Below are 61,339 nucleotides of genomic sequence, written 5' to 3'. Positions count from 1 at the left end.
TGAAGACTTTTCAGTATGAATTTACGGCTAAAGTAATTATGTTGACATAAATAAATTATTTTTTTAATAGAAAAATAATTTATTTAAAATTGAAACGAATTACATAGTGTTCTAACCATTCAAGCCAATTTGAATGTCATTATGATTTCTAGCAAATTTGGAAATAGAATCAACAACATTTTTTGTGTCTGTACGGGGTATGCACATCGCCAAGAGTCAAAATCAGTCTAAATAACTATAGCATCATTTAAATGAAATAGTGATTTTTCCACTTCATTGCATAGGCTTGTCTATTCACTACGCTAATGACATTTTTGCAGTCTTATTCAAATATTACACTGCGCGAACCTTTATCTCTTGCTCGTTGTACAACTGCTAAGAATTTCTTGATTCGGTGGTGTAAGAACCTGCATCATTCCTATAAATTAGACCAATGCCAACAATATCTTTAGAATCGCTCAATGAATGAAGCATCAAAGTTTATTTTTTCTAGCCCAAGGGAGGGCTTTTCCAAGTTTGGTTTATGTTTATTGTATTCAAAGCTTGGATTCTTGTAGGTGTAGATCACACTCTGTTTATAATCATTCATGTGATTTGTAACATAACCTATAATAACATTCGCACTAACCTGAATATTATTAAGTCTTTTTGAGCACCTAGATTTCCATAAATACCAGGCCATGAAGCTGATAGTCTCAAAGATAACAAAGTCATTGTTGGGAAAATTGGCACCCCGAGCGAAGCGGAATCACAGGATCACAAAAGGCAATTGGTGATTTGAATCCAATGTGGGAGAAATAATAAGAAATAGACAGAAGATAAAAAAGAACACACAATCACAACACAAGATATACGTGGTTCACCTTTACAGGCTACATCCAGGGCCATCACCAGAAAAACTTCCATTAATCAAAGACCATTACATGTCTTTACGAAACGCAAGATAAGACCCAAAGAGTTAACAAGACATACCCGAGAACACCATCGAAGAAACCATAGAAACCAATTCTCTAACCATTCCTAAAACCAGCCTCGTGTCTTCTATTTTACACCGTCTTCATAGCTGCTGCTAACAGAGGAGACACATGGAAATACTAGAAACCTGGTTTAGGCCAAAGCCCTAAACCCGAAACACTAGAACACCAAAATCCTCTCTCTATAATTTTTTCTCTCACACCGATATTGACCTCCACGGTAGCACACGATCCTTCCAACAAAGAGACCAAAATCCTAAGCGTAAGGATTTACCAATCTCCTAGGTTGGATGTCAACAAACCTACAATTCTAATCCTATATATAGAGAACAAAATTTGTCCACCAAGTATTAGTCTCCTATTAGGAAACTAAACTCTTTCCTAATAATATTCCCACTCCAATTAGGGAATCCACCTCAATGTGGAAATAAACCTCAAGTAGGAAACCCACGGTTTTCCTAACAATCTCCACCTCGGGTCATGCTTTCTAGCATGAGACGATCACAAGAAATCACCTCCATTTTCTACCCGAGTTGTTCACAATCTCTATATATATGTAGAATTAATTTTGAATCTCAAACCCGAACTTCCATCTTCATGGAACCATCTCTATATACTATGGAGAAGGCAGTATCCATGATGTTGGAACTTAAAGAGTTCTTTGGAAAGATGGATTTGGATGTGAAAGGTTCTAATAGCGATCTCTTTCATGATAATCCAAAAGTCACTTGTGGTGAGCAAGACATTGTTCACCTCAACACAACTTGAGTGTGTTGTAAGTGCATCCTCACCAAGGAATGCCATGTTATATATACAGTGAGGGAACCACGAAAATTGGAGAGCACAGATTATGTTCGGTAAGGCTGTAGAGTTCAACTGGATTCTTCTAAAAAGGTATCTCTATAAATTTGAGAAAGATTTGTGTTTTTATTTTCTTAGAGAACTTATAATGATCCACGTATCTTGCTTATCGTTCATTTCTACCTAACTTCATCCGTGTTTAAGGTTCTTAAATGTTTAGATTTTAAAATAATAGTTCGGGATGTTTGGACTACATGGTACACATATCAGGTATGCATAACATCATTTAAAATCAAAATACAGGGGTTTAAGTACGTATACCCGTTTGCATATTGCTTCAGGATACGAAAATTCGTTTGCAAACCCGTATGCATACTTGACATCGATATTTGGTAAATTTGTTTTGGCCGTAACTTCCTCGTCCGAATTCGAAATGACCTAATTCTTTTTGCATTATATTTCTATTTGAATTTTGTTCAAAATGGTGATGAGAAATCCTAAATTTGAATGAGTTGAGGTTGGTCTTTATCCCGTATCTTGTTTTTGAGTAATTTGCTCCGTTTCGTCGCACTTGTTCTACTTATGTTGGACTTGGGCACTTGGATTCTTGGAGTAATTCTCTTATAAGATCATTTGTAGCTTTTACAAGATTGATGTTGGTGAATCAAAAAGAAGAAAGTTCAAGAATAGGCAGTAGTACGCTTTGCTATGGGATTCTTGAATGTTCACAATCATCTTATGTGAACTATGATGCATGGTCTTTAATGACTTTGTATGTTCTTCTTTGTTAAGAAAATCTTTTTATACGCCTTTGGTGACCACTCTTGGTGTAAATCTGTGCGAAAAAATTGATTCTACCTTCAAAGGGCAAAGATTGTTTTTGCAGTATTAATCTTTATTGGTTTTATATATTGCAATTTGTTATGTGATATGTATGTTTGCATCCGTGAACTATGATTGTCCCATACATAGTCAAAAATTATCTCTTTCATATGTTGATATGCAAGTATTGATAAAAGATTGAATAAACTTTTGACAAACAAAAATTGAACCTATTGTGTCATTCTGCATATAATTGATGAAAGATAGGATGAATTTTTGTTTACAAAGATTATGTCTATCATATGTTGTTATGCAAATAGTGATAAAAATATAATAAATCTTTGTCTATTCCGCGGTACTGATGTTCCCTGAACCATATTTTATGTAAATACTGTGTTGCTCCGTAAGTTCTCTTATGTCAAGCATGACCAATTGAATTAATCATGGGATTTCTTGTGATTAATTTGGTTGTATTTTTTGATTGAATTAACCATGGGTTCTCTTGTGGTTATTTCAATTGAATATTTTTGGATTCAAATTTCATGTTTTTCATGTGATTTTTTTGTCCAAAAGAAATCCTTCTTTTCTTGTGAAAGTAAGGCCGCCTTTGTTATTCCTTCGGGGATGACATTTTATGAGGGAGAGTTCATTTTGAACTTGTGCTTAATTGAAAAATATTTGCGGGGAGTGCGGCTGTGGAATATTTAGGGGTTATCTTGTATCTTTATTAACTCATTGATGAATGCATTTAGCTTCGGCTTTATGATTGCATCTAAATTTGTTGGTATGTTAATACACCTTTTGGTCATGAAGTATCTTCGTGGAAATTTCATTAGGATCCCACTAATTTTCGTACCTTTGCCAATTTTTTTGACAAAAAGGGGGAGAATTAATGTGTAGTTCACACTACAAATACATATGGTTTACGGATCATTATGTAAGGGGGAGTGGTTTTCATGTTGAGATATGTATTGACTAAGGGGGAGTGATACATATCACCACAGTATTGTTGTCAAAGTTGTGATACAATTTAACTTTGATGATGTGTAATAATACTATGACACTGTATAACAATGATTGAGAGCATTTGTTTTCTCCTTGTTATCGCTGCGGATCTTCAACAACTATGATGCTGAACTTACAACCTTTAGGATCATGGAGTACTTGGAAGTGACGAAGATTTCGAGTCGCGTTGAAGATGCCAAGGAGATCAAGCATTTGGATGAGAAGATACAATTTTTATTTATTTTGTAATCCATATGTATTGATAGTTTTGTCACTAAAATTGACAAAGGGGGAGATTGTTAGAGCACTGCTCGGTCGAACTCGCATGCGTTTCTATCTCAAGCATGTTTGTCAATGTTAGTGATCAAAACTATAAGTCTTGATTTCTAGCCTATTTATAGATGTCTCATACTAGGACATAGATAGTGTAGTGAGCTTAGATCTCTCGACGTTCATCTCTTGAAGACGAAAAACTACTAAGGGGAGCTTGTGGAACTTCTTCGACAAAAGGTATATGGAGACTTGAACTTATCTATCACTCATTTGCGGTTTTCTCGTTAAGAAAATTTTGTTGTCTGTGTTATTTATTTTCCGCGTTATGTTTTATTATATAATTGAAATATCACAGGTTGTGCGTTAAGATCAATCAATTAGAATATCCAACCTTGAGTTGTTGATTTACATTGATTGAAACTTGAACATTGGTCTTTGGTACCGTTCAAGTAATTCCTCTTATATTCAATCGGGCTCGCAGATTTCTGTTTGTTGATTGCGGATTGAATTAAGAGGTAGAGATATTAAACTCTTTGATATACTTTATTCTAGATTGAGTCTGACGGTCTAGTTGATTCTCTAGAAAGTGTATTGGAGTAAGTCCTCTTAGATTACCAAACGAACTGTTGGGTGTGGTTGTTACACCCCCGCATTTTCACTTATTAAATTAAAAAAAATCTTCCGATTGTGTCATCTTTCCTCCTACGTCAACTAGGAATCTCAAGGACAAGCCCATATTATATTCTTCATTGAATATGGTCCATTAATGTAGCAATAAGTGGCATGCAAGGGCCCATGGGTTAAACATTTCCTTTCAACTGATTTCATTAGTCAAATAAGATCCTTGAGTCTAGCATAGCAATTTTAGCCTAATGAAATATCAAATTGAATTCAACCCTTTCTCTCTCTTCTCAAAATCTTGAAGAAAACTTATCATCTTCTTCCTCCTTTGCTCAGATCTAGTCCTTTAGGGGCTTGATCTGAGCAGAGATTTCTTGTTTTTGGATTTAGTTTATGTTTTGATAATTTTCTTCGCCATTAGGGCGATTATTTTCTTCGCTAGTAGAGCGATTTTATCTACACTTTTATAGTGTTTTGTTCTGTAGATTTGTTCGTGATTCGGGTTTATAGATACAAGTACATCGGGCGATTTGACGAAGACAAGATCAAGTTCTTCTTCAACAGAATAATAGATCTAGAGTTTCCGGGCTTCTCGCTAAACATGAGTTTTTGGGAAAATCACTCCTCTTTAATAGGAGTATCTCTTTTCCAAGAAGAAAATCAATCAAAATGGTCGAACCGTGATTTCGAGTACCATTCCTTCTCCAATCTTTCCGTACAAGATTTGGGTGCTACTGTGGTGGATAGCTCTTTCTCTTCGCGATTTATTTACGTTTTGCATCTTATTGTATTTGTTTCATGTTTATGATTTACTCATTTTTCTTGAAAACCATCATGTAAACGTTTCTTAATGGAATAAAATACTAATGGTTAATTATCAAAAAAAGAGTCTAGCATAGCATTATGGGACCATGTGCTTAAATATCAGTCCATCATTATTCTTTCTCAAGTAAATTCCCAATGTTGCGTACGTGAAGAATTTACGTTGTAAATTGGTTGAAGTGTAATTTTGTGCACATCGTATTTAAAATTTAGGTAAAAGCAATGTGTCACTTGTTATAAAAATTATTTCTTCTTCAATAATAATTAAAAGAAGAAAGATAAAATATTAAAAATAGATTTATTTTCAATATAATAAATGAAGCTGAATTTCTATATTAACGATTAGAATAAATAATTGTTATAATCACTTTTTTTGTTTTTTGTTTGGATTATAGAAAAACACCATTGCAAATTAATGTTAAATAATTTACAATTTTAAATTTTGACATTAATTACAAGAAAATGGGATACACCCTAAAAAAAAAAACAAAAAAAAAAACTAACAATTTCGCATATTTTAGTTTATTTTCCGTTTTGAAAAAAAGAAGGGATTTGCCTCCCACTTATTGCATTGATGATACTGCCACCCCTTCTATGCGCTCCTTGGCAGTCACTTATTTTGATGCAGTTAAGAAACAAATCTCTGTCCAATTTACATTATCTGCAAGAGACTCCATTTTGAGGCAATGTAACCAGATCAAACATGCACAAGATTACCTTTTGGTTGTTCCTATTAGTGGCTTAGATTAATGCCTTGGGCCCATACAGTTCAGAGCGGTAGTTTGCTATCGTCTTGGTATCCCTTTGTTTGTTAAAGACAGGTTGTGCTCTTGCTGTAATAGGCCTATGGATATTTTTGGTGATCATGCGCTCCATTTTGCTAAAGACGTTGGGCTTAAGCTTCTCCATGACTTAGTTTGTGATGTAATTGAGGATATTTGTTACAAATCTGGGTTAGCTGCGCGCAAAGAAGTTGTTTCAGATTTTTTTCTCAGATAATAACACAGATTTACGTCAAGCGGACATCCTTGGTCTCAGCTGGGAAAACGGCCAAGACGTGTGTATGAATGTCATAGGTGTCCCACCCTTCACTGATGATGGAGTTCGTGCTTTCACCCCAGGCCAAACTATTTCAACATCTTTTCGCGTATGCATACTAAATACTTGAATGAATGTGTTTCGCATGGTTATGGTTTGGGTATATTAACTTTCACTACTTTAGGGAAGCTTGGTGAAGATATTGTATGTTTTTTCAAGCGTGTGAAGAATTGTTTAGTTAGCAATGATGTTGGTAGTGGATTAGGTAGTTTTATTTTTGATAGAGTGGGTGTTGATATTAAAAAAGGGGTTGGTGCCCAGCTTGTCGCTCGGCTGCCAACTAAAAATTCTATTGTGTAATATTTCACACAAATTTATTTTTCTCATTTAGAAAATATTATAGTTATAAGTATCTTTTTTAAGTTGCTAAATGCAATTGGATATTAGTAATATTTTTGAAAACAATTATAATGTAGCTGACGATAAGATTTTACTTCTTCTTTTCCGTTAAATTAAATATTTTTTTCTTTCTAAATCATGAATTTTATTACTGAAAATGAGCTAAAGTTTACATTTACTAAAAGTGCACTTCAATTCTAAAATAATATATTTAGCAGAATCTAAAATACACACCATCTGCATGTTCCAAACCTCCAAGAAAGTTTGGTTTTGCATCATAGTACTGAGTAGTACCTTTGTCCATCAGTACTCCTTTTTTTGCTAGTGCATCTGCAGAGAAGTTGATTTCTCTATAAGAATGTCTAAAATTGATTGAAGTGTATTATGTTTAATATTCTTCCATCTATTCTCCACACCCAAGGAATTCTGCCACTATGAAATGCTTTGAATACTCCTTTAGAATCTAGGCTGAAACATACATCAAGTAATTGTTGTCTCACAGCCCATTCACCTGCAACAATCTATGTCATCACTTTAGCTAGATAATTAGTTGATATTCCTAGACCACCTGAAGCAGCTCCAACACAACCACCATTATCACATCTTGCCACAAAGCCAAAACCTGCTTTTCCTGGATTGCCTTTAGAAGCTCCATCACAACAAATAAGTACTTGATTTCTAGCTGGTAGCTAGTTTAAAGAAGCATTGTTTAACTTCAGTACTTTGAAATTTAATCCCTGTAACACCAAAGAATAGGAAAACCTGCAGATCATACACATTCCCCCACATCTTCCCTTTAATTCTTGCACTATACTCCTTAGTGAAGCTACCAATTCTTTGTTGAAATCTTGCAGTATCAGGTTTTTCACCTTCATAGATATTTCTGTTTCTAGTCAGCTAGAGTTCCACCATTACATTAAATGCACTAATGGACCATATCTCCTTAATAGCTACACTCTTCATTTTTGCAAACTGAGAACCTCCTCAAATGTTGTAGGATTTAGGAATTTAAAAACACCACCCTACCAATGCCATGTATTCTCACTGAAATCACGGTGCCATAGTATATGGTCCATTGTGTCCTGATTGTTTCCACATAAATAGCATTTAGATACAGTTTGAAATCCTTTTTTTCTTACTGATTCTTCAGTTGCACAGGCTCCTCTCAGGATTTTTCATAATAAATTAAATAAATTAAATGTAATAAAAACTTACTTAATTATACAAGATAACTATTTTCCATAATAAATTAAATGTAATAAAAACTTACTTAATTATACAAGATAACAGTTTGTTGGAGAATAATTCTGATTACTTTGTTATGTGCACCCTTTTATAGGAGTGAGTGAAAAATTGAAACTCAAATTAGTTGTATCAATATGAAATGCATAATGATGAAACACGAGGATACTACCTCTACCATGTAAAAGAAGTAACCTAATAAATAAATTAAGGATTTTCCAGAGCCCCAGTTTTTTTTTTTTAGAAAATGATGTTTCCCTCAAGATACTATTGATAATAAAGGACCGTACAAACTATAGGGAGAGTTTTTATAGACCATTACATCATTGTTCCAATCTTGAATGTTTAGAGAGTTTAGAATTTCCCATAAGCACTCCCCTCTCCGTGAATGTTTAATGGCATATTTGTTACAAAAAGCAGAAAGTTTTTGCTGCTCAAATTACACTGTCTCTCAATACTAAATTGAAGGCCCTAACTTTAAAATTAATATCAAATTTTGTTGTGTTTTGAAAATCTGCGCTAATTTTGTATTTTTGTTCTCTGGAGATGCATACTTTTCTACTGGTAGCAAGAGAGTAGGTTCTGAATCACTTCAAAATGTTACCATGTGTCCACTCCAATCTGTTGCCCATTGGATAGTTGCATCCGCTCCATCCGCCTCTAGTTGCTCCCTGGTGGTGCAGTCGGCATGCAGGCCTCGAGCTTCTCTGGAAATTCCTGCATGGTCACACAAAGTTAGGCCCTATTTCAGAATTTGCAGTAGAATTCATCATGGTTGAAGCAATATCTATTGTTATGTCCATGTTTCCTTCTTATCCATCTATTTGATTTGTTGTAACCTTTAAAACGTCATCATTCTCAGGGTTATAGTACAACAACTGCATTATATCACAGTCACTCTTTATTACTGTTGTGTAGCCATTTACGTATTTGATTGCACTGTTTACAAGGTTAGTGCTATTCTGACTTTCCTTTTTAAATGTGATGTTGCACCTAGCTTTCCGAATATGTCAGATTATTGTAACCGCAGAGAACATGCCAATCGATTCCATAGCCACCTCTATCCGGATTATCAAAACAATTCATTAACCATTCATGAAAAGAAGTTGTTCCATTCTTTATGCAATTCATATCAAAATTAAAATGCATCCAGACCTGAGTAAATTAAAATGAAAACATTTCCGGAGCCCCATAAAAAAAAGGAAAAAAACACGGAGTAAAACATTTCTAGGGCTGCACATGGGCGGGTATGGGCGGGTATAAGCTAAAACCAACCTCGCACCCACATACTGCGGGTTTTTTTTTTCATAACCAACCCCGCACCCACAAACAGCGGGCGGGTTTTGTTACCCGCCCGCTACGGGTTGGGCGGGTTTAAACCCGCTTTATATTCAAGTATTTAGAGTAACTTCTATTCTCCTTGATTAAGTGAGAAAAAAAAACCAAAACCCCCAAAATATTCATATCTAGGAAGTTCACAGATGAAGATTAAGTGTTGAATCTGTTGATTTTTCGATTGTTGTCGATTTCTGGTGAAGATTCGAAGTTGTTGTTGTCGATTTCTGGTGAAGATTTCTGGTAATTGTCGTTCGTAGGTGAAGAACAAGAACTGAGGAGGAAGAAGAGGAGAGGCCGAACAGAAAGAAGAGTGTAGAAAGTGAATGAGGGTTATCAGTTATCCTATCTACTAGTATTAGGGTTTCATAATGGACGACTAGGATTAGTTTTATCTAACGGTATATAATCTGCGGGTTTTTTGGGCGGGTATGGGCGGGTATGGGCGGGTATTAGCTTAAACCAACCTCGCACCCACAGACAGCGGGTTTTTTTTTCATAACCAACCCCGCACCCACAACGGGCGGTTATGAATTAAAAACCCACGGACTTAACGGGTACGGGTAGATTTGGGTATCGTGGGCGGGTCTTGTGCAGCCCTAAACATTTCCGAGAAAATACAATCATCACATTTTAGGGAACACTTAAAAAAAAACGCTATTTCTAACCCAACCAAGACACCGACCCTTTCTACCGCTCCCAATTAAAATAGCGTGTACCATAAGCAGCCTTCCGTCAGTTTCAAAAATTTCTTTTGGGGTTTTGGTTTCTTTCCCTCTCAGGCCAAGAAACTGAAGCGACTCGACTCTCTTCTTTCGTCTCCACTCCTGTTAATTCTGGTAAGTAATTGTTTAACTACTCTCAATAAATGATCTTCTTGTAATGGTGATTTTTTTTTTGCTGGTTTCAAACGATTCTTTTTTGGGGGTTTCATTGTACCTTAATCGTTCTTGATGTCTTCGGTTCTACATTTCATCTTTTTTGTGTTTTGTTTTAGTATTTTTTGTGTTTTGGTTCGCTAATTTTGTATAAACTAGAAACCCTTTTTTCTTGTGAGTGCTAAGAGTGGTGATGGAGGGCTTATGAAGAGGTGGGGAAGGGTTTTGAGAAGAGAAACAACTTATCTTTGTACTGATAAAATCCCCAATTGTTACTATTGTTGCAGCATTATTGTGTCTCGCGAAGTATAGGAAATTTTGAGGAATCTAGCAAAATTAGTCCATAATTGGTGGGTAAGCTATCCCTTTCTCTAATTTGCAATTGGATTTTTGTATAGATTCTTTTTTCATATTTGAATGAGCATTATTATGATCTGATGCTGGAATTAGATTGCTATTGCATATGTACATTTAACGACGTCCTAATAATTTGAGTCAGATTTATCGGTTTACAAAGTAATTGTCCGTCTTTGTAAATGTTTTGAGTTCTTAATGATAAGGAGTTGGATTTCTCGCATTACTAGAGGAAGAGAGCTAATCATCTTTATGAGTGAAACATAATAGTGGTTCTTTATATCTTAGTATTTATAGACTTTTTCGGATTCTTCAAACACTGTTCACAGAACAAATACTGTAGTTATTTGTTGCAACTGGTTGGTACTAGTAAGGGTGGGTACCGGGTTACCTTCCTTGTCCAATGTGTGACTCTTGATTTGTGATGTTACTAGTTGTTTTGCTGCATGATGATAATGTAGTTGTGCAGCCTGTGCATGATGATACTGTGGTTATGGATGCGCTCTTTGATCACTAGATTCGAGGAGGGCATGTTACCTTCTTTGGCCAGTGTGACATCGTTTCTGATGTCACTACTTGTTTTAGGGCGCAATGGTTTTAGATATGCATGGTTTCTGGATTGGGTATCTTTGTACCCAAACTTTATACATTTGTAAGCTTGTTTGTTGTCATAATTGTTTGTGTTCTTCATTTGTTTGTTTTCATGGCATTGTACAGTTGACAGGTGCATGATGGAAAGCGAACCATTTAGCCTGGTAGATGGGGTTGGTTTGGGATTGGGAGGTAATGGGATCGTTTCCTTTTAACGTCTGGTGCATTTCTTTGGTAGCATTATTGACACCTTCTATAAATTGTTACATTGTACTATTATTAGTCATTATTAATATGTTATTGGAAATCAATACTGCAATACAGGTACTGTATTCTTGGTCCAGGGAACCACAATCATAATGATAAAGTGCATAGATGGCATCCTTGTCGCAACAGATGGGTTAATTTTCAAAGTTTTGGCTGATAAAGAAGAGGATGCCGGACAGAAAAAGAGTGATGCTCTTGATACAAGAGCGTATAAAGTGGAGTACATAGGCGATCCTCCATTTATGCTAACAACTGCAAGTGGAACTACTGTTTGGTTCCGTTCCATGTTGGAATCATTGAAAGAAAGGGTAAAGTTTCTAATAATCTACAGCTCTACTTCGTATTTTAGGATCTTAAAAGAAATTTCTTTGTTCAGAACTTCACGTCTTTGTTCCTCAACCGCTACTCTAAGTCAATAGGTTAGTTGTCTGGCTGAATAAGGTGTAGTTACTCTATTTTGTGGGGGCGTTACTTAAGTGCTCACAGAACAAAAACAAGAATCCTATCTTTACACTTTTCAGCAACGAAAAAACTTCCTCTTCTACTCTTTGGAGTGAGTGAAGATCTTGCAGTGAATGTTTTTGCAAGAATTAGTAGAAAAACGATGAATAACAGAAAATTGTAGAAATAGTGAGAAGAAAGAAGGTCGGCAGTTTGGATTTTGTATGTGACGTTTGGATTTTCTGAGTAATGAATTTAGTGCAATGTCATAGATCAATGTATCTCCTTATGTAAAAGATACCCTCAGTTACTTCTAGATCCATGCAATACCTTTATTACAATTTTAATCTCATACTGTATGGTTACAATGCTATACCAGCTATATGACTGAAGTTGCAAATTGCTCAAGGACATACTGTTACCAAATTAGCAGACTACTACCGCAAAAAATCTATTTGCACCACAAAGTATCTACAACTGCTTTTCAACAGTCTATTTGTTTTAGTAAACAAGAACGGAGTGAAGAGTCTGAAGACCCTTAATATTCTTTCGTTTAGTTCTGATAATATTATTTGCTTTTAATTTCGTTGGACCTTAGAAATTTTGAGAGAGGATCTAAGAATAGCATAAAATCTGTTTTTAAGGACTATTCTCTTTTTGTATCTCATCACATTCGACTTACCTGACACTTGTTGTCAACATTATCTGCACTGACGGCATATTGGAACCTCCCTTTAGATTTGTACACATTATATCTCGCATTTAACGGCTGTTATTATGTTATAATGGTGAATTCTCCAGTTGCCGAAGTGGAGTAATCCTGTTTCCAGTGCCATGCCACAATGTTAATGATATCATTTATTCTTTTAGTTTGAAATTCATTTTGGTCTTTCATTAAAAACAAATTAAACTGGTATCTGTAGTACCAATTTTGCAATTTAATCAAAGTTTTTAATGTAAGGCATTTCAATTGCTTGTGATGTATAGATGAAAGGTAAAGAGTGGAATATTGAGAAGTGTGCTGATCATGCCAAAACTGTCTTAAGCCAGAAAAGTTTTACTCCAAAGAATTGTGAAATTCCAAAGGATGTGAACATCATGGATTATGGATGCACCATACTATTTGCAAGATATGCACCAAACCCCAATCAACCGGCTTCCATGATTCCTTGCATAATGTTGGTAAGAAAGGATGAAATAGAGGATATTAAAGAACCGTATATCTGCGTAGGATCAGGTAGTGGATTTGCCAAAACATTGCTTGAGGGGAAGGACTTCAGTAATTGGAAGAAAGAAGTTGTTGTCCGTTTTCTAGAAGAAACAATGGTTCTTATTTCCAAAAAGGATGTACGCACCGGAGGAGATATAGCAAGTAAGATTTCTTCTTAGTTTTTTCAACTACATAGTTTTTTCAATCACAGTGCATGGGCAAGTCCACACATGTTGGATATATTATCAATTTTAAGCAAAATCTGACCAGTCCAATGATGGACTGGAACACTGTCACAGGTTTATTTCCAGAAAAAGATTTAGGCAGGGTATTCATCTTTCAAATATTCTTCAGAAGGTTTTTGACCTGAATATCTTGAGATCTTATTCAGTTATGTTTATCCAATTTTTGTACAGAGACTTAACCGAGAAGTAGGCATTAGGGTTAAAGATCATTTGAAACAGGGCTTTTCCAAATATATCACTAGGAATGTTCAGCACCTTCGTAACAATGTCATCTATTAGTTTATTTGTATTTCAAGGGTGAGAATCACCGAAATCTTAAATGAATGTGGAAGCTTGAGTGGCTACTGCCCCTCGAGTACAAAATATAGTATTCTTATAATGCCGTGTTTTAAAATAAATTTGGATTGTATTTTAATAATCATTTTCTTTGTTTTGTTTTTGCAGTATACTACATCAGCTCCAACAACTCCATTAGTCCTGTTTATCAACCTTTCAAAAGTGTTGTGCTACTAGAAATGGAGCATAATCATGATAAAGAACGTCAAGAGATGGCTGAAGCTAAGAGGGCTTCAAAGAGGTCAAGAAAAACTGAGAGAGCTCCAAAGAAGAAAAGAAAAACTTGGAAATTTTAAATTTGGGAGTCACCGGCATCTGCTAAGTTAGGGATATTAAAATCTAAAGTTTTGTTGCAGTTTCACCCTTTAGAGTTGAGACCCTGCGTCTACAGGTAGAGGGATTATAGGCTTTTGTGACTAAGGAATACGGGTGACTCTGCACACCTTCGGGATGGTTACAGTCACCAGTTTCTTTTTGTTTTTTTACATCACCTGTTACTACTGCTACTACTTATTCGTAGAGCACCAGAGGCAAATACTAAGTTTCTTTTGTTCTGATTCAATGACCAAAATATTGCAAATTCTCACAAGTAAAAGAACTTAGTATGTTTTTGTGAAGCTTTCGTTGGTTAGTGTAATTACATGAGACTGACTAATGACCTTTCTTTATGTAGTGTAGTTCTCTTATGAAAGATTTTCATATTGTTCAATATGGTCATTGAAACCTTTTCTGTATCCATGAGACTAAGTGAAGCTAAGCTAGTCCCAGCAACCTCGGCTGACAATTTTTGGTGAATATAAACACAAATATGCAAGCAAGGCAGTACACGCCACCAATACAGAGGAACCTTGTGATACCGTGTCCAAAAAATGAATTCGTTTGTCAATTGGATCCGTACTACAATTACATGATTGTAAAAAAAATTTTTAGTCTGTACGACCAATTTGAGATTTGTTACTTGCCATCCAGACAACATGAGAGAAAGAAAGTAAGAGTATCAGCTGGATATGATGTCCGAATACGCTGCCACCCTCAACGTAAAAAAATAGGTAAATTTGCAAGGTCGCACAAGTAATTATCAGAGAAAAAGAATTTTTTTTTCAAAGAAAGATAAATAAACCTGCAAGGAAAGCAAATTGAATAACATCATTATATTATAACCATCTTATTGGAGTTCCACCCTTTAGAACCTGTTTGTTTTTTTTTTTTTTGATAAATCAAATTGCACTACAAGAAAAGTTACAAATTACACGAATAGAAAGCAAGAAAAGAGGCCAAAGAAGCCCCAAAAACTTACAAATTATTTATATCTGAATTCGTAATAAAATCAGGCCTGCCAGTTAGCTTATCCTCTCACCCTGTTGCAAAGGGTAACCAACCAGCCCTAAAATTAACTTCACGATGTGCATGCACAAAACTGACAGCATCATAATTAGCACAAGCAGCAAGCCATTGATGCCTTAACTGCCAAGGCAGAAGCCTGAACAGCACTGCAAGAATACGAGGGAACCTTGATACGACTAAAGCCAAACTGAGTCTCCCACTGCAGGCCATAAGTGATAGCATAGAATTCAGCAATATAATTTGAAGCTTCACCCAGGCTAATACTAATAGCCCGTCACAGGAAGAATTCCTAGCCACAATACCAGCCCCAGCCATTCCCGGATTGTTAGTAGCAGCGTCATTGCAACATAATAATAGATCATCTTCCACAGGTGGGTACCACAAACACTCAAGCAGAGTAACTGTTTTAATCCTCCTGAATTCTACTCTGAAGTAACTGAGAATTCTCAACTCATCAGGAGAACCAAACATGAAACCCTTGCAGCGATTCGAGAAAAAGTGAATCTTAGATAATTTCACAGTTGCCCCATCAAAAGACACCTCGATTCCATAACCCAGCTCTAACTGCCATGATAGCAATGAGCCAAAGGTCCTTAATCATACGACTCTGTCCCTTTGCAGCATTATATAAACTGGCTGCAAATAAAAAATTCCTGCAATCCAAGTCCATGCCTGAGTAGCAATGGGATAATCCCACAAGATACGCTGAAGAGGGTCTTCACCCCTTTTACGAACTGCACAACGGTCAGCAACAGGTAGCTGTAATCTACTCTGCACTTTACCTAAAGTTGCACAGCAATCTTCACGCTACGGCTTCCAGTTCTGAGCCGCAAGAGACCCTTTAGAACCTGCATCCATGGGTACAGGAGGGGACTATGTGTGCCCCCAACCCATCTAGATTGATATACGCACCTGCACACACAGCTGAATCCTGCTACTGGACATGGAAAAGGCTCTCGAAGAAAGTTGTAAAAGCAGAAAGTGAGTAAACTGACGTATCATCTCGAACTGAGGAAGGGATCCCACTAATTTCAATCTCCGTGAAGCTATTGGTCTTCCAGTTGTAAGAATGATGGGATATGTTACACATATCTCCACAGTTAAGTTGATAGGATTTTAGGATTATCAGATCTGTTCCTACAACAGAAACAAAATCCAGAGAGCGATCTCCACCCCAAAAATAAGGTAACTGAATAGTAATTTCTTTCCAATTTTGGTTATCAGTAGTGGTACTTGTAGCACTGGCATTATTCTCCTTCTGAACATAAGCATCATCAAATAACCAAAGCTTTACGGTGTAACCGTTAACTCTACCCAATAAAGCTACATGACCACTCAGTTCTAATATATCAACACATCTACCAGCATACTCATCATTATCCTGAGGCTGATCAAGGATGAAATCAGGGACCCTGATTTCTCTGAATTTCTCACTGCCAAGATCAAATGCCACTATGAAATCAGGGATGTCATTGGCATCTGTGCCTTCCGTTCGCTTGAAAGTGGTATAATATATAGAACCATTCACGCTAACAGAGTTTCCCCAGGTTGAGCGAAGCTTTCTTGTTGGAAACTCATCAATTCTTCTCCATTTATTATCACCTACAGTCAAGACCTCACAAACTACATCCATAGGGTGGTAAGGGTTAGCATGTTGTAGACTCCAGATGCAAATCATTTTGTGCTCCTTGGTGGAAGGATTGAATCCCAATTTACACTGGGCATATTTTCTATAGTAACGGAACTTATTCCCTTCTTCTTCTTCTTCTTTTAGTTTCCGTAGAACTGTTGACTCAATCCATGGTGTTACTTCTCGCGTGCTAACATTGAATATACGGACACCACAGTTGAATTCAGGGTCATGGAAACCCATCAAACCGTTCATAGGTCCCATAATTCTACTATCACCTATTGGTGAATCCATCTCCCTTATGGTGTGAACAGATGCTGCTGATACCGCTCCACCTTTGTCTTCCACTGATAGGTCAGCTGTCAGCAAAAACCTCCCATACTCGGTCCACACATAAGAAACCCCCGGAAGACATCCTGCCGGATACTCAAATGGTTTTTGAACAGTGATTAAGAGACACGGCCGTGTTGTTGATCGAGCTAGGTGTAGATCAATAAAATTTGCATCCTTTTCAATTAAGAATCGCCAGCGTTTGCAAACACACTTGCATTGCATAAGAGACTTGACCGGTAGTCTACTTAGTATCTCGCAGACTAGTATCCCTTCCCCGCCAAAGTCTGGATTAATATTAGCGTTATAAATGTCTGAAATAACATTAAGTTTTTCGACGTCATCATGATTACAACCACTATCACTGCTCCCCCTCTTCATTTTCTTCTTTCTGGTATCTTCCTCCTCCTTTTTCCTACGTTTTGGCATACATAATTTGCTGTAATTGTTGGAGATGGTCTTGTTGAAGATATTATGTTTAGCAGTTTTCCGTCTGTGCCTAAATTGCCTAAATTGCTGAGCAACCTGCATATACATTAGGTTCATAATAAGATCAAACATCTACAAGAAATCTCAATCTCTATTTAAAACATAACGGATCCAAAAGAAAGTTTTTCTTATCAAACAAAGTCCCAGGAAAACAAATCCTACAAAAATTACTTAGTTTTTTTTGCAAAATAAATTCTAATTTTAGGTTACAAAAAAAAAACCCAAATTAACAAATCTCTGATACAGCCAATAAAGAGGAGGATACATACCGAGCCATTAGTCGAGCAGGTAATCACCATTCTTCTTCTTCTTCTTCTTCTTCTTCTTCTTCTTCTTCTTCTTCAATTGAGTATATGCAACGAAGATGCAGAGTCTAGGATTTTGTTGAAGTGAAAATCGAAGAAGAAATTGGAACCACCCACATTAAAGGGAAAAAAGACATAGATATATAATATAGGGGGGTTTGTTATCGGTATCCATGAGAGATGTTAAGGGACAGCTTCAATGCTAACAGGGCCGTAGTGCATCTCCCATATGTATGGATTTATATGGATATAAATTTTACCTAAATATGGTGGATTTATATGGTTTCTTAAAAGAATCCAGGATTATTATGGATATTTATTTTTGGATTATAATAGATTCTAACTTGGATTATTTTAGATTTATAAGGACTGAAATGGAAATTTTAATAACCAAATACCTTTCAACTATAAAAGGTACAATTAAAATTTAAAAAAAAAGTTCAATATGCTAAGAAAAAAATTTATTTTTTCTTGCTACTCTTATAATTAAGATAGTCTTATGATTCACTGCCTTCACCGATTTCATCTTTCCACATTCACTGCCTAGATTGTAACTTGGATTATTTTAGATTTATAAAGACTGAAATGGAAATTTTAATAACCAAATATCTTTCAACTATAAATTTTAATAACCAAATATCTTTTAATTAAGGTTGTTAGTTTTACATGCTTTAATTACCAGCAATTAAATGCATATCTCTAGAGAATAAAAATTGGTAATGTGCATTTCACTAATTTGAGATTTTCTAGTGAGATTTCGGAAATATTGGACAAAGCATTTCCAGGTTTTATGAAAACTGATTTGGGCGTTTATTGCATATCTTGAGAATATTCGGTTTTGGAAATTCATTGGTGTCCAAACATCCTTGGTCTATAAATACCCAAGTTTGCATTTCGAGCAAACTATCCTAAGAGCCAGGCAAACTTCATCTTCTTCTTGTTTCCGGTGGAGCCGTCTATCCAGAGAGGAAAGTACCTTAATTAGGTGAAATCTGTTATAACCGCTTGTTTAAAGACTTCTGTGGGATCAAGAAGCTCTACGAGTACCGTTGGTGGGAAACTAGATAATTGCAATTTATTTTAGTTTTCGATTAATTTGATTGACTAATGGTTGTTGAACTTTGATTTCGCCTAGTTTGTTTATTCTTGAGAATCTTCTCTTCTGATATAAGATTCACTCAAACTAGATCGAAGTGTCGACGGATCTTTAGAACTGTTTGTAGATCTAAAGATATCTTTTCATAATCCATTGTTAACAGACTCCGTTCTGTGCATGATTGATTACAAGAGATTCAAGTGGTGTTGTGCAAGTGTTTATTGAAGATTAATGAAGATTTGAAGACAAAGAAGATTTCTGATTTGGTTTATATATCTTTGGGTGTGCACATACCTTGATCGGATAGGATCCAACTAGAATCGGATTTATTCGATTGGTTAGTTGTGTAAGATCGGCATCACCTTATAGTTTCTTGTTTGATTCTATATTGATTGATTGCAAATCTAAACTCTGCTACTTCGATAGTTGTTGGATAGATTGATCTAACCAGGCAAAGGAGTTTATTGGTTAAACGGAAGAGCCTTTGCATATGACTTGATATATCTTCATCTGAAAGAATCAAGAGAGTTGTTACCAAACAGATCGTTTTCCTTTACTGTTTGGAATACGATCCAAAGGAATTAGATGAACTATAGGTTTAGTTGCTTAGTCTCAACTATACGAAGTTTGCTAGATTTTGTATAGCGGATTAATTCTGAGAGTACTCAATTCTGGACTAGGTACCGGGGTTTTTCTGCATTTGCGGTTTCCTCGTTAACAAAATCTTGCAGTGTTATTTACTTTTATTTTCCGCAATTATAATTATTTTTATTATAATTTAAAGTAAATTACACAAACTTTAATTCCGTATTACTTGATAGTGATCCTATAGAGTTTGGTTAAGTCCGAACCTATTATCAAGTAATCACACTTTGATTGTTGTATTGTCTCGATCCCGTATCCATAGACGATCACACAAAGTGTGAATACTGATTTTTCGTATTGTCTCGACTTTGTCCATAGACAATCACTTTCGGTAAGAGGAATTATAGGTGGATAAATTAAAGATTGTGGTGTATTTGGGTACCCTCGTCTTTTCAAATGTACACATATCCCTATGGCATAGGGATTTTTGAACCATCTCCAACGATTAATACAATTTTCATAGGTTTTGGGTTTGAACACTACATTTTCATTTGCAAGTTGAAGTTTTGCATTAAGTCGTGGAAGTATTTTATTTTCTACTATTTGTTTACATGCCATTATTATTGCACCTATCGCGTTTACATGCATCAACCAAAAGTGCTAGCAATTCATTGCTCTCTTCCATTGTCCATGTATCATTTTTTTCGTTTACTCTTTGCTACCTCTTGTTGATCATCCCCCATATCATACATTTTTGGTTATGTATTTTCAAGTACAAACAGATTGGGTACTATATGATTAGAGGTTCAAGCAAAACTATACGATGTTTTATGATTGTTAAATAACGTTTAAAACGTTAGCACTAATGAATATAAAAATTAATCTAATAAAAAATGCCTTTTCACGCAATAAAAAATTCATCTTTTTTGTTCCTGAAACAAAAAACAAAAAGCTCATAAAAATTATGACGACAAATGAACGACTAATTTAGTAGCATTAGACGAAAGCAAATAGATAAAATACACAATTAAATTAAAATAAGGCTCAATTCCAAGCATGAGTACTCAATCATAGTAGCAGATGGTAAATCATTTTCACCCATATGATATACAACCATTTTATGAAATATATAATAAAACATTTGAAAGATACATGTGACCATTTTGATGACCATAGAAACAAAGAACTAATGGGTTTGTTGCCATCATATAAAAATCACTTGCAAAAGTGATTATCATATTGTACATACATCACATCAGTAACTAAAGAATGAAGATAACATGGGTGATGAGGATCTTCAAAACCTTTGGGCTGAACCATATAAACATATTATTCAAAAAAACCACGTAAAAAAGCATTACTGATGTCTAACTGCTTTATAAACCAATGTCTTGAGAGTGGAATTGTAAGAACAACTCTTACAATTGTTGCCTTCACCACTGGACTAAAATTCTTAAAGTAATCAACTCCATCCATTTGATTGTAACCTTTGGCCACAAGTCTAGGTTTAAACCTTTCTACAGACCCATCAGTATTTGGCTTAATTTTATATATAAACCCATTTATTTCCTAGTACATTATAACTAGGATCATTAGGTACCAAATCCCATGTATTATTTTCAACTAGGGTTGTATTTTCATTCTTCATTGCTACTTGACATTTGGGATTCTTAACTGCACTCTTGAATTATTTTGGTTCAACATTATCTGATGTTGGAACAACAAATGCTGAATGTAGAGGATACTTAACCATGCAATAAGAAACAAAATCAGAAGACCGTTGTTTAAGGTTGGAAACTCAAGTTCTTCACCTAGTTGTGATAGGAGATAATGCATCAGTAGAAGGATGTGAAATACCATAAATATCAGTTTGAACAATAAGATTTTCAGAAGCACATGAAGCTCAGAAGTAGTGGATGCACAAGACTTATCAGCAAAAGGAAAACAATCTTCATCAAAGTTCACATGAAAAAAAATATATGTCTTCTTGCTTGTTAAAGTCAAAACACTTGTATCCATTATGGATTGGACTATCCTAAGAATACATAATTGGTAGACTTAACACTCAATTTATCTGCTCTATAAGGTTCCAGATTAGGATAGAAACAACATCCAAACACTTTAAAGAAAGAAAAATCTGGTAATGTGTTGAATCAATATAACTTTTAATTCATCAAAATAAGCAGGAATACTCTTATTACCTCTCTTGATTGAATGGAGTTGACTACGAAGAAGAGATTTCTTTCAAAAAACTTCTGAATAAATTTCCTCTCTAAGTAGACCCAAATCTCCCTTGCAGATGTAAATCCAAGTATTCTACGAGAAATAGTATCATCCAACGTTGCATTCAAACATGACATAATAAACCGATTCATCTTGCACCAATGAAAGAATAATGGATTTGTTAATGTATCACCATCAAGATCAATCGTTTCATCTGGTTTGATAATGAAACCATCAACATACTCATACAAATCTGTAGTGATAAGGATTGACTCAAATTGATTTTTCAAGATGAGATAATTCGATCCATCTTCTTTTAGTTTCACAGAGACAAAGTTGGTGATAGAAGAAATTCAAGAATTGAAATCGTGAAAAGAAACTAGATCTAGAAAATATCAGAGAAACTGAAAGATGAAGATGATAGAAATTTTAAGAAATCAAAGAAATTGATAGTAGAAATTTTAAGAAATTGTAGATATTGTAGTGGAATTTGTTTTAAGAATTGAGGATCAAAAAGATGAAAGAATCAAAAATCTTCCTTAGAAGACAGATACCATGAAAGATTTCTTAGATGATAACAGAAAAATCTTTATTATGTTTTTGATAGAAAACAGATACAAAGAGAGACTGTCTGTTACAGTTAAAAAACAGGAAAAAAAAACGTATGATTTACACACTTACAAATAGACTCTCTCACTCAGGCCAAGTCACTAAGATGGATTTAGATATTCTGACATTCTGAATCCTTACAAGTAGAATGACAATGGAATAAATAATAAAATGATAATAAAATAGGAATAAAAATGATCTTGAATTCGAGAAATACATACATTTAGTGTACCTTGTCTTGCTTGCTAGAGAGATGAACGAGGATCCATTTTGTTTACGGTGATGAAGAAAAACACCCGTGTATACATATATATATATATATGTCTACCATGAGTATCCATGAAAATCCCATGGTCTTGGTCGAGATTAGTAGATGATAATTTTATGTATATTTTGTCTAAAAATATCCTAGAAAATCCTAATATATCTTAAATCATTTAGAATTCAAAGATGTCCGATCCTAATCGAATACCTAGGATATTTAAAGAATCTAAAATAAACCTAATTGAATACCTAGGATATTTAAGGAATCTAAAATAATCCTAATTGAATACCTAGGAGTTTTGAGGATATTTAGTTATCCAAATAGATCCGGATCCAATACACCCCTGTAAAATAACCAAGTTAATGCTTAGAGCAAGACCAGTAAAGAGAAGAGACTGCCTAAGTGCCCGAAACCTATTTTGAGGCATATCAAATAGATACAAAATAAGGTTACTAGGTTGTAATCTTAAAAGTCCCTTATCCACATATTTCTTAGTGGCAAAACTGCCCTTATTCAAAATTTTAAAAATATTTTAGCTTTTTAAAAATTTTCTTTAATTTAATTTATTTATAACACACTAGGTTCGGCTAATAATTTATCAACCCAACCTCGGGTATTCTTCATAGAACATTGAGAAGTCCGGCTGATAACTTGTTAGCTGAATCTAGTTGTTTTTAGAACATACCTAGGTTCGGTTGACCAGTTATCATCCGACTTAACTCTGTAACCACCAAACTTAGGTTCGCTTGATAACATATCAGCCGAACTTCAATCCATCACCACCAAACTTAAATTAGGCTGGTTCGAGCAAACAAGTTATCAGCCAAACCTATGAGTAGTCTTCATATACGAAGAACACTTTAGGTTCGACCATTAACTTGTCAGCCGAACCTATATATGTTTTAGGAAAAATTAGGTTCGTCTGCTAACTTGTCAGCCGAACCTATGTCTAGGCTTTGTATGATCTTTTATTATTATATATTATTTTAAAAAAATAAGTAAAATTATTTTGAAATTTAATATTTTTTTAAAATTTGTATGTATTAACTAATATTCGCCAATAATAAAGGAAGACTGTAAAAATCTAGTTGGAATTATTTTTAAAAAATAAAAAAACTAAATAAAAAATTTGAAATAAGAAAAATTATTTTAAAAAAAAAATATTTAAAAAAAAATATATTACAATTTTTTATAAATAAATAAATTAAATAAATAAGTAAATTAATGAATTAATCAAGGTACCTAAGTAAGTTACCTATCCTAGGATACCCCTAATTAAGAACCCAAAATTGGGGATATGAAAAGTAATTGGGGGATATGAATTACTTCCCCCAACCAATAGTGTCTGCTAAGAGGTGTTTTTGGGGGCAAAAATAATAAAGTACCCTTCCCTCAAAATAAAAATCAAAAAACTTAAAATCAAAAAATAAAATCATATCCCCCATTTCCATCTCCACTTGTTATTAATCTCTTTTAGGGTTAAAGCTTTGAAACCCAAATGTTCCCCATTCCCTTTCAAATTCTAAATTTTCCCCACTCCCTTTCAAATTCTCTTCTCATTCTCTGCCGGCTCCTCACTTTGAAAACGATTTATTTTTTTCCACATTCGGAAGTGATGAAGACCACGCCGGAAGTGATGAAGACCATGTCGGAAATGATGAAGGCCATGCCGGAAGTGATGAAGACCACGCCGGAAGTGATGAAGAACATGTCGGAAATGATGAAGACCATGCCGGAAGTGATGAAGACCATGCCGGAAGTGATGAAGAACATGTCGGAAATGATGAAGGCCATGCCGGAAGTGATGAAGACCAAGCCAGAAATAATTTTTTTACATCACCGGAAGTGATGTAGACCATGCCGGAATTGATGAATTCAATGCTGGAACTAAATGCCGGCCTGCTCGATATAAGTCTATCAATGCCGGTAGTAAAGTGAAAAAAAATCAATTTTCTGGATACTTTTCATCATGTGCCAACATAGAAATTTAAGCAACATACTATGCCGGCATAGATACCGGCATGCTCGAGAATTAACTGACTGTGCCCGAAGTGGACTGATTAAAAAAAAAAAAAAAGGTTCTGAAGATCATCTATGAAAATTTCCAACAAATGTCGACATGGTTTTTTCGGTTGAATACAATGCCGACACCGAGCTATTTCAGCTGCAACAATGGTGTATTCAAAGAAAAAAAAAAATCAAATTTTCAACCTCTTAGCAGCAATTCTCTCTTCACAATCATCTTCCACTTTCACCATAAAAAATTCCCTCTCAATTTTTTTCCCATCTTTCTACTCTCATCTCACTCTCCCAAATACAAATACATACTAATCATTTAACAAATACTTAAGATTTTTACTAATTATTATTAACCACTAAACCTGATTAGTGAGGGGTAGATTAGGATTTAAAGAAATACTTAGATAAGGGGTGACCCTGATTTGATATTTGGATCCAATTTTTGCCTTTTCCCTCTATCCCCCAGTTAGTTTTGTATGCCTCAAAAAGTTGAGGTATGCCTCGAAATAGGGGCTTCAAGTGCCTGGAAAAAAATGTTTATTTGATGGACCAAGTGGATGGCCCAAGTGGATGGCCCAAGTTATTTTCTCGTAGTGGAGAATCCAAGGTATTTAATCTCGGATTCCGGTTTATCTCGGTCCCGATCGAGACACTGGTACAACGTTGTCTCGGGGAAATTCCGTTTTCAAATTTCGGTGTAATTTCGGTTCCAACTTTTATAATAAGAAGTGTTTGTTGCCAGGTTCAATTTCATGGGGATGGAGCGTTAATTCCAAAATTATTACCACTGCCTAATTGGGAACCAACTGAACTTGGTACACCACTGGCTAATACAACCAATTATTAGCACAAAATTATTACCACTGCCTAATAAAACTCTACTTATGAACATCGATGTATAGTCTATAAATTGATATCATATAATGACACAAACATCACCTCATGGTCCTCATCATCAGTATCAGCATCAGACTTGTCATCAGATTGTGTGCGACGATACATAGCATCAACATTATCCCTGTGAGCTTTCTTTAACTTATTTATACTATCATTTTGTATAATTTCATTTATTATTTCAACTGTTGCTTTCATACATGATGAAGCATTCCCTTTGACTTGTGTGATATGCTGCTTAAGCCTAGTAATTCCACCACCACGCACTTCTTTGTCACGAAGCGTACAACTTAGTTTCCTCGGAAATGCAGGATCTTTGCATATAGCCCATTTCCATGCTGGATCTCTAGTTTGAGTCTGATTAGAAGAATCCATAATCACAACCTGAATTAATGTCAAATTTAAATTATGAGAACAGTTTTTCCATCAATGAAATATTAGAGAAAACTCAAAGACAACAATAAGCAAACTCTATTACCCAACTGAGTTTGGTTACAATTGGGAGCAAACTGAACCTGGTTACAATTGAACTTAAGAGCAACTGAACTTGGCTGAAATAAAACTGAACTTAAGAGCACCTAAACTTGGTTACAAACTTACAATTGGGAGCCTTTTTATTTATACACCACTAGTTAATAAAGCCAATTATTAGAATGGATGCCTACCTCGAATTTGAATCAAGTTGAAAGAAGACTATTACTTGAGCCACCCAAAGCAAAATTGAACACTTCTTGAGCTTAAACAACATTTAATACTGCCACCTGAGGAAATCGAACACCCAATTTTTCATTACTAAAGAGATCAATAATAGTTACACCTTCAATTACTATAACCCTAACATGCATCAGACACTTGGACTCAATCTTTAATGACCTCACCAGCAAATCAACAAGAACCCATGACCAATCAACAAGAACCCATGAAAAACAAATTCAGTAATTAAACAAGGAAGACTTCAGTTGAAATTCAAAAACCTAATCTCAGATTAACACCACAAAAGCATAGAAAAGTTCTCAAAATATACAAATCTAGCTTCTATTAACACCACACACCGTAATCTTGCTTCGATTTACATACCTTGCTTCGATTATGTGATACAGTGAGAGAGAGTCTGGGACTGAAGAATCAAACTAAGTGAAGAAGAAGAGTGATTGCGATAGGGGTTATAGAATTTTTAGGTTAAATTTACTTAAATACCCTATCTTGGTAGGGAAAAATCGGTGGAATTTCGGCCGATATGCCCGAAATTTCCGGTCACTTTCCGTCTCTCCGAAATTTCGTGTTTCGCTAAACTACGAGCCGAAAAGGAAAAAATCGGCGGAATTTCGGCCGAGATGCCCAAAATAGACCACATAGGGAGAATCTATCTTACAAAAACAAATGTGTTTTTGTAAATCTGACGACTTTGCATGGGCCTTTTCCGGCGATCGATGACTCTCATTCGTCTGAAAATGCAATAAATAAATCATGACTCAAAATGAACCCAGCTTTTAAGCCTTAATCCGACGTCCCAGATCACTGCTTCACTTATTCCCCTCTTCCGTTACAAAACAATTATGACTCATTCCTCCCCGCAGATTTACAGTTTTAACTCCTTCTCCCTTCAATTTTCAAGCGTTACACAATCAAAGATCCCATTACCAGCACCATAGTTTCTGCTAATCAGTTTCCCATCATACGTTACGAATAAAAAAGATCCCATTAACAATTCCATTAAGTCTGCTAATCAATCCCTGAAGCTCCCATTACATAAACCTCAAAAGTCAAAAGTGGAAAGAGGTTATCTTCCAAAGGTTTTCAATTTCTTTTCTGACCATGGTTTGATTTTGAGCGTATTTAATTTGTTAGGTTTTGTTAAATTTTTCTTTGATTTAGTTGTTTTGTTCAATTGATTTTTCTGGAAATTTTGATATATTTTTGCAGATTTTTGCTGGACATATTGGAAATACCGTCTTTTGCAAATATTAGATGTTTTTTGAGAAAAGAACCAGCATCCATCTCAGGTAAATCATGTAGATGAACACTGAAATACCGTCTTTGGTTGTTCTAATTTTGTGTTTCTTAATCTGGGTTTTATTCGTTGTCATCGGATTTATATTTTTGAATCTGGGTAATCGAGTAATGATTTCGCTCTTGCGTGAGCATGATACTGTTAATGCATGTTTGCATATATATGTTGTTTTAAAGTTCTTACTCATTCCACCACTTCTGTGGTGTAGTTACTGGGTGGTCGGCTGGCCTTTATGTTTCTCTAACAATAGCCGAGAGCAGGCTTGGGGGTTCGAGTAAAGGGACTCAGGCAGCAGTGATGAATCTAGGCAAAAAAGGTATTGCAAGATAATTTCACCAACCTTTTTTTTTTATATCAAACATCAAGACTAAACTATCAAGAATTATTTCTAATTTAGTAATTCTTCAACAGAATTAGTCATAAAAACCCAAGGTGACCAAACTTGTGGTACAAAAACCCCATTCAAATGTTGGGATCAATTAAAACTCCATCTTAAACAAAATTGATACAAAAACCCCCAAATTTTTAAAAAGTGATACAAAAACTCCAAATTTCAAAATTGGTTTCATCAAAATTCTTTGGGCCTTTTGTGTTACTTTTGTTTTGATGGAGTTTTTGTGTTACTTTTGTTTTGATGGGTTTTTTATGGATGGATAGTGACACCTTTGGGATTATAACTCGCGGACCGATTCTTCAATGAACAATTATTAAAGAATTATACCCTTTAATTATTTGATGCTTGCAAAACACAAGAGAGATTATGGAAGCGTCCATCCAAATACAAAAAGGGTGATATTTCAATTTGAATATTCAAACATGTGCACTCTATCTGCATTATATAGTTAGTGTTGCAATGTTTCCATGATAGAGAAGATTTTTGAGCTATTTAACAGTGGAAGGCAAGGCATGATGATTGCATTCAGACCAAATGATGTATACATATTCAAAATCAATGTGTTCCAAATGCTGGCCACTTCAGATATCTAACAGGTAGGGTTATCCTTTAAGAAGCTATAAAAAGCTTCTTTTAGAATTAAGAGGTTCGTTAGCACTTGAATCCCATAGCACTGGTGGTTTCAGTGGTAATATAGTTCTATTTGGGAATCAGTGGAATCTCTATTATCTGTTATACCCTCCTCTCACAGTGGGTGTTATGTTTTTGATATCTCGGATTAATTCATGAACTCCATTTTTTCCATTTGGTCTAATCAACTATTTCTTTTGGCATATGTTTACCCGTGGTTTGAAATTAAAATGATATCGAATTTTAAATTTCTATGCACTCCTGTTTATTAGTTCAGGAAAGTGATATCACGCAAAATGTTGTTGTTGTGTAATGTGTATATATAAATATAAGTTGAGGTATAGTGGTAATTCTCAGAATTAACATTGTTGAATTGGATATCATTTTAAACATGTAATTGTAAGTCTCTCTCTCTTGCAGTGTTCAAGTACCGTCTTCAACACAGTCAGCTTGCTCTCAAGTAAGTCTTTTTGTCTCTCTTTGTATGTGTATGTTGCTATGGAATTTTTTATATCTTGAATAAGATCTGAACTCGATCATATATTAGGTGCTTTAAAATGTGTTCCTCAAGGTTTTATTTGTATTGACACTTTTATTTTGCATTGATTGATGATCATGTATGTAAAAGGTGCACGATATCTTCCACATATTACATTCCGTCTAACCCCATAACTACTGCTACATTTTTACCAATGTTTTTATGATTAAGGCCTGGGAAATGTGCATGTTTCCCTAACCATATTCTGGTCCCTTTCCTTCTGGCTAGCCTTTTAATCTCATTCATGTAATCTCGGTTGTTTCATTTAGCAGTGGTGTGCTGACATATTTACATTGTAGTTCGGGAATGTTAAGATTTTTTATCCGTTTCCGTTGGAACTAAGCTCTTTAGTTTTCAATGCTCTCCAGACTGTTACAAGTTACCATGCAATTGAAATTTACTTGATGGAGGTGTACCCATTGGGTGTCTGAAAATTCTCATAGCCAAGCTCAGGCTAGATGGCTTCCATACCCAAGTACTTTCTCCATCTCTCCCTCTACTCACAGTAAACTTTTCTTAAGGTTCAATACTTCAGATGTGGTGATTCGGTACTTCTTGAAGCGTAATACACCGCTTGGAGGAACATAAAATTATTATAACCTTTTTCATCGGGGTATTCAGTTCTTCTTAAAGCCTAATGCAGGGATACTCGGTTCTACTTAAATCTTAATGCATGGCTTAGACTAACATAAACTTAATGTACAAGTAGGTCAGAATTAAGACTCATAAACCTGTTTTTCTACCTAACTATCTCTTTTATTATTTTGTATTTCTGTTTTATATGCTTGGAAGATATGTTTCCAGATGTAGATATTTGTATGCTACCAATGCTATCATCGTCAAAAAGCAGCTTCTTAACAGGTTGTCTAACTACTCCACACAGCCTCCCTCAATAGACTGCTTGACTACGTGAAGACATCGTGAATAACATTGAGTAAGTGCATATGAAGACATCCTGAATAACATTGAGCAAGTGCATAAACTCTTTGAGTGTGGACAAGGTCTTAACTATTGATGGAAAATTAGAGTTTTCACCGGGTACCTTCGTAAGTAGATCAAGGAATGTTGTTGTTTTATCTTATTGACGCTTAGGAGCAAGGTATCAAACTATTCATAAGTTTATATATATATATGTTTATCACTGATTAGGAAAATCGCTATTGTTGAATATTTTCATTTGAACTAGATCTTTTGAGACTATCAGATTTAGTAAATGACAGAATCACGAAGGAATGTGCAGTTATGTTTATGTTTGGTGACCATTTTCATGGTAGGATTTTAGTTGGTTTGTATAATGTAGGATCAGAATCTCGCAGCAATAATATATCAGCGAAATTATCAACAACACAACAACATCGCAAAACAATTTCAGAAATGATATAATAAACGACGTTAGCTAAAATCATGAGAAAGATATAATGGTCCTGCGAAAATTAGAGAGTTTGCGAGATTAACATTTGTAAGGTTGCGAAAATGTCGCAAATCATATCCGAAAATAAAGGACAGATTAGCTGTCATCCACTATGTATTTCCCTATAAATAGTCGATCAGTTGTAAAGGAGAGGGAAAGATCTTTTTTGAGTAAGAAACAAGTAAATAGGAGAGAGAAAATCTAGACCAGTGGTTATTCTTGATTCCTTTATCTTTTCTTGTAAGATTGTTCAAAGATTCATCAATAAAATTAAGATTGTTAATCTAAAAATGAGTTGAGTGTTAATGAAATCATATAAGGGGTGTAGTGTAGGATTTCCTGCAACTACATAATGGCGCTAGAAACAGGGAGGCTGAAGATCGAAAGTTGAAGATTGTTGTTGAGATTGTTCAAATCAAGAAAATGATTAAATAAATCAGTGAACCAGTTAAAAGAAAAATGATTAGAGTCAATGAAGATGAAAAAAGACTGGAGTGTAATATGATAACAAAAACAATGGTTAATGAATTCCATGAAAACATCAAAGGAAGAGTACATAAATGAAATTTTGAAGGAAGGAAGGTTATGGCGGTAGAAAAGACATCATCCTTGAAAGATTGGGAAAAGCAAAAAGTCACATTCATGGCGGAAGAAACCAGAAGAAAATTTGAACCACACATCTCCATTGGTTATTACGGTGCCTATTACGCGAAAAGAGGAGGAGACAACAACAAAATCCACGGGAGAATGGATATTGAACAGAACTTTAATCGATACAGGAAGTTCAGTGGATATAATATTTTATCATGCATTCAAGGGAATGGGATTTAAAGATGAAGAAATGTCCAGTTCAACATATTTTGTTCATGGCTTTGGAAAATCCACAACAAAACCTAAAGGAGAAATAGTGGTACGAATTCCACTAGGAGAGATCGAAACACACGTAACACTATGCGTGGTGTATGGAATCGCCATATAATATGTTACTAGGAAGACCATGGATACATGCGATAAAAGCTGTAGTATCAACGTTGCATCAATGTATTAAATTCCCCACACCAAATGGAATAGGAGAAATCAGAGGAGATGTTGACAATGCGAAATTATGTCATCAAATTGAAGTAAAGCATTATGAAGGACAAGCAAAAAGGAAACAATTTCGCAGAAAGTTGGCAAAGGAGGCAAAGAAAGAAGAAGAATTTAGAGTATATATGATAAGGGCAAAAGAAGGCAAGGGAATACCCAGCGAAATTTCGGAAGAAGGAGAAGGACCTGTGAAAACAATAAAAGAACTAACACCAATGGGAGAACCCAAGCCCAGTTACACTGCCGCAGAACCAACAAAAGAAATACATGTTGAGACTATAGAAGAACCTCTAATATTGAGAATTGGAACCAAGATGGATGTAGAAGAAGAAGAAAGAGCTGTTAACCTTTTGCGAGAATATAAAGACGTTTTCGCAGGGAGCATGGATGAGATACCGGGAATAGATCCATCAATTGCATGCCACAAGTTGGAGATTAACAAGAATGTGAGACCATTTAAACAAAGAATAAGAAAAATCGCAACAGCTTACCATTCCCAAATAGAAGAAGAACTACAGAAAATGCTTGATGCGGGAATCATAAGAGAAGCTAAATACCTATAATGGATAGCGAATATGGTCATTGTCTCAAAGAAAAACAAAGGAATAAGGATTTGCATAGATTTCACTGATTTAAACAAAGCTTGCCCTAAAGATAGTTTTCCGTTACCAGATATTCCTCAAATGGTGGAATCTGCAGCCGGAAATGATAGGGTATCGTCTTTAGATGGGTACAAAGGGTATAACCAAATCCCTCTCGCTGAAGAAGATCAAGAACATACTGCTTTCTTCGCCCCTAGAGGTTTATATTGTTACACGAAAATGCCATTTGGTTTGCGAAATGCGGGAGCGACATACCAAAGAATGGTAGAGAAGGTGTTCGCGAAATGGATACACAAAACATTAGAAGTATACGTGGACGACATGTTAGTAAAGAGTAAAGAAGCTAAAGACCATGTACAGGACCTGAGGGAGATTTTTGAACAAATGCGGCAGTATAACATTAAACTGAATCCTGAGAAGTGTAGTATTGGAGTTGCATCGGGAAATTTTTTAGGCTACATTGTATCAAAGGAAGGAATACAGGTTGATCCAGAAAAAGTGCAAGCAGTTCGTGACATGCCAACACCAGCAACAGTAAAAGATGTACAGAAGTTGAATGGACTTCTAGCTTTGCTGGGGAGATTCATTTCACGATCATCAGACAAATGCAAATATTTTTTTCGATATACTCAAGAAGGGTGCGAAATTCAAATGGACTGATGGATGCGAAAAATATTTTCAAGGGATTAAAGAACATCTTATGAATACAACTATTTTACAAAAAGCAAAATCAGGAGAAGAATTATTGATCTATCTTGCGACGACGTCGCATGCATTAAGTGTTGTGTTATTGCGAATAGACGCAGGAGTGGAGAAACCCATTTATTACATTAGCAAAACTTTTAATACTGCCGAGAAGAATTACTCAAAGATTGAGAAGTTAATCTTAGCATTAGTTTATGCATCATTTAAGCTCCTAATATATTTTCAAGCGCACAAGATAAAGGTATTAACAAAAGTACCAATTGAATCAGTGATGAAGAATTCTAAAAGATCAGGAAGAGTGGAGAGATGGAATGCATAAGTAGGCCACTTTGATATTAAATATGAAATTTTTTCTTAACCAAAATCACAAGTTGTTGCAGATTTCTTGGCAGAATTTCCTTTAGAAGAAGATGAAGCGGTAGAAGAAATGATGGATATAAAAGAAGAACACGGAGATCCGAAAGATTTATTAACAGAACCAAATAGATGGGATATATTGGTAGATGGATCATCAAATGGAGAAGGAAATGGAGTTGGAATTGTTTTAATTTCTCCAGAAGGAATAAAGATGGCTTTTTCATTCAGATTGGAATTCGCATCCACTAATAACGAAACGGAATATGAAGCTGTTATACATGCCTTAAAATTCGCAATAGAAATGAAACTAGAAAATGACAGGATCACTAGTGATTGGCAGCTAGTTATTCGCCAAATAAAGGGAGAGTATACTACAAATGAACCATCCTTGAAGAAATACAAGAAGTTCGTTGAAGAACTGTCAGCGAAAATCCCAAAAATAAAATGGAGGCACATTTCAAGGAAGGATAACAGACTCGCAGACGCTTTTGCTTTCATCTCAAGCATGATGACAGATCCAACTGCGAGATGCATAAAAATACAAACACTTCTCTCACCATCAATCAATAAAGAAGAAAAAGAAGTGCACGTCATGATAATAGACGGTGAAAGAACAAACGAACAATATCGCAGATTGGAGAACGAAACTTCATGCATATTTTGCGAAAGGAGAAACACCAAGAAATAGATTGGAAACACACAAGTTAAAAATCCGCGCAACGAATTATGAATTAAGATATGGGCTGCTATACCGAAAATTCTTTAATGGACCATCACTCAGATGTTTGACACGAGAGGAAGGAGAAAAAGTGCTAAAAATGTTACATAGTGGGGATGCTGGCAATCATGGAGGGGGAAGATCTTTGGCACATAGAGCAAAAATGCAAGGCTATTACTGGCCATACATGCACGAAGATGCAAAACAAATATCAAGATGTTGCGAAGATTGTCAGCGTCATGGAAAGAAAATACATGCACCTGGACCACCATCGTCATCTTCAACCAGTGTGTGGCCTTTCGGAAAGTGGAGCTTAAATATTGTGGGGCCATTTTTACCAGGTTCTGGACAAAGAAGATACTTAATAGTCGCAACAGATTATTTCACAAAATGGACAGAAGTGAAGGCAGTACAACATATTCGCGACAAAGATATCTTTACATTCATATTCGAAAATATCATTTGCACATTCAGAATTCCTGCGCAGTTGGTATCTGATAATGTGAAACAGTTTGAAGGACAGAACATAGAAATGTTACTTAATGCATTTAAGATAAAATGTGGAAAGTCTACTCCTTTGTAGCCACAAGCTAATGGGCAGGTAGAAGCAACAAACAAAACAATTGCAGATATATTAAAGAAGAAATTGGAAGGACATCACAGAGCATGGTGCGAACAAGTACATAATGCAGTATGGGCTTATAATACAACTAGAAGAGAAGCTACTGGAATGTCACCTTTTTGTTTAACATACGGAGTTGAAGCGGTGTTACCAACAGAAGTTTTTATTCCGACAACAAAGAGAGAAGCTTGGGAGAAAAATCTTAGTGCGAGTTTGATCTTAAACAAACTTGATGAATTAGAATAAAGAAGAGAAAAATCTTTACAACATATGGAGAATTATCAGCGAAGATTTAGCCCGAGAATGTAATAAACGTGTCAAAGTACGCGAATTCCAACCAGGAGATTTAGTTCTGCGAGAGACACCAATATATCAGCGAGAAAATGGTGGGAAATTAGCGAAAAAATGGGATGGACCTTACATCATTAAGGAGATAGTTGGAACAGGAGCTTATAGATTAATGGATCCGGAAGGTAGAGATGTTGGTCACAGACTTGACAGACCATGGAACAGGTTGTACTTAAAAAGATATTATCCGTAAGAATCTTTGAGAAGTTATGGATTCTGAAATAATAATTGTGAGATTATTCATATCAAAACAAGATCATGATGTACGAAACTTTAGCAGAGATAATCATAAAACAATGACATAAAAGAAAGGGGCGAACCTTTATGGCGTACACCCTAGTTCGCGAATAAAATTTCGCAAGAGGCAAATGTAAGACCTAAAGTACGTCATATAAGGGGGTACCTGTTGCATGGCTCAGGGAAAGGCTACACCGCCACCGGAACCTGAATCATGGAGATTTGGAGTCAATAAAGCCCATTCGGGAGAGGCACCTTGGATTCTCAGCTTAAGAATATGACTTAGGTTGGGCGACTAAGGTAATAAGGACTCTCCCAAGGAGTGCAGATATGATCAAGGCGCCGAGGTACACGGTTGAGTCAAGAGTGCCAGGGGCGTTTGAAGCGCACCTTGCAATTCTTGACAAGTCTTGGCTTATACTGCACTCGGCCCGAAGAAAACCCCACTTAGGGTGCAGTCTCGTAACCATAAGCCCTATAGGTAAAAGGGATAAGAGGCTGCGAAAACAATTGGTTGTTGTTAATACTGGATGGGAGGAGCTAACCTTGTATGGTAGAAGTACGCCTCCTTAAAGGGGCAACCAAGGGGAAGATAAGGGTGGCACCCTCCATTAGGGAGCTGATAAGTGTCTTAAGATGCAAATGTCATGAGGCTTTTTACTCGCAAGGGTATTAAGGCTTGTCATATTTGTGTAACAATCCTGAAAAGGAAATAATATAAAAGAAAAAGATAAGACGAGATCAATGGGTTTTCGCATGAAAGTGCGAAGACGTCCTGCGATTTCGTCGCAATACGGCAATGTCATGGGGCTTTATTTTCGCAAGAATATTTAGGCATGTCATATTGTCGCAACATTCCTGAAGGGGCCACAATACAAAAGAATAAGTTAAGGCAAGATCAATGGGTTTTTGCATGAAAGTGCAAGGACGTCCTGCGATTTTGTCGCAATGACAAGAGGTGGCATAATAAGACCTTTAATTAGGAAGGAAAAATAAGACCACATGACAAAACAAAATATTTATAAGTATTCATAACAAATTATTTTTCGCAAGAAAGATAATGAGAGGCAAGTATGGGAATCAATAAACAAGAGGCATTATCTTTCTCACCAGCAAAATACTAAAAGGGAAAATTGATTCCAAAGTTGGTTGAAGAATATTATTCACAAAAAGTAATAAAGATAAGACAATTCAAGAAGATAAAACTAGATAAGAAGCTCATGCTTCAGTATTAATTCCAGTAGAAGGAGATAATAGACGTTCTTCGCCAATGTTCTCATTATCGCCAGCCTCTCCTTCATTTTGATTCTGATCTTCGCCTTGATTAGCACCTTGATTATCGCCAACAATTACTTCTTCATAAGAGATTTCTTTTTCGTTTTCATTTTGATTAACGCCAGCAGATGCTTCCTTAGAAGGAATTTCTTCTCCATCTTCCAAAACATTATCCTATGCACCACTTTCATAATCATAATCACTGTCAGCAGGACGAGGAACTTCATCATCATCTACTTCCAAAGGTTCGATTGATGTAGGAGGAAGAGATTTATACAATAAAATATCATTTACAAGGACTTCAGTGCGGAGATGAACTTGACGAAGAAGCGCTCTCTGATGATTCTTATCTTGAATATCCTTAAAGTAAGCAAGATAATCAAGTCTTCTTTCTGCTCGGTCGCGAGAACCAGTAAGGACAGAGACGAGTAATGCATTTTCTTTGCGAATTTTGGCATATTTAGCCTCCAAAACAGAAATGGAGGAATGAAGATTTTTCCCAGACTTTGCGAAAGGTAGAATACAAAATTTCAATAATATGAAGAACTCAAAAAGATATGACAAAGAAAAGATAGTTAAGGCAGTCAAACTATTATGACTACCTTCCTTTTGCAAAATAAGATGTTGAATCAAGGTCAGACAACTATTCTCCCAACGGTCCATTGCGTCATCAAATTTATCTCCAACTAAACCTTTAAGTCGAGACTGAAGATTTTTCTCTTTAGAAATAAGAAAGGCATTTTTCTTCGCAAGAGAAGAATAAGATTCTTCTAATTTGGAATATTGTTCTTTAAGTTGATTCTCCTTTACACTTAAAGCTATTCTACCTTGAATGAGTGTATCTCTTTCAGCAATATATGACTCTGTTACTTCTTTAAGTTCATTTCTCAAAGAGCGAAGAGATTGTTCTTGGTCATCACATAATTTTTGAAGAATGCTAAGTTGTTGCGAAGATATCGCCATCTTGTTTAAACAAGTTCGCTTCTCTTTAGATAAGGTTTTATTCTCATCAGATAAAGTTTCCATCCCTAAATTAGCTTTAGTTAAAGAATAATAAAGGCGAGATATTTCACTACTCAATAAATCTTGCCTCTGAACTAATTGGGTATTTTCATTGGTAAGATTATTTATATGATCAACAGAATATGAATAGAGGTTATCTAATTGGTTATATTGATCCATCAAAATCTCTTTATCAACACGGGCTTCTTCAACAGCAGATTCAAATTGATATCTCTCCATTATTCGTTTCTGGTTTAAGGCTTAACATGCGAAAGAGGGATTTCAAGGATAATTAAATATGGGAAGGATAAAATCATTAGAAAGGAAAATTGAAGACACAGATAAGGAAATCATACCTCTCAATTCATCATTCTTCTTGCGAAGGATGTCACGATCCAACAAAACATTCTGAAGCTTTTGATTTTCGAGACGAAGAGCATTACACTCTTTTTCCAAAGCTATTTGCGAAGCAACTCTGTCAGAACCGAAATACTTATTCAGAATTTCGCAAATACTAGACTTGACAGGATCAATGGAAGAATTCTTGCCATCATCCAGGACTTCAGACAAAACTTTGAAAGCAATATCTATTCCTTCCACGGTTTCTTTCGAAAAGGGAAGAGACTCAGGTAGAGAACTGGCAAGGATAGAAGGTTGAGAAACATTATCAATAGGAAGAGAAGAAGTTTCATTCACAGAAGGATCAATAATGGGGGTTTCAATCACTGAAAGGTCAGTTGAAGAAATGAAGTTTGAGGCAGCTTTTTCACGAATTGGAGATAATGGTTTATCTTGCGAAGATGTCGCCGGAGATTTAGAAGAGATAAGTAAGTGGAATGGAACAAAGGTTTCAATAGTTTTAAGGTGGCGAGATTTCTTGAGAGGTTTATTGACATCCTTATTGATGAGCACGAAAGTGCGACACATTTTCACCCATAAATACATTAGCTGAGACTCATTTTATCACTAATAAACTTGTTTGTAGGTGTTTTTGTGAAATAAGCTCTTATGGAGAAAGTTGCTCGAAAAGTTGTTATTTGCACCCGGAGGACACGTGTTATTCGGACTCTCACTTTTGGATAAGGGGCACCTCAAATGATAAGGGGTGCCCATCTGATTTTCGCACCCAAGCATATGGTTAAGGGGCGACCTTCTTCTTCCCATTTGAATTCAAAATTTGCGGGAAAATCTGGTTTGGAAAAAACCAGAATTAGGGTTCGAGACTTTGTGGGGTTCTTGAGAGACTAAATGGCTGAAACTTTTGGGAACGATTTGTTTTGTCCTAACAGAGTTGGCATGTGCTTTAGAATCGATTATATTTGGCTGGATGATCAGTTTGAAGTGATACAGGGGAAGTTAGCTTTCACCGGCGGAGATGCCTGGCATGACTTCGAGGGAGTTTTTGTTGTACTGTCTCTCGGATTTTGTTTGATTTGGGCCTGTTTTATCCAAACAGGGGTGGTTATGTTTTTGGTTTCGATAAAAAAAGGGAAGTTACGTGGATACCCCATGAAACAGAGGTTGGAGCAATACGCGGGATTCTGTGGTGATATTTTGAAACGCTGCGTGTCTCTACAGCGTCTTGACTCAGTCGTATGCGTGCACCAGAAATTCTAGAGCGTGTCTGTAGCATTTTAACGCATGGGAATGCAAGATGGGAAAGAAAATATTCCGAGAATTTATTCTTTACTGCCTGAAGTATGAAGAGATTATTCGGAGTAATGAGGAGATATTCGAAGACTTGAGTAGTATATATAGGGTGTTTGAGTATCAAAGAAGGTTTATGGAGAGTTAGGGGTTCGAACAGAGGCTGAGGATTGGGAGTTGCAGAGCTTGTCTCTGCTGCTGCCATTGAAGAAGAAGAAGAATAAGAACACGAAACAGCAGTTAAAAGCAGTCGCAGAAAAACCGTGACCTATACTTTCAAACTCAATAACTTTGTAACAATTTTTCCAACAATTATTTTCTGTTCGCAACAGTTCTGTCAGGGTTCTCTGTAACAGTGGGTTTTATAACAATTATAACTGTTGCAAATACACTGCTTTATACATTTTCTTCAACAAAACATCTTTTTGAGCTATGGAAAATTTTTTGAGCGTGTTTTTACCATGTGAAGCTAGACCCCAACACTGGGTCGACGGAGGAAGCCGGACTTCATACTTGGGTGAATTTGTTTTATTTTCTACTTGACTTTTGCACTTAATTAAAATAGAATTATGATTTGAAAAAAATTAGTTATTATTTTATTAGATGGGTCATGCTTGCTTAGATGTTTGATGTCCCATGCTTATGATTTATAACTAATGTTTGGAGAATCTACCTTGGCAAGAATAAGAGTCGATGTTGTTTTATTTGTCGAGCGATAATTGTTTGAGAATGAATAATTGAACCTCTTGATATGAGTTTGGCCGAATCCTAGACCCAGTAACTCTCTATTTTATTCCTTTAGAATTAATCTTAACAAGTCCTAGAGTTCGAATCTTTACTACTACAACAACCACAATCAAAAACACATCAAATTTTTGGCGCCGCTGCCGGGGATTTGTTTTTAGATTAATTTTTAGGTTTTATTTTTTAATTATTTGTACAGTATTTTAATTTTATTTTAGATTATTTTTCCTTTTTATGTGTTTCTTTTTGTATTTCTTTTCAGGAAATTTTTGAGGATGATGACTTCTTCCGAGTCGACGTCACCTAAGATAACATTGGCAGAACATAAGCGTAGAAATTCAAATCAGCATGCATCCTTATCTGAGATGACGCTTGGTGAATACATGCAGAGGAAACGGTATGGAGTTTTTGATCCACATGTGGTAAGTGAAGAATCTCCTTTAGAGATATACAAGAAGTATTATAAACACACACCACCTAGTTTGGAACAAAGATTGAGAGTTCTTGAATGTCAAAGATTATTTGCTGCTGATGATGATGAAACATTTAGTGACTCTCTGTCCCATACTGAATATATAGATGACCGTGTGAACGATTGTGTAAATGATTCGTCTAATTTATTAGAAGAACCTATCTCGCAAGATCTTTCACCCAACTTAGAGGTTGTTTCTAGTCTCCTAGACTTCCAAAAGTTACCTAATTTAGGGTTAGAATTATGTGCTTCAAAAATTTTGTTGGAATACTTTGCATCAAAATACCCAGAGGACGTCCCTGTTTCTAATAACGTGCATGAGCCAATTGACAATTTCCAAGTCTCAATAGTATCCCCATATTTTGTTCTTTACGCACTTCCTTGTGCAGTAAAAACTTGGTTTAGGGGTAAATATTTTTTTTTGATAGTTTCAGTGTCTCCGCATCGTTATAACATAAGTGTGAAGCTGTCATTTTTAAATGTTGTATTTTGGGTCGATCCCCAAATTTTCAGGTTGTTAAATTTTTGGGGATCCTTTTTTGTAAATTCCAGTAGGTGTATTTTATTTTATTTTTATTTTTATATTTTCGTTTACTTTTTTTCATCTTATGGATTTCCCATCTTAAATTTTGCATTGGATGACTCAATTACATTGAGGACAATGTAATGATTAAGCGTGGGAGATTGGTAAACATTTTACTTTTCTTTTTCAGGAATTTCCTTGCATGTTATGGCCAGCTGTGTAGCGGGTTTCCAAAAAAAAATAAAAAAATAAAAAATAAATAAATGAATAATAATAATAATGATCAGTTGTGTAGAGGGTCTATATATATAATTTTTTTTTATGATTATTAGGGTTATGACCAGCTGTGTAGCGGGTTTTTTCTTTTTTCTTGCATTTTATAACCAGCTGTGTAGCAGGTCTTCAAAAAAAAAAAAAAACTAATTATAACCAGCTGTGTAGAGGGTCTCTCTCCGTCTCTTATTATATGACCAGCTGTGTAGCGGATCAGTTTTCTGTTTTTCTCGAGGACTAGCAAAATGTAACTGTGGGGGAATTTGATGAGCACGAAAGTGCGACACATTTTTACCCATAAATACATTAGCTGGGACTCATTTTATCACTAATAAACTTGTTTGTAGGTGTTTTTGTGAAATAAGCTCTTATGGAGAAAGTTGCTCGAAAAGTTGTTATTTGCACCCGGAGGACACGTGTTATTCGGACTCTCACTTTTGGATAAGGGGAACCTCAAATGATAAGGGGTACCCATCTGATTTTCGCACCCAAGCAGCTGGTTAAGGGGCGACCTTCTTCTTCCCATTTGAATTCAAAATTTGCGGGAAAATCTGGTTTGGAAAAAACCAGAATTAGGGTTCGAGACTTTGTGGGGTTCTTGAGAGACTAAATGGCTGAAACTTTTCGGAACGATTTGTTTTGGCCTAACAGAGTTGGCATGTGCTTTAGAATCAATTATATTTGGCTGGATGATCAGTTTGAAGTGATACAGAGGAAGTTAGCTTTCACCGGCAGAGATGCCTGACATGACTTCGAGGGAGTTTTTGTTGGACTGCCTCTCGGATTTTGTTTGATTTGGGCCTGTTTTATCAAACAAGGGTGGTAATGTTTTTGGTTTCGATTAAAAAAGGGAAGTTACGTGGATATCCCATGAAACAGAGGTTGGAGCAATACGCGGGATTCTGTGGTGATATTTTGAAACGCTGCGTGTCTCTACAGCGTCTTGACTCAGTCGTATGCGTGCACCAGAAATTCTAGAGCGTGTCTGTAGCATTTTAACACATGGGAATGCAAGATGGGAAAGAAAATATTCCGATAATTTATTCTATACTGCCTGAAGTATGAAGAGATTATTCGGAGTAATGAGGAGATATTCGAAGGCTTGAGTAGTATATATAGGATGTTGGAGTATCAAATAAGGTTTATGGAGAGTTAGGGGTTCGAACAGAGGCTGAGGATTGGGAGTTGCAGAGCTTGTCTCTGCTGCTGCCATTGAAGAAGAAGAACACGAAACAACAGTTAAAAGCAGTCACCGAAAAACCGTGACCTATACTTTCAAACTCAATAACTTTGTAACAATTTTTCCAACAATTATTTTCAGTTCGCAACAGTCCTGTTAGGGTTCTCTGTAACAGTGGGTTTTGTAACAATTATAACTGTTGCAAATACACTGCTTTATACATTTTCCTCAACAAAACATCTTTTTGAGCTATGGAAAATTATTTTGAGCGTGTTTTTACCATGAGAAGCTAGACCCCAACACTGGGTCGACGGAGGAAGCCGGACTTCATACTTGGGTGAATTTGTTTTATTTTCTATTTGACTTTTGCACTTAATTAAAATAGAATTATGATTTGAAAAAAATTAGTTATTATTTTATTAGATGGGTCATGCTTGCTTAGATGTTTGATGTCCCATGCTTACGATTTATAACTAATGTTTGGAGAATCTACCTTGGCAAGAATAAGAGTCGATGTTGTTTTATTTGTCGAGCGATAATTGTTTGAGAATGAATAATTGAACCTATTGATATGAGTTTGGCCGAATCCTATACCCAGTAACTCTCTATTTTATTCCTTTAAAATTAATCTTAACAAGTCCTAGAGTTCGAATCTTTACTACTACAACAACCACAAAAACATATCAAATTTTTGGCGCCGCTGCCGGGGATTTGTTTTTAGATTAATTTTTAGGTTTTTTTTTTAATTATTTGTACAGTATTTTCATTTTATTTTAGATTATTTTTCCTTTTTATGTGTTTCTTTTTGTATTTCTTTTCAGGGAATTTTTGATGATGACTTCTTCCGAGGAGACGTCACCTAAGATGACATTGGCAGAACATAAGCGTAGAAATTCAAATCAGCATGCATCCTTATCTGAGATGACGCTTGGTGAATACATGTAGAGGCAACGGTATGGAGTTTTTGATCCACATGTGGTAAGTGAAGAATCTCCTTTAGAGATATACAAGAAGTATTATAAACACACACCACCTAGTTTGGAACAAAGATTGAGAGTTCTTGAATGTCAAAGATTATATGCTGCTGATGATTATGAAACATGTAGTGACTCTCTGTCCCATACTGAATATATAGATGACCGTGTGAACGATTGTGTAAATGATTCGTCTAATTTATTAGAAGAACCTATCTCGCAAGATCTTTCACCCAACTTAGAGGTTGTTTCTAGTCTCCTAGACTTCCAAAAGTTACCTAATTTAGGGTTAGAATTATGTGCTTCAAAAATTTTGTTGGAATACTTTGCATCAAAATACCCAGAGGACGTCCCTGTTTCTAATAACGTGCATGAGCCAATTGACAATTTCCAAGTCTCAATAGTATCCCCATATTTTGTTCTTTACGCACTTCCTTGTGCAGTAAAAACTTGGTTTAGGGGTAAATATTTGTTTTTGATAGTTTCAGTGTCTCCGCATCGTTATAACATAAGTGTGAAGCTGTCATTTTTAAATGTTGTATTTTGGGTCGATCCCCAAATTTTCAGGTTGTTAAATTTTTGGGGATCCTTTTTTGTAAATTCCAGTAGGTGTATTTTATTTTATTTTTATTTTTATATTTTCGTTTACTTTTTTTCATCTTATGGATTTCCCATCTTAAATTTTGCATTGGATGACTCAATTACATTGAGGACAATGTAATATTTAAGTGTGGGAGAGTGGTTAACGTTTTACTTTTCTTTTTCAGGAATTTCCTTGCATTTTATGACCAGCTGTGTAACGGGTCTCCAAAAAAATAATAAAATAATAATAATAATAATAATAATCAGCTGTGTAGCGGGTATATATATAAAAAAAATTATGATTATTAGGGTTATGACCAGCTGTGTAGCGGGTTTTTTCTTTTTTCTTGCATTTTATGACCAGCTGTGTAGCGGGTCTTCAAAAAAAAAAAACTAATTATGACCAGATGTGTAGCGGGTCTCTCTCCGTCTCTTATTATATGACCAGCTGTGTAGCGGATCAGTTTTTTGTTTTTCTCGAGGACTAGCAAAATTTAAGTGTGGGGGAATTTGATGAGCGCGAAAGTGCGATACATTTTCACCCATAAATACATTAGCTGGGACTCATTTTATCACTAATAAACTTGTTTGTAGGTGTTTTTGTGAAATAATATCTTATGGAGAAAGTTGCTCGAAAAGTTGTTATTTGCACCCGGAGGACACGTGTTATTCGGACTCTCACTTTTGGATAAGGGGCACCTCAAATGATAAGGGGTCCCATCTGATTTTCGCACCCAAGCAGCTGGTTAAGGGGCGACCTTCTTCTTCCCATTTGAATTCAAAATTTGCGGGAAAATCTGGTTTGGAAAAAACCAGAATTAGGGTTCGAGACTTTGTGGGGTTCTTGAGAGACTAAATGGCTGAAACTTTTGGGAACGATTTGTTTTGGCCTAACAGAGTTGGCATGTGCTTTAGAATCGATTATATTTGGCTGGATAATCAGTTTGAAGTGATACAGGGGAAGTTAGCTTTCACCGGCGGAGATGCCTGGCATTACTTCGAGGGAGTTTTTGTTGGACTGCCTCTCGGATTTTGTTTGATTTGGGCCTGTTTTATCCAAACATGGGTGGTAATGTTTTTGGTTTCGATAAAAAAAGGAGAGTTACGTGGATATCCCATGAAATAGAGGTTGGAGCAATACGCGGGATTCTGTGGTGATATTTTGAAACGCTGCGTGTCTCTACAGCGTCTTGACTCAGTCGTATGCGTGCACCAGAAATTCTAGAGCGTGTCTGTAGCATTTCAACGCATGGGAATGCAAGATGGGAAAGAAAATATTCCGAGAATTTATTCTTTACTGCATGAAGTATGAAGAGATTATTTGGAGTAATGAGGAGATATTCGAAGGCTTGAGTAGTATATGTAGGGTGTTGGAGTATCAAAGAAGGTTTATGGAGAGTTAGGGGTTCGAACAGAGGCTGAGGATTGGGAGTTGCAGAACTTGTCTCTGCTGCTGCCATTGAAGAAGAAGAACACGAAACAACAGTTAAAAGCAGTCGCAGAAAAACCGTGACCTATACTTTCAAACTCAATAACTTTGTAACAATTTTTCCAACAATTATTTTCAGTTCGCGACAGTTCTGTTAGGGTTCTCTGTAACAGTGGGTTTTGTAACAATTATAACTGTTGCAAATACACTGCTTTATACATTTTCTTCAACAAAACATCTTTTTGAGCTATGGAAAATTATTTTGAGCGTGTTTTTACCATGAGAAGCTAGACCCCAACACTGGGTCGACGGAGGAAGCCGGACTTCATACTTGGGTGAATTTGTTTTATTTTCTATTTGACTTTTGCACTTAATTAAAATAGATTTATGATGTGAAAAAAATTAGTTATTATTTTATTATATGGGTCATGCTTGCTTAGATGTTTGATGTCCCATGCTTACGATTTATAACTAATGTTTGGAGAATCTACCTTGACAAGAATAAGAGTCGATGTTGTTTTATTTGTCGAGCGATAATTGTTTGAGAATGAATAATTGAACCTATTGATATGAGTTTGGACGAATCCTAGACCCAGTAAGTCTCTATTTTATTCCTTTAAAATTAATCTTAACAAGTCCCAGAGTTCGAATCTTTACTACTACTACAACCACAATCAAAAACACATCACTTATCACCCTGCGAATTACAATCCAGATAAGAAACAGAGGCAACAATATTGTTATTAGAAAAGAATAATGTTTCTTACTACCTTCTGATTCGCAGACTTTCTTTTATGCACAACAATCTTATGCTGCGGTTTGGGAATATTAGGGTTCTGAACCGTAAATTTAGTGTTGGAGGCGCTTTTGCTAAAATAATAACACTATGGGAATGACATAAACAACATCAAATAAGGCAGTAAGCAAGATCAATTTCAGCAAAACCCATAAGGAAGAAAAAAGAAAACTAACCTTGATGAATCCATGGAAAACACTAGCAGGAAGATTATTTCGAAGAAAATTACGGATGATGAGGATCTACAGAGGGAACAGTATGAAGATGAAGAAGAATTTAAAATGATTGAAAGAAGAAGAAAGAAGAAAAGTTGCAATAATGGAATTTGCAGAAGAACGATGAAGTTGCAGAGAAAATAAAAAGAGAGTGAGAAAGAGTATATATAGAGGAAATTTTTTCTCGAGAAGATAAACACGATTAATGCGGAAAGATATAAGCGGTTAAGAACAACAGTTACAAAAGACGTGTCAAGAAACAGATGGGAAAAAGGATACGTGTGATAAATGCAGAATATGAAGTGATGGATAACTGCGGCATTTCTCACATCATTCTCTACTTCGCAGAGAAGATATGAGAAGAGGCAAGATGTAGGATCAGAATCTCGCATCAATAATATCTCAGCGAAATTATCAACAACACAACACAACAACATCGCAGAACAATTTCAGAAATGATATAATAAACGACGTCAGCTAAAATCATGAGAAATATATGATGGTCCTGCGAAAATTAGAGAGTTTGCGAGATTAACATTTGTAAGGTTACGAGAATGTCGCAAACCATATCCGAAAATAAAATACAGATTAGCTGTCATCCACTATGTTTTTCCCTATAAATAGTCGATCAGTTGTAACGGAGAGGGAGAGATCTTTTTTGAATAAGAAACAAGTAAATAGGAGAGAGAAAATATAGAGCAGTGGTTATTCTTGATTCCTTTATCTTTTCTTGTAATATTGTTCAAAGATTCATCAATGAGATTAAGATTGTTAATCTAAAAATGAGTTGAGTGCTAATGAAATCATATGAGGGGTGTAGTGTAGGATTTCCTGCAACAACATACAAGTTTTGACTGATTCACAGCCGTTAATCTCTTGCAGAAGATAATTTCTTTATACCCCGTACTTTCACCCCAAGCCTTACTCCAGGACCGTTAAAACGAGTTTGCAATGCGCCAGCAATTTTCATGTGATTGCTACTATGGTTGGTTATAATGAATCGTCCACTCGACCTAATCTACTTTTCTCCCGAGCAGAATTGAAGAGCTTAAATTTCAGTTACAGATGATTAGCCGATGAATTGACTAATGTAGTTAATGTTGGTGGTATATAACCAGTTGCAGGTTGGTTAGCCGTGATGAGCTCCTGGGCGAGCTTGCATGAGCCAGATGAGTTAACTTCACTTTTTTCGCGTGTTTCCTGCGAATGTCACCATGAGTGTTTAGGCATAATGTTTTCTTTGACAACTCTCAGGAGAAAACAACAACAGATGTTTTCACGTTTAACCAAAATAGCTGAAACTACTGTGCATGTTCCGAAGCCGCACATAAGAACTGCTGTCACAGGTGGCACAGTAATTTAAGTAAACGACACCAGTTCTGGAATGCATGTAATGGAAGGTTATTTACAATTGGGTTCCATCTTATATTTGACTTGCAGGTTGTTGGTTTCAGTCATTTAGTTATGAAAACCATTGGATTCACAACCACCAGTTGAAAAGATCACAAAGATACCAGTACTAGAATGCATGTTATAAATCTCTATGCTTTCATCTCCATGATTTTTCAACTAAAGTAACATAAGATGCATGCTTAGAAGTTGCAAATAAATATTTTGGTTGACTTTTTCCACAGGAAGACAATTTAGCTTTCTTGGGCTCGGTATTGTAGTTCTTGATTGCAATTTTCATTATCGGTTTGTCTAATTACCATTTTAGGGTGCTAGCCGGCGCCTAATCAAGGTGTATTAAGAACGAATTGGGAAGAATGTCATAATGATAGTGACAACTACATTTGCTTCAAGAGTAATGAATTTCTATTAATCAAGTTAGTCCCATCACCAGGAAAATTCAACTCCATTGAGTAACATAATGATGGTTTGTTTTCTTACATTTAAGGTTTCTCCCTATAGGTGATTGGATTTGCTGATTTTCCCCTCAAAGATTAAATTATGTTAATCCATTTCTTAAATCATAATTCAGGGTTATAATGACAGATGAAGAAAAAGATATTTCATTAATAATGAATATCAGTAAAATTGTTATTACAGGATATGTCTGAGCATAGCATTTATAAAGAAACACTAAACTACACTATACACGTGTAGTTACATGGCAGAGATTATATGTACAGACACTCTAAAGATAAGGGAACCATTACCCCCCTCAAACTGAAGTGAATAAGGATGAACTTGCAGTTTGTCTCTGAGATAGCAAAATCTGGGACCATGTAAGGCTTTGGTGAAGATATCAGCCACCTGTTCAAGAGTAGGAACATAAAAGACATCCAAGGCTTTAGATTGTACCAGTTCTCTGACAAAGTGAAAGTCCAGAGCAACATGCTTCATTTTACTGTGCTGAATAGGATTAGAAGCTAAAGAGATTGAGCTGATATTGTCACAACCTAATCTGGGAACAACAGGTAGTGGGAAATGAAGATCATTGAGGATAAAGCAGACCCAAACAAGTTCAGCAGCACTATGAGCTAGAGTTCTATATTCTGCTTCAGTGCTAGATCTGGAAACTGTACTTTGCTTTCTAGAGGACCAGGAGATAGGATTGGAACCCAGAAAAATACAGTAACCACCAGTGGACCTTCTGTCATCAATATTGCCTGCCCAATCAGCATCTGAAAAACCCAGTAAAAAAGAAGAACCTTTTGTGAATTTGATACCATACTCAATTGTGCCTTTTATATATCTGAGAATTCTTTTGACAGCTTCAAAATGAGTAGTGGTAGGATTCTGCATGAATTGGCAGACCTAATTAACAACATAACATATATCAGGTCTGGTCCATGTCAAATACTGAAGAGCTCCAACAATTGACCTGTATTCTGAAGGATCAGGAAGGAAGGAACCATATGACTTTCTTAGTTTGACTGTTGCTGAGGCAGGAGAAGAACATGCTTTGGAACCAGTCATATTGGTTTTCTTCAGTAGGTCAAGTGCATACTTGGATTGAGAAAGATGCAGAGCATAGTTATCTCTCTTGACTTCTAAACCCAAGAAATAATGTATGTTGCCTAGATCCTTGATGGGAAAATTAGCTTGTAGTTTTGTGACAATATTATGCATATGATTTGAATCATTGCCAGTGAGTACGATATCATCCACATAAACTAGGATAATTGTAATAAACGATCCAACTTTGTGAATGAACAATGAAGTGTCAGCATATGAGGTAACAAAGCCAAGAGAAATAAGAGCTTGAGCAAGTTTAGCATACCATGCTCTGGGTGCTTGCTTAAGTCCATATATGGATTTATGAAGTAGGCAGACATGATTTGGGTATTGGGGATTAATAAATCCAGGTGGTTGAGCCATAAATACATTTTCTTGCAGATCCCCATGGAGAACATCAAGTTGAGTAATTGTCCAGTTGAATTGAAATGCAAGAGAAAGAACAATCCTCACAGTTGTTGCTTTGGCAACAGGACTAAATGTTTCTGTGAAGTCAAGTCCTGGTTGTTGATGAAACCCCTTTGCCACTAGTATTGCTTTATATTTGTCCAGTGAACCATCTGCATTATATTTGATCCTGAAGACCCATTTGCAGCCAACTACATTTTGCTCAGGTGAAGAAGGCACATAAGACCAAGTACCAGCATTAAGTAAAGCTTCATGTTCCTGAAAAAGTGCTACCTTCCATTTTGGATTCTTTATTGCTTGAGAGAAGCATGTTAGAACTGGAGATGCTGTATCACTTAAGTAAGCTACAGGCAATAAATGTTTAGTGGCAAGCATAGTTTTTGGTTTAAACACACCTCTCTTAGCCCTAGTAATCATGGAATGATCATTTTGAGGAATGACTTTAGTTGTAGTAGTGGGAGTGGAGGTGGTGAGTATTGGAGGAGGAACTGACTCAGAGATTGAAGGATCAGTAGAAGCATCACAAGTAGGAATGATGGATGGAACAATTGCAGAAATAGTATGAGATGAAAAAGTCTTGAAAGGAAAACTGGATTCATTGAATAAAACATGTCTAGAGATATATACTCTGCCAGTGGTGAAATCATAGCATCTATAACCTTTGTGATAAAGACTATATCCTAGAAAGACACAGTGCTTACTTCTAGGTTGTAACTTATTTGATGTATATGGTTTCAGCCATGGAAAACAGGAGCAACCAAAGACTTTGAAAAAATCATAATTAGGAGACTTATGAAAGATAAATTCAAAAGGAGATACAAAGTTTAGAGCTTTTGCTGGTAATCTATTGATTAGATAATTTGCAGTTTGAAAAGCCTCTACCCAAAACATGGCAGGAAGACCAGATTGAATCAAAAGAGTTCTACCAATATCCAAAATATGTTTGTGTTTTACCTCAGCAACACCATTTTTCTCAGGTGTTTTGGGACAGGAAAAATCATGAAGTATTCCTTTTTGAGTAAGATAAGCTTGAAGAAGATTGCCAGTAAATTTACCACCATTATCAGTTCTAATGCATTTAACAGACAAAGAAAAGAAGTTTTCAATTTGAGCGACAAAATTAATGAAAACTTGTCTGAAATCAGATTTATTAACTAGTGGGAAGATCCAACAATACTTGGAGTACTCATCTACAACATTAGCATAGTAGTATGATCCTGAAAGAGAGCTGACATGACAGGGACCCCATAAGTCCATATGAAGAAGCTCTAAAGGTTGAGCAGCAACAGTATTAGAAAGACTAAAGGGAAGTTTGTGCATTCTTCCAAGTTTACAGTCATTACAAAATAAAGGTGTGCTAGAGACTTTTGGTAGTTGTAATTGATGACACAGTCTTTGCAAGGTTTGAAAAGATGGATGTCCAAGTCTTTTGTGTAGAATATCACTGGTGATGAGAGAACTGGAGTATGCAGCAGGAGCAGTGGGTGAATTGAATTGAATAAGGTAAAGACCATTTTTATGTGGCCCTTGCAAAAGGATCCTCTGAGAGGTCAAGTCCTTCACATAAAAACCAAAAGAATCAAAAGTTAAAGAGCAGTGGTTGTCTGTTGTAAATTTGTGAACTGACAAAAGGTTTTGAGAGGCTTTTGGCACAACTAAAATGTTATTGAGAGTAAAGTAATGATCATTCACATGTTTTAATGAGTGGCCAATGTGAGAGATGTGCATACCTTGGCAATTAGATGTTGAAATCATCTCAGCACCTTCATAAGGAGAAGAAGTAGTCAGATTAGCATCATTAGAGGTGATGTGATTGTTAGCTCCACTATCTGCATACCATGGAGAATCATCAAAAATATCTGCAGCTGCTAACATTGCCTGAAGATTTGCTGGTGGAGGTTTGCCTTGATAGGAGAAATTGAGCCTTTGGTGACATTCAGTAGCATCATGATTCTTTCCTTTCCAGATTTGACAAGGTTCAATTTCAGAAGTATTGCCTCTTCCATAGGAAGGTCTTGAGAAGAAATTAGGATTTGGATGTCGACCACCTCGACCTCTTGAGCCACCTCTATAAAAAACAGTTTGAGTATGAAGGTATAGGATTGTAACTAGAGTTAGGTTTGAACTGCTGATAATGTTGAGCCGCAAAAGCTTTGGCTTCAGAATCAGTTTTGGTATTGGTTACAACAATTTCTTCATTCATGAGTAGATTGAACAGTTCCTTGCTTGATACTGGCGGATTACAAATTCTAATAGAAGTAGCAAAAGAATGATACTCTAGAGGCAAGCCAGATAAAATAGTTACCACCATTTCAGTGTCTGAAATTTGAGATCCTGCAGCTGCAAGTTGATCTTGAAGGATTTTAATCTCCATTAGATATTTTGATACAGAACTACTCATTTTGAGAGATTGAATCTTGGTATGAATATGAATCACATGATTTGCAGAAGTATGAGCAAATATTTATTGAATGCTGAGCCATAATCCTCTAGAAGTAGCAGCACCAGCAACATAACCAATAGTTGAATCAGAAATTGTTGATTCAATCCAAAGAAGAAGGGTTGTATCTTCAGCAATCCAATCTTGATATTCAGTTAGTTGAGCTCTTGTGGTTCCTTGATCAGGACATGGAAAAGAACCATCGATAAACTTTTCAACCTGGAATTTCTTGAAAAGTGGTAACATTAAAGCTTTCCAGGTGATGAAATTATCATCCTTGAGTTTCAAAGGGATTATATGAGCAATAGTATTGAGCGGAAGTGTGGAAATTCGGACTGTAGGTCTTTGATCTATTGAAAGAAATCAAGATTTGAGATAAACTTGAAAAATCGAAGACAAGATTTGAACAAACAACGAAAGTGAATGAAGATAGAAGCTAGTATGATGAACCAATTTGATCAAGAATTTGAGGAAATCTTGATAGAAGAATCGAATTTGAAAGAAAAGTAAAAAAAAAATAGATCTGAAAAATAAAATTTGCAGGAAGTGAAGAAACAAAGAATACCGAAGAAAAATAATCTTCACCCAAGAGAGTATCTGTGAATCATTGTTGCAAGAGAAAAAGAACACAAAATTTTGTTGGAGATGAAGAAAAAATCACCATTGAAGGATCAAAAAAGCTTAAAAGCTTAACCTGCTCTGATACCATAATGACAGGTGAAGAAAAAGATATTTCATTAATAATGAATATCAGTAAAATTGTTATTACAGGAGATGTCTGAACATAACATTTATAAAGAAACACTAAACTACACTATACACGTGTAGTTACATGGCAGAGATTATATGTACAGACACTCTAAAGATAAGGGCACCATTAGGTTAATGAGCACATAGAAATTCATTGAAAAATAGTTCTGGGGTGAGTTGAAAGAACACTTGACGCTCTGTATCAAAAGAAACCTCCAAACGAATTTTCCTACAAATTAAGAGGATAATTGAGAAATCCAATGCAAGTGCCTTCGGAAGCTTGAAATCTTTCCCTTGCTTTATCTTGAAATTTTTCTTTTTTTTTTGATAAATTTACCAGGGTCGTTAACACTGAAAACTATTTGGTCGAATTTTGTGTAAAATTGTCAGAGTTTGGAATTATTGTTTTACATTTAAATTCCCTGAATTTGGTGAATTTTGTGTGAAACTGTTAGGCTCCGGCTAACTAAACACCACGATGACCTGACCTGACCTGACTAACTAAACTCTGGTGTGGCTGGATCATACGGTCCCCCGGCTACTATTACCTGATTAACCAGACACCTGGGTCCGGCTAACCTACCTGCTTTACCCTTGCGTCGTTGGCCTAGGTAAAAACTTGGATATAATAATCTATATATAAAGGAAGCAAAATCCGAAGAGGTTGGGCCTTAGCCGTAGACTATTCCCCTATAATACATGGAATGGTCCAATAATTCATCAATACACATACACTTACCCAGATATAGACAATTCACCATATGCTTCAGAAAAACAGAAGAAGAAAAAACATAAAAAACCTTCACCCTATACGACAGGGAGTTATTTTATAATTTAGGGATACAATATACTTTACCCTATAAAATGAAGTATAATATTTGAGGAATTGAACGTGATATAACATATAACTCTAGGTCAGTTCTCACTCCATAATGCACGAGACCCAAAAGCTCCACTATTCAATTAAAAAATATAAATAACCTTCGTGTCAACTCTCTCATAATCTAGATGAGTTTATAGTTTATGGGTGCACAAACTTACTCAAAGTATATGTAACTAAAAACCCACGTGCTCCTATAAACTTCCTCAATCAAACAAGTTAGCTAGACTGTTGAAATCAAACTTCATCATAGATCTCTATATTCAACAAGACATAACACCCGGACCGTTACGGCACGGGCCATTCACTAGTAGGTCTATTAAAGACGGTTGAATCGTCTATCCCAATCATGGTCGATCTGTTTACTTATATAAATTCCCACAGTATTACACTAAAGTCAAAAAAAAAAAAAATTGATAAGAAAAAATTATCTTAAAGTCATGTTCGACCATTCACAAGAACCATTAACTCTAGCTTAACAAAGTCATGTTCTAAGGAGTCTAGTATGAAACTTCGTGGTCTGTTCAACCATTAACAAGAACCACTAACTCTAGCATATTTTGCTAGTTTATCCGCTACCGCATTAACGTTTTTTTTCTAACATGAGTGCATTTCCAACTAGAAAATTTACTAAGCAAGCTACGACGCCAACGGACTACACTATTTGTTATTCATTTTATTTTCCCAATTTCGCCATTAGTTGATGCTGCTGCATTCGGACTATCTCCTTCAAGATGCAGATTATTAATGTTCCTACCTGCAGTCCACTAGATAGCTTCCACAGCTGCTAATGCTTCTCAATATTCCTTATATGCTACATTTGATTGCATTCTTTTAGATCCAATGCACTTACCTCAAAATTAGTCTAATTACAGTTGTCTGGTTTTTATCTAAAAGCTGACACTAAAATTCAGTTTTTTATCTGAACCATTAGGAGGTAACCAAGCTGCATGTTGGTGGATATCTTTCCCAACCTCCCTTGTTAAAATTGCAAATTTTTGTTTCAGAGATGAAACTCCTGACATAAAAAATAGATTCCTATCGAGATTGGAGTATACCTAATGAGACAAAAGGTAGGTCATTTTTAAGTAAAGAATCCACCCATTAACCTTGTATTTTCAAAATGGCTAATATGTCTTTGTTTAATTAACACTAAAAAATCTAATTGGATTAATTAATTGAGTTTAGTTAAATTTTGAAATTATGAATTCAGTAGATTACACCTTTAGTCCGTCTTATGAGTTCGAATTCGATCAAAAAATTTGGTTTTGAAAATGTGAATGGTCGGCAAGGTCGACGTTTGAATAAGGTGCCGGCTATGTTTCGCCGGCAAGGTGGACGTTTGAATTACATGCCGACCAAATACAACCGGCATGGTCCTTGGATGAAGAACACGCCGGCCCTTTTTAGGCCGGAAGGGTCTTTGAATGTAGATTATGCCAACTTTCTTGGGGCAACAATCTTACAGTCGGCATGTAAATATCTCATACCATGCCGGCTATCATATAATCGGCATGCACATAATTTATAACACTGCCGGCTGACCTTTAGCCGACATGATAAGGATTTATAACCTTGCCGACCTGTACGTATACCAAACATAAAACAGAATATGGGAAGATGTAATTCACTTTATTCATGCAATTTTGGTTACTACACTGATTGAAACATAAAAACGAATGCACTTAGCATGTGCATCAAGCCTTTGAACCCCTAGGCGACCCTAGTGGACAAGTTATAGTCTCGTGAGGGTTTACATAGAGGTATACCCACAAAACCTATACAAAAACTTCTAAATCCATCAATCTTCCTCCTCCGAAGAAGACGATACAACATCCAAGTAGTCCGGGTTATCCTCCGGGATTCTTTCTGTCAAGAAGTGATAGCTTGCATCGAAAGCGAATGCTTCCCCCTTTTCCTCCAAGTAGCGCGCTTTCACGAATTCGTGCTACAAAAAAAAAACTTACATTTGTTAGTGGTGTTTCATTGGAAGATAAAACAACATTGGTTACGTAAAACAAACTACAAAAATACTCACAAATTGCGCAATGGACAAGGTGAAGGGGCGAGTGTTAAAAATCCGAGGTTAGAGAGCTAAAAAAGCAAGTATCGCATTTTCGATGACTTGGTGCCTAGCTTGCACTTGTTGAACACTTCTTGCGTTTGCACTTGTTGAACACTTCTTGCGTTAGGATTCCCGAACTCTTGGTTAAATTTGTTGTGTACCCTAGCCCAAAAGGTTGTGCAATCCACCCTTTCGGAGGATTGACGTCTAAGTCGTTTTTCTGCATACCAAGCTTTGGTGATTGTCAAATCTTCATTAGAATCAAATGAAGCCATTGTTATATGTAGAGAGCTATTGGGTGAGTTAGATGGAGTGTATGATGATATGAGCTTTGGAGAGTATGTGCAAATAGTTGTGTGTTGTTTTGTGGAGATAAGTAGTGTATTTATAGGATGGTGCCCAAATTTGGACGTTATAGCGTAGAAGTACAAGTAAATCAATGCAATTGTACTTGCAAAAATTTGAAATTTGAATCCGCCGGCACGGTTTTATTTTCCCAGTACGCCGACCAAATCCGGCCGACAAGGTCGAATTTTTTTTACTATGCCGACCTTATGATGATTTTAGGCATCAGAAGATCATTTTCTTCTTTGTAACCGCCGGAAATGTATTTGGTCATTAGCGTGCCGGTTACAATAAGGCCGGAACGGTAGGAAATTTACAACCATGTCGACCTTTGATGATTTTAGGCATCAGGAGAACATGCAATTTTCTATTTAACCATCGGAACGGTATTTGGTCACTACCATGCCGGCCGTTATGTGGTCGGCAAGGAACATAATTTATAACCATGGCGACCTTTGATGATTTTAGGCATCAGGAGAACATGCAATTTCATGTTTAACTGTCGGAACGGTATTTGGTCATTATAGTTCCAGGTTTTATGTGGTTGCAAGGAACATAATTTATAACCATGTTGGCCGTATGATGATTTTAGGCATCAGGAGAAGGTTTTTTCTGCAACAAACAGCCGGCAGGGTCGATAAGATAAAACCCTGCCGGCTGTATAACAGCCGGCTTGGTATTGATCTGATTACCTTGCCGACCCTGGTATTCAAGCATTTTCTGCTGTCAGGGCCGGCAGACTGACAGTTCAAAACCTTGCCTGCCCTGGTGTGGTCGACACTCTAGCTTAAAAAAAGCATGCCGGCATAAGTATTGAAACTTTACATAACTAAAAAAACCATTCATTCAACAACTAGAAATCCAACACTTGTTGTCCAAAATACGAAAACATGTTACATAAACCTTAAGAAAACATTTGTGAAACCTTTAACCTTAACATTTGTCCAACACAACATAAAGAAATAAACGAGGAAAGCATCCATTCACCTCCACGACCACGACCATGACCCCGTTTAGGAACACCACCACCACAGCTACCTTCACCACCACGACCACTACTACTACCTTCATCACCACGAGCACTACGAGCCCTCTTTTTATCAACATTCATCTTGGCTTGTGCTTCTCTCCTGGCTCTTTCTTCCCTCTTTACTTCAGCATCATCTTGCTTGAAAAATTCATGGGCATCCTCATTGTCAATATTGCAAGCATAATCAATGTGTTTGCTTTGCTCTTCAATCGACAAAGGCTCTCCTCTGTCTTTCGCGCAACACAATACCTTCACAAAGGTATTCAATTGCTCCTTCTATTTTCAATTAAACAACAAACAATTAATAGAATGATTCGATAATGTAATCTTAAAATAGTAAGAGCAACTCTAAAATACTTATAAATAACTTAAGACTTATTGCTGGGTCTTTCGATGCCATCTTCCTCTTACGAGCCAATTCTTCAGAAGTCATTTCCCTAATCACAATAGGACGAGCCAAACCCAAATACCAAGCCATGTATTTCTCACTGGCTTCACAACCGGTGGTCACCTCGTCCAAAAGATTCACATCGATTTTACGGCCACGTCTATTGTCTCAATGTTCTTGAACTGGCGCTGGATCGTAAGAGACGTTAATAGTTTTTTGGGACGTGGTGCATTCAGCCATTTTCAGAGTAAAGAACGACTTATCTTCATCGAAATTAGGTTCTTCTTAGACGTAACCCAATTGTCGCATTACCCGATGTGGATCATACATTGAATATCCTCCATCGCACAACATCAAAGGTCCATAGTATAATGCAACTTCATCTCTCCTTTGGATTAAACCTTGTTTTCTAGCATCTCGATACGGATCAAATATCACATCATCCACAGTCAATTTGTCAATGGCCATTCGGAGTTTGATAAGTTGTTGCGGCATTTCCTTATCCTGAGTACCCTTAAAACTGTACCTTTGCCCTCTTGGCTTATCAACCGCAACAGTCGCATCCACTTTGACGTAGGAGTTGGTTTTGAACAAAGAAGAGAAGTGCTCATATATCCAAACCTATGCAAAAAAAAAGAATAGTAAGATAAGAATCTTATCTTACGAGAATTTTACAAATATAAATGATTTAGACAATACAATTACCTGGAAGAGACATATGTTTCCGTTAGATTTCTTGGTGAGTGCCCTAGAACCCTTTGTCAACTCATTGTTCAAGAAGGCCACCACCGCAAAACCCCAAGAATACTCACGCACCTTATATAAGGGATCCATTAGTTGCAAATAACTGGCGTTGACCAAGCTTCCAGAACTGTCGGGGAAGATACATATGCCTAGGACGTAAAGCAAATAAGCCGACGCGGTAGCATTGATTCGCACCGGGTGCGCCCTTATTTCCTCATCAAAGATTTTCTTGGTCCCAGATAATGTGTCCCTCAACAACTTCAGATTAAACTTCTTGGTTAGACGACCTTCTTTCTTCTCAAGCATAGACTCCGTCTCGATATGATTACAACCGAACATTTTCTGGCTCAATTTGTAAATATCCTTGAAAGAAAAATCATAATTGAATCCCTCACACACTTCTTTTCCCTCAACCTCGAGGCCTAGAATTTGATGAGCATCATCGGGAACTGTCGTCATCTCACCGAATGGGAATAACATTGTATCAGTCTCTCCGTAGAACCTCTCACAGAATGCAGATACAGTTTTTCTATCATGCTCAATATTCAAACTCTCCACTGCAGGCCACAACCCGTAGTTCTTGACAATCACTTTCACCTCCTCACATTCATCCTCAAGATTCCAAGTCTTAGTCACTGAACATGAAGCTTGGCGCCTCAAGAGACGGACGACATGCCTGTGATCCTAAATACCAAAAAAAACAAAATGAAAAGAAATACAAACACTTGACACAAATTTAAGATAGATACACACTTGAATAAAAAACAAAGACGGATTGAGAGTACTTACGATAGTATTATGGATCGTACATGCCTAAGAGTCTTTGTATCCAAAAAGAACTTCTCCACCATGTCTTGGGTCCCCCTTGGACGCTCACCTTTTTTCAGTGTAATCATCAAGTGAGGGGGAGGCATTGGGAATTAGCTGTTTTAGTGATCACCCTCTTCTTCTTTTCGGTTTTACTTGAAGTTGAAGCTTCGGTTTGTTGAACAATAGCTAGTGTTTGTTCTCCGGTTCCATCACCTTCTTCTTCTTCCTATGCCTCTTCAACAATTTCATCCTCCATATCCTTATCTTTGTCTCCATTACCATCATAATCATCATCATTACCTCCTCCAACATTAGGCATTTCTTTATCACCCTCATCATCATCATTGTTACCTCCTCCAGCAGCCGGAGTGCTTTCATCAACATCATCATCATCACCTCTTCTACCAGATGGAATTGATTGGTCTTCATCTGGAGTCTCGTCTGAATCACTGGGTTCTGATGGTGGTTCAGAATCATTTGGTACACGGATCAAAAGCGTTCCCGTCACAACGTATGCCCCTCGATGTTTTGAAGTCAAGAGTTTTTCACCAACACGAGGAGGTCTTGAAGGAGGACTAAGAGCTTTCATAGCTTTCTTCTTTTCTTTTTCCAACCTGAACAAGAACAATTAAGAAAAAAAATTACAGGTCGGCAGGGTCGACATATATAACCTATCCGGCGGAACACTGGTCGGAAGGGTCGATATCTAAATTACATGCCGACTAAGGAGCAGCCGGCAGGGTAGCATTCAAATAATCTGTCGGCTTATAACAAATATACTACACAGGAGATACAAAGATTTTCCACATTACAGGTCGGCAAGGTACATTACCCATACATTATCGGCTAACCAACAACCGGCATGGTTTTATCCAAATACCATTCCGGTTTTAAAAAATTCAAGGCATCAGGAACCAATGTTTCCAAAACAAGTAATAACATGCCGGCAGGGTAAAAAATTATAACATGCCGACTTCATTAAAAAAAAACTGCCGCCGGCAAGGTTGCAGGTTGAATAACCTGCTGACCCTGTGGAAGCAGTTACAAATATTAAACAGCCGACAAGATATTCAACCTAAGAGCTTGCCGGCCAAACCCTAACTATGAAAAGCCGGAAAGGTCGATAACATAATACCTTGCCGGCGACAATAACTGAAAATCAAATAATCGATTTTTCTGACCTAACTTGACATGCAAACATCCAATAGAAGTACTAGAGTGAGTTTAAGTAAGCCCTTACTTTCTTAAGCGCACCATTTCTCGTATTTCAGCGGCTGCGAATTCTCCTTCTTCGACGGTTCTTTTCTTCACTTTCTTTTGAACCAAACTTGCAATTCCAGGGTTATACTCATTGGGTTTTCGATTAGATTCTTTCATACGAGTTCCCTTCCACCGTGGTGGATCCATTGATGAAGATTAATCGGAGTTTTCGAATCGACGATTTCAATGAATTAAGTTTTGATTCTGGTGGGGGTGATGGAGCCGATATGGTTGTGGAGGAGGAGAAGAAGAGAAGAAGAAGATGAAATGAAATGAAAAGATTAAAACTAATTTAGGGTAATAGGTTTTTAAAGGGTAAGGGTAGTTTTGTAACTTACCCATTAGGACTCTCCCTAAAACCCTTAAAAAGAGTCCCTTTAAAATTGGGTATGCCTCAATTAATCTGGGTATACCCCAATCAAGCCAGAAATAGATTCAGCGGGACAAATTGAAACTTACTGAATATTATATAACATATGGTTTTCCGAATTTACCACATGGTACAACTAATAGCCCTTAACTTTTCTAGTAGAGTCTCATCATAAAAATTATTAGATTTAAAAATATTTTGTAGCCAGTCATAGAAACCATTACCCCCTGACATACTAGTAATATAGTGATTCAGAGCAAACCATATTCTACGAGTAACAGAACAGTCTACAAACAAGTGTTATATGCCTTCATTTTCAATGTTACATAAGGGGCGTAGAACATCAACATTTACATATCTAACAATTTTGTCTCTTGTTGGCAAGCAATCCTGCAAACATTTCCATAAAAATTGCAAGATTCTTGAAGGTGATTGGACACTCCATAATCTCACCCATGGGAAAAAGACACTAGGCTGAGAACTATTTTGCTGGGACTCTTCTAACAGAATATTATATGCACGTTTCACAGAGAAGATACCATTCCTAGTACTTGTCCATCTTATTTGGTCCTTACCTATAACAGGAATTCCGATTCTACTAAGATCAACTATATCTGGATCAAAGAGTGAGTTAAGCATGCTTAAAGTCTATTTAAACTTTTTCTGCTAGACAG

General features: G+C 36.1%; 2 protein-coding genes and 1 long non-coding RNA gene across 5 annotated transcripts; 2 read left to right on the top strand and 1 right to left on the bottom strand.

The window, feature by feature from the left end:
• Window positions 1-10,034: 10,034 nt before the first annotated feature.
• Window positions 10,035-14,216, top strand: LOC113336580. Of its 2 annotated transcripts, none has more exons than XM_026582266.1 (6): window positions 10,035-10,171; window positions 10,498-10,560; window positions 11,282-11,347; window positions 11,480-11,730; window positions 12,851-13,235; window positions 13,763-14,216. In XM_026582266.1, exons 3-6 carry the CDS (start codon window positions 11,293-11,295, stop codon window positions 13,948-13,950), a joined length of 879 nt encoding a protein of 292 aa, XP_026438051.1. In that variant the 5' UTR covers window positions 10,035-10,171; window positions 10,498-10,560; window positions 11,282-11,292; the 3' UTR covers window positions 13,951-14,216. The 2 variants fall into 2 exon arrangements, with proteins under 2 accessions (XP_026438051.1, XP_026438052.1); XM_026582267.1 differs by having other exon boundaries at window positions 10,498-10,564.
• Window positions 14,217-14,729: 513 nt separating this feature from the next.
• Window positions 14,730-17,859, bottom strand: LOC113315489 (F-box protein At1g52495-like). 2 transcript variants are annotated; one of them, XM_026563765.1, is made up of 3 exons: window positions 17,717-17,859; window positions 16,125-17,483; window positions 14,730-16,090 (listed from the first exon to the last, which is right to left on the bottom strand). In XM_026563765.1, exons 1-3 carry the CDS (start codon window positions 17,744-17,746, stop codon window positions 15,893-15,895), a joined length of 1,587 nt encoding a protein of 528 aa, XP_026419550.1. In that variant the 5' UTR covers window positions 17,747-17,859; the 3' UTR covers window positions 14,730-15,892. The 2 variants fall into 2 exon arrangements, with proteins under 2 accessions (XP_026419550.1, XP_026419556.1); XM_026563771.1 differs by having other exon boundaries at window positions 14,730-17,483.
• Window positions 17,860-27,073: 9,214 nt separating this feature from the next.
• LOC113336569 lies at window positions 27,074-27,767 on the top strand. The gene is made up of 3 exons (XR_003353938.1): window positions 27,074-27,236; window positions 27,367-27,446; window positions 27,663-27,767. It is a non-coding gene; the product is annotated as an uncharacterized LOC113336569 (long non-coding RNA).
• The last annotated feature ends 33,572 nt before the right edge of the window (window positions 27,768-61,339 follow it).

Source organism: Papaver somniferum, chromosome 1, assembly GCF_003573695.1.
Source record: "Papaver somniferum cultivar HN1 chromosome 1, ASM357369v1, whole genome shotgun sequence".
Classification (NCBI taxonomy): Eukaryota; Viridiplantae; Streptophyta; class Magnoliopsida; order Ranunculales; family Papaveraceae; genus Papaver; species Papaver somniferum.
This window is presented reverse-complemented; position numbering and strand designations above follow the sequence as displayed.

Coding starts and splice junctions, on each gene's coding strand:
- LOC113315489 (XM_026563765.1), bottom strand. CDS start 17,746: ATGGTGATTACCTGCTCGACTAATGGCTCG. Junction 17,484..17,716: donor CCTGCTCGACTAATGGCTCG/GTATGTATCCTC, acceptor ATGTATATGCAG/GTTGCTCAGCAATTTAGGCA. Junction 16,091..16,124: donor CTGTTGTAGGAACAGATCTG/ATAATCCTAAAA, acceptor TTAACTGTGGAG/ATATGTGTAACATATCCCAT.
- LOC113336580 (XM_026582266.1), top strand. CDS start 11,293: ATGATGGAAAGCGAACCATTTAGCCTGGTAGATGGGGTTGGTTTGGGA. Junction 11,348..11,479: donor GGTTGGTTTGGGATTGGGAG/GTAATGGGATCG, acceptor ACTGCAATACAG/GTACTGTATTCTTGGTCCAG. Junction 13,236..13,762: donor CACCGGAGGAGATATAGCAA/GTAAGATTTCTT, acceptor TTGTTTTTGCAG/TATACTACATCAGCTCCAAC.